This window comes from Ostrinia nubilalis, chromosome W (genome assembly GCF_963855985.1).
Source record: "Ostrinia nubilalis chromosome W, ilOstNubi1.1, whole genome shotgun sequence".
Taxonomy (NCBI): domain Eukaryota; kingdom Metazoa; phylum Arthropoda; class Insecta; order Lepidoptera; family Crambidae; genus Ostrinia; species Ostrinia nubilalis.
The window spans coordinates 5,023,317-5,095,405 of NC_087118.1; positions in this window are offsets into that span (position 1 = coordinate 5,023,317).

The following is a 72,089-nucleotide window of genomic DNA, read 5'->3' on the forward strand; positions in this document are numbered from 1 at the left end:
TTCAATTTTAAAATATAATCATTACTCACTGACACTCCCTCTGGGACTTCTAAATATATGTCCTCATCCAGATTACCATTTAGAAAAGCTGTTTTGACATCGAACTGTTGAATTGCAAAATTGTATTTAGCTGCGAGAGATAGAATAATTCTAATGGAATCATACCTGATAGTTGGTGAAAATATTTCTTCATAGTCAATGCCCTTTACTTGCCTGAACCCACGTGCACATAAACGAGCTTTATACCTTGTTACCTCTCCATTTTCATCTCTTTTTATGGCAAAGACCCACTTGGCAGATAAGGTTCTTTGGTTTGTTCTTTTGACAGCAGTCCAGGTCTTATTGTCTTCATGTGCTTCAAGTTCTTCATTGACAGCTTTAGACCACTTATCTTTTTGGGAATCCCTCATGGCCTCTTCATATGTGGATGGCACTGTAAATTCCACAAAGTTTGCTTCATAATTTCTATTATATCGAGGTCTTAGATTTATTTGTCTTTCTTCTATGTCTTCTATCTCTTGAGATGGTTCATAACTGGGATCATCGTCTTCTTGACAGCTGTGCAAACTTTCAACTGAGTTTTCTAATGTCGATGAAGTGTCATTGGGATCGTGTACTTGTGTGTCTTCTTGAGTTTTGTCATCTTCTTCATCTACTAAAATTTTTGATATATTTCTTCTCATTTCAGGTGCTTTGTCTTCGTCGAAAATTACATTTCTTGATATTTTTATTTGTTTATTCCTTGTATTGAACATTCTGTAATTGTTGTTGTCGTATCCTACTAATATCATTTTCTCACTCTTCTTCTCTAGTTTCTTTCTTAGTTGGTCTGGTATGTGTACATATCCTTCGCTTCCAAACACCCGCACATGATCCAATTGAGGTTTTACACCAGTCCATGACTCAAAAGGTGTTTTATTGGGAGATTGACTTGAAGAAGTCCTGTTGAGTAGATATACTGCTGTATTGACAGCTTCTGCCCATAAGTATAATGGGACATCTCGAGCATATAACATAGAGCGAGCACTCTCTACTATGGTTCGAAACTCCCTCTCTGCACGTCCGTTCTGTTCTGGAGTGTAGGGTGCTGTGAGCTCATGTGTTATGCCTTCTTTCTCCATGTATTCCTTAAATGAAGTATTGACATATTCCTTTCCGTTATCGGTGTGTAAGATTTTGACACTGTGCATGTATTTGTTCTTGATCATGGCATTATAGATTTTAAAATAATCTAATACATCATTTTTATTTCTCATAAAATACACACATCTGTAGCTAGTCTTGGCATCTTTGAATAACAAGAAGTATCTCATACCTTGTATTGATGTCTGACTCATTGGGCCGCATACATCGCTATACACCAGATCACCTGGCTGTATTTCACTTCTTGAAGATTTTCGAAACGGTAGCCGATGTTGTTTACCATAAGCACATGCTTCACAGGTGTAGTTTTCTTCTGCATTGCCTTTTATTTTCAAACCTTCAGCCACATTGTTAACATTCATGTTTTTGATTTCTTTCAAATTTATGTGACCCAATCTTTCATGCCACTTTCTAATGTCAATATTGTCTTGTACTAAATTGCATTTTGCAGGAATTACTGGCTTAATATTCAATTCATATAGGTTATTTGTTTTTATTTCTGCACTCATTACCACTTCTTTGTTCAAATAAATTAATGCACTATTTCCTTTCTTTGTAATTGAATAACCTTGACGCATTATTACACCCTCGGAAAATAAATTTCTTCTTAGACTTGGAACAAAAAGTACATCATTCAATATTCCTGAATGCCATTTTCCATTCACATATCTTTCTATCATTATTCTTCCAATTCCACATACTTCAACCACATGTTCATTTCCGAGAGTCAATGTCTTTTGATTGCATTCCTTCAAGTCCAAAAATATGTCTCTTTTGTAGGTTATATGAGCTGAAGCGCCACTGTCTAAGATCCAAATATTCTGATCACTTAACTCAATCTTGTTTTCTATATTAAATGCCAGCATATTATCAGGCTTCCTTGTAAACCTTTTTGGTGCTCGACATTCCTTAGCAAAGTGACCTCTCTTTCCACAATTATAACACTCGAAGCGATGTTTGTTATTTTTGTTTTGTTTTGGACCATCACTATTGTGTTCATTTGTTTTTGATTGTCCTTTGCCTTTAGAATTTGTAACTAACAAGGCAGTTTCTTGCTCTTCCTCACAAGTTAAACTTGCTTCTTCATCAAGTAGACGGGCAGTCAAATTGATGATATTTTGCTTTGAAGGATCTAATGACAACCACGCTTGTCGAAGAGTTCTATACTTTGCAGGCAAAGTACCAAGTATTTTTGTCATGATGGCTGTATCACTCACGATTTCCCCACTTTCTTTCAACTGCTTGCCCAAGTTTTCAATTTTGGAAATGTGTTGAGCAATAGTGTCACTAGGAGACATTTTGTATTGATAAAACCTTTCTTGAATAATCATCTTGTTCAATTCACTTTTTTGTTCGTAAATTGATTCTAGTTTCAACATAATTTCACTTGCAGTTTCACAGTTCTCTATCAAAGTTATTTGTTTCAAGTCCATGTTTGAGGTTATTATGAACATGGCCATTCCGTCATTTTTCATCCAAGTAGTACTGTCTCCTTCTGGCTTTCTTTCAGTTATATCAATACCCTTGGCTTTCAGAGCACACTTGATCTGGAATTTCCATTGACGGAAATTATTTCCGTCGAATTTTTCCACACTCATTGAGCGCGTGTCCATTTTGGAGGTTATGACTCTGCAGTTTTCACACTATTTGACTAAATACGAAGTTATTGTTTTCCACTGATCTTCAATTTCCAGAGATTTCCTGGGCCCATAACCTGTTAATTGGTAGGTTTTGATGGAATATATCAATGAAATTGAGATTTTCTGATGCACATTTATTGCAAGTACGAACACTGTTCCTAGACCACAGTAATAGAGTGACTTTTTTTTTTTATTATAACATAGACAATATTTTATTGCTCTATGACCAAACCATTCATCAACATACAGCCAAGAGCAATATTCTAAATAAAATTATTATATACTTAACAAAGATGTCCTGTAGACGCGCTGCTTCATTGCCCCCCATAAAAAATAATCGAGAGGCGTCAGATCAGGGGAGCGCGCAGGCCACCATACAGGGCCTTGCCGGCCGATCCATTTGTTGGGATAATGTTCGTCTAGAAAAGATCGAACACTTCTTGCATAATGGGCTGGACATCCGTCCATCTGAAGGTACATACCTCGGCGTGAAGCCAGAGGTACGTCCACCAACAATTCAGGGAGGTCAATCAGAAGGTTTAGAAAACGTTCACCAGTCAACGTTCCCGGCAATATGACTGGTCCAATCAACCTATCATCGATAAGACCAACCCAAACATTTACAGAAAACCTCACTTGGAATGTGGATGACCGTTTTAATTTTGGATTTTCTCCTTTGGCGCACCACTTGTGCAGATTTCGGCAATTGGTTATACCGTCTCTGGAAAAGTAGATTCGTCCATCCATAGAATAGTTTTAGGAAAATTTGGGTTATCTCTAGTTTTTCTTAATATCCAGGCGGATATCACGCACCTTGGCCGATAGTCTATGTCGTCATGAAGATGCTGCACCCTTTGGTAATGGTAAGGATGCAGCCCTTCTTTTTTTAAAATGCGCCACACCGATTTTTGCGAAATTTCATGACGCAGAGCCAGACGTCTTATACTTAGCGTTGGATCAGCATACAAATCCCTCAGCACAGCTTGTTCAATAGCCACATTAATAATTACTCGAGGTTGCTCGCGACGATTTATACTTGATTCAAGTCCAATAAGAGTTAATCTTCTGTGAACTTCCTGGAAGTTGCGGGCAGAAGGCATGGGTTGCCTCCGAGGAAACGCAGCCCTGTAGGCCGCGAGTGCCGCTCTCGCACTTCCTTGTCCAACTCCATAGTAATAATGAATATCGGCAATGTGTGCCGGGGGGAATTCACTTAAACGTGGCATATGCTTTTGATAATGAAAAAAAACTATCAAACAAATACCGGTGTCTATTATTTTCCAGGCTACTTTAAGAATCAAAGATGGCGCCTCCACTGCTATTCAATTATTTCCCGCCTTTTTAACTTTAACATAATTTCAATAACAATTACTATTTAACAAATACTAAAATTCCTAATTTAATTAATAATATGAAATTATATCATTTCATTACCTTATTAAATTGTTATTTACAAGAAATTAATTAAAAGTAAGTGTTTTCACCATTAAGTCCACAGACTAGAAAAAATCGTACATAGTTATGTTTTTTTTAATGCAAAGGCATTTCTCTATAAATCTTAAAATGTTAGCAATAATTTTTGAAATCATGAAATGATGGTGTGGTAGCGAGCGAAAGTAACGAAACACAAAAAGACCCTTTTTAAAACAATTAGTATGAAGTGTTGCAATTGAGTTACAAGCTTGCAATTTTTACCATTCGATAGCTAATACGATGTAGAATAATTTAAAATAATAAAAAATGTAGGTAAATAGGAGGTTTTATTAAGAAATTTTAAGATTAGTGAAAAAAAACGATAAAAAAATCAAAATTTTGGTAAATAATACGTTTTGATTCTCGATTGAGAGCAGTTTTTTCATGGATTTTAATTTTAACGAGTCGCCTAATCATTAGGCATCATTACTAAAGTTGTTTCATTGTTATAAATCAATTAGAAAAAAAAAATACGAGGTTTTGTTTACCCGGGGGTCACAGTAGGGAACAATTTTTTTAAATATTCCATAAAAAATTAAATAAATTAAAAAAAAATATTTTAATATGTTTTCTGTCGATAAAATTAAGCAAAGAATGTAATATTTTCATATGTGCACTTTAACGTGACTCACACTGTATACAGGGTGGAATTATTTAAATGCCACCTCCAGGGAAAGTACTCTTAATACTGTAGATAGAAAATTAGATAGAAAATTTTACTGAAAGAAAACATTCCTTTATTTTTGAAAAGAAACAGAACTGCATTCATAGATTTTCGAAAATTTTTCGAAAATTCACTACCATACCATACAATTTTCTGCACATAATTAAAGTAATGTAAGATTTCATGGTTTTCCTTTCATTTGATTTATCAAGTTTGTTAGAGATATTTCATCCTTATACTTAACCCTAACGATCGGTGCAATAAAAATACAGGGTGTAATTTTTAACAGATTTTAGTTGGTTCGATTCCCGGGTGTGGCAAGCAAATTTTTGGAAATCTTTGAATGCGGTTCTATTTCTTTTCAAAAATAAAGGAATGTTTTCTTTGAGAATTTTTTTCTATCTACAATATTAAGAGTACTTTCCCTCCAGGTGGCATTACAAAATTCCACCCTGTATAGATCGAAAAAAATATGTAACATACAGTATATAAATAAAAGTGACAACAAGTGTAGAGCTACTTGGTCGGTTATAAAAAACGAAATTGATAACAAAAACCATGCCATTATTGCCAGGCCACGGAACCCTAAAGAAAGTGGAACTACGTAAGGTTATTTTTTGTGACAATCCTAACATTTTGGAAAAAATATTTTTTCTCGAAATTGCGGCCGAGTTAGAATATAAATTGCGCCTTCCGCAAAACAAAAATTTTTACAGAACCTACATTTTTTTTTAAATTAAACCATGCTTTTATGTGTGTGATAAGCTTGTACCTACTTAATATCATTCAAAAGTACTGTAAACAGATGACAATAATGCTCTTTCATACAGGTTCGTTATTCCTTACATTTCTAGCTCTCTATCTTAATAACTTTTACGTCTTTACGATAGTAATTATTAAAATAAAACTTAACTTACCGCAAACTGAACACCTAGAAATAACACACTGGCAAACTCTTGTTCCTTCACTTTCGATAGGAGATAAGACAAGATTTTGTATTTAAACTCGATTGATTTCAGTATCTAAACAAAATTTCTATCATTTAGCACTTCTTTCATTTAAATACAATAATACCGCCGCACGGATATCGGGCTCGCACTGATACAATACATACTTCGCTCATCTTCGTGTTTCGGGCGTCATCGGCGCTCAATCGTGGATCATCGATTTTCTCCATTCATCAGTCCGATTTTGCTTCCCACGTCGAGAGGCTGCGCGCACGCTCCGCGAAATCTAGCTCGTATTTAGAATTCCTAGTACTCAATCGTTATTTCTTTATTTCTTGCCTTGTAACATCAACTTTTCTCTTCCTCTCTGCTTGATAAATGTTTTCTAGTACATAAACTTCTTACTACCGTTACCGTGTTCTATCTCTGTAAAAATTTATTTTAAAATAATAACGTAATTTAATTTCTATCGACGTTTAATTTAAATTCCCTGAACGACTGTTAGGCTGTTAGTTAGGTTCAGGTTAAACTTCCATTCTTCATAACTTACATAAAATAATTCATCATCATGTTCGTGATTATTTTAAATGAACTTAATTTCCTTACTTACACGAAATAACTCAAAATGTATTGATATTCTTATCGTTTTAATAATAACGATTGAGCTACTACAAATCATTTGCATTTGAGTATTTTGGAAGCTTGCTATAAGAGCATTAATTATGATAGGACGGATCTTTAGTTAATAAAGATCTTCGGTCATCGAATGTGCTTTTCTAATTGGACCCATTTATGCAAACAAGAACCAACCCACAGCAGGGTGGTTTCGAGAAAACGAGACTTTTGTAAACAGATGTTGCAAAATGCGTACATAATATATTAATGAATGATTACTTGTTAATCTTATGTGGGATACTGCAGCCTATCTAGGAATATCAGATTTATAAATTTTATAAAGTTATAATATAAAGTAAATCGTTAAAAACCGGTTGGTTCTTTCTTGCAAAAACATATTTTGTTGCTTAGTTCCTTCTTGCAAAACGGATGTAAGATTTCTTGTTGTGATATTTCTAAAAATTAAAGTCATTCTATATAAAATATAGTTTTTAATGCCATTTATTAGATAGTAAATCATTATCTTTCATTTAATACGAAAATTATACTATGGAATCACGAACCCTTTAAACTAAAATCACTATTATTATCGTCTTCTACCTCATAGGTATACATAGGTATAGATATAGATACTTTTCAGGGTTTTGTAGAAATCGTGTGTGTCGTTTTGGTATAAGATGCAGAATAATTTTAAAATTCTGTTAGTTTAGCCTCAGATATAGCTTTTCCTGTAGGCTAAAGTAAGTCCATCATCAATCATCATCAACAGCCCTTTACAGTCCACTGCTGGACTATGAGCCTCCTCCACTATAGTGGAGGGTTTTGCCATAATCTCCACGCTAGGCAGGCGGGTTGGAGATCGCAGTTTAAAAGATTGATGTTTTTCAGAGAGCGCTGCTGCCCATTCTCTGTTTGATGTGTAGTCCCTAAGTCGCCTCTTACGACACCCGCGGGAAGAGTAGGGGTTGGTGACAAATGTATTCTACTCTGCCGTCACCACACGGCACGAAAGTAAGTCCATATCACTTTTAAAATAAATAATAGGTACTCTTCCCCACCGCCAACAGGAGTCGTGTCGTAAGAGGCGACAAAAAGCCCTGCAGCGCCGGACGGGCAGCAGCGTCTGCGTGCGAAACCTTACAAAAACACTGCGATCGCCAACCCGCCTGCCAAGCGTGGCTATTAAGGCAAAAAACTCCGACGACCTCTGGCCAATCTTTAACACTCGCACACTGTGGACTGACATGAGGCTCGCCGAACTCTCCGAAGAACTGAGCAGGTTGCAGTGGGATATCGTAGGATTATGTGAAGTCCGAAGAGAGGGGGAGGACACCATAATCCTCAAATCTGGAAATCTGCTCTATTTCCGGGAGGGCGACCAGCAGTCCTAGGGTGGTGTCGGGTTTATCGTCCACAAGTCCCTTGTCAACAACGCGGTCCAGATCGAGAGTGTTGCGGCGAGGGTAGCGTAACTTATACTCACCAAACGGTATTGGCTGAAGGTCATACAGGTAAACGCACCGACCACGGAACAGCCCGACGACAAAGTGGAGAATATGTACATTGTACATATGAGGATCTTTTCAGAGCCATACATAGCTCCCGGTCCCATTTTACCTTTATGATGGGGGACTTCAACGCGAAGCTGGGTAAACGAACCGATAATGAGCTGAAAGTGGAGCTATTTGGGTACGGAGAGAGGAACGCAGGTGGCCGACTGCTGGCTGGCTTTATGGAGTGGGAGAGCCTCTTTATGATGAACTCCTTCCTCAGGAAGCTAAAGCAGACAAAATTGACATGGCTGCATCCTAATGGCGCTATAAAAAATGAGATCAACTTCATTTTGTTGACGAAGACGCATATATTCAATAATGTCTCTGTGATCAACTCGGTCAAAACAGGAAGTGATCACCGAATGGTAAGAGGCACATTGAATATCAGACCCAAGACTGATGAAGTCTACGCTCCGCCCAGCGCCCTTCCAACTTCCAATTTTGTCGGCCGTTTGGTGTAGTGGTTCAGAACGTGCTACTATGCCAAGAGGTCCCGGGTTCGATTCCCGGCCGGGCAGAAATTGAAATGATGAATTTTAATTTCTGTGACGGGTCTGGGTGTTACTATGTATAATATGTATGTATTTAAAAAAAAAAAGTATATAAGTAGTATATCCGTTAAGCTAGCACCCATAACACAAGCATTAAGTTGCTTACTTTGGGGCTAGCTGGCGCTGTGTGAAATTGTCCAAAGATTTATTTATTTATTTAACTAAAACCCGAAAGCTTTCAGCTCGAGTTGCAAAATCGTTTCGAATACCTAGGAGACTGAGAAAATGTGGACGAATACAATGACAGGTTTGTAGAAATTGTCCAAACAACCAGTAGTGTGGACAATTGGGTCTAAGTTCTTTAACCCGTCGTTAAAAAGGAACCAAAAAGATCTCTGACCTCACCAATAAACTTATGGAAGAGAGACGAAACTTGGTTCTGCAGTCCAGCTCTGAAGATGCTGCTCACTTAACAGACAGATCTCCAAGTCTTTGACTCGCGACCTACGCCAATTTAATACAGACCGTATAAAAGAAGCGATTGAGCGTAACAAGAGCTCTAAAGTATTCGCAAGAGATCTGCCTGTTGGCCAAAGCCTACAAACCAAGGTGAAGACCGAGGATGGCAGAGACATCTCGTTGGGGCCTGAGTTATTGGAAGAGGTTGAGAAGATATCCCGGCTGTACAAGATTAGAATGGCTCTCAAACAGCTGAAAAACAACAAGGCACAGGGTGATGACTGATGATGGAATCACGGCTGAGCTTCTGAAAGGAACGCCGGTACTAAAGGCTCTTCAGAAGCTGTTTTATTCCGTCATCCTCGAGGGAAAAACGCCTACGGCATGGCACAGAAGTGATACTCTTCTTCAAAAAAGGCGACAAAACTTTGTTGAAGGATTATAGACCCATCTCACTTTTGAGCCATGTCTACAAGCTGTTTTCGAGAGTCATCACGAATCGTCTCATTCATGATCTGTCAACGTCGTTATTTCATTTCGAAGAACAGGCTAAGGTCATAGATCATACTGCCTCTTCTCATCTCTTTATTTTTTCTTGAGTAGAGTTTTAAAATGCATAAATTTATTATTCAAATCATTTTATGTTAAAGGTACCAACGCAACGATAAGAACGGATTTTTTATTTTTAAATAAAGCTTAATTTTAACACTATTAAGAACTATGCTATGTACATGGATCTTTTATTTTTGTGTAAATACTGCGGAAATGACATTGGGAACTTTTTGCCCCACTTTTCGAAAAGTAGCGGACACAAACGAAACCTATCACAGATGATACATACTAATATCCAATGAATTTCCGTGCATTTTTTTTTCTCTCTTATATGGGAATATTGAGAAAATGAAGTTTTAATATTTTATTTTATTTTACATTTAGGTAACATTTTTGACGACCTCCGTGGCGGAGAGGCGCACACACCGGTTTTCAAGGTGTGCCGGGCCAATTCTGAGGTCCCGGGTTCGATTTCCGGCCGGGACAATATAGAAAACGATCTTTTCACATTGTCTCTGGTTTGGGTGTGTTGTGGTTCGTCGTTCCCGATTTCCATAACACAAATGCCTTAGCTACTTATTTTGGGTTGGAGTAATATATGAGATGTTGTCTAATATTAATTTAAGTATTTATAATATTTTATTTATTTATGTTATTTTATTTATATTTTTTATTTATTTGTATTATTTTATTTACTTTTATTGGTTACTCTGCAATGCCAAACAACATAACATGTAAAAATATCAAATCATTTTAGACAAATATATTTTCAACTTACACTCGTCATATCTCAGAATTCCCATATCTCACAACATAGCGCTTTAAGTGAATATACCTACAAGTATAAAGCTTTGAAATAAAATACGTTTCATTTTTGTCCGCCGTGGGGCATTTTCTCATATTAAAGTTCCCAATGTCCTTTGCGAGAATAAGAACTATGCTATATGGTTCCTTCAAGACTAACCTAATTTGCTTATTCAAACAAGAACAAAACTCTTTGGTTCTGTTTATTTATAAAAAAAATGTAACTATTTTTGCTAAATGGAACCAACCAACATTGGTTCTGGTTTGCATAATTAGTTTAATTAAGTGTTTAGGTACCATGCTGATTAGTTCTTTATAGTTTTTTAAAAGTTGGCCAAAGCGGGTTGGTTCCGCAAGTGACAGTGCTGTATCTCTGTTGTTAGTCGTTGTAAAGAAACCAAATTTTTTTACAAGATAGAATGCGTTATTTGAGCGCCATCTATGTACTTAACTCAATTTCACTCAAACTGTGGGTTGGTTCCCGTTTGCATAAATGGGTCCAATTGCAAATTTGCGATTTTTGATTGTTTTCTCGTGCGGTTTTGAGTAGTTAGTGTGTGAACGTGTGATAGTGAGTGTGGTAATAGTGAGTGTGTTAGGAATATGCCTAACCATACGTACAGTGCTCGTGAGTAGATACGTAAACATGGTTTACTGTTACGGGAGGGCACGTGGAAACGCATCTGAAGTCGCATCGGTAAGTACCTAGCTCTAAACTTAAAGTACATTCCTTTTTAATGTAGGAAGTGAATAATCTGGTAATTTTGTGTAGAAAATACTCCCGCCGTCTCGGTAGGTAGTGGCGGAAAGCGCTCCAATACACTCACACACACATAGGAAACAGCAAACTAATTTAAAACGAACTTTAACTTTAGTTAGTCAAAGAAAAATACCTATTTACACTACCAACTTTACGTATCCTTCAGTAGACTATCCAACATGATAAGCGAGCGATCCGCGTAGCTCGATGGGTGTCCGTGCCACAGTCAACGTATTGCATTATTGCGAGCCATAGTACAGTTGATGTTGCACGGAAAATATTCGCTAAAAATTCCACTTTCGTTTGTAATTTATTTTTTGGTGGATAATGCGTTTATGTAAGTCATAATATATCACCTAAATAAATATGGCGAGTATTGAAATCAACACCCTGTATAATAGAATGGCTTGAGCGTAACAATTTGACAATTAATTTAAATAAATCGGTATTTGTACAATTTAACAAATCAAAACACGCGAAGTATAATTTTAAGCTAAATATTAATAAAACTTTAGCAAGCACAATGTATAAAATTTTTAGGTATTACTATTGGACGAGGATTTAAATTGGAAGCAGCATATTGAGAACATAATATGTAACAGAATAAATAAATTTGGATATGCCCTAAATCAGGTTAAAAAGGTAACAAACAGTAAAACGGCTGTTGTCTTATAGGCCCTATTCTACACTATTCTACATATGCCCTATAATATCAATAGCACGCTACGGCCTTATGCTATGGGGCAATAGCACAGACAAAAATAGAGCCTTTATAGCCCAAAAGAGATGCATCAGAGCAATCTGTAGATTCCGCCTAGAGAATCATGTAGATCATTGTTTAAAGATCTTGGTTTATTACCTTTGCCTTCACTATACAGGGTGTCCCGTAATGTAACGTCAAGCCGGAACTGGGTGTTGAGGCAAGTTGTGCTGGTTATCAGAAAAATATAAAAAAAAATCTATGTGGCATATTTTCAAAATAATAGGCATTTAAATAAAATATAAAAATTCTACTCCAGGTGACGGTCCTTTTACTCGTGTTGCCACAAATCTTCACTTTTTCCAAATTTTTTTTTTGTTATGTAACCCTGAATAATGCTTCTCTAAATTGTTATCAAAATTACAAAACCAGCTGCTCCAGCTTGGATGAAAAAAATACATTATTCCCAAAAAAATTTCAAAATAAAAATTTTGTCTAGTTTAAACTGACTGTACTGAAAAAAAAATGTACTACGCGAGTGTGGCAAGTGACGTCATAATTTGGCGCATTTAGTAAGGATTCCAAAATGGTATAATACTTGGTAAATTTTTGCTGTAATTGTCGACAATTTTTGAATTTTTGGAAATAGTCCCATTTTTAACTTTATCTACCTTGGTTAAAAATTATTATTCTAATGTGCCCAAAATTCAAGTTTCTGTGACTGACTACCGTGCAGTCAGTCACAGAAACTTTTGTCACCATGACAGTAATTAGTAGTTGACATACTGTGACAAAAGTCACCCGTGCGCGCGCGCCTTTACTACCTGCTCTGCCTGCACTTGTACTTGGTAACAGGGATAATAAGGATATGAAGTTTCGGTTATGGATACGGTTACGGATATTAGAATAATATTATACCGGTTTCGGTTACGGTCACGGATATGAAATCATTTCAGATTATCCGAAAGTTTCGGATAATTTCGGTTACGGAATTATTAGAATTTCAAAAATGTAGGTATAATACAAATAGCAAGATGCTGCGTGAGCGTGACCCACATAGCTACTTTATGTACCAACTAAGACGACACCTATGTATGATAAAGAGGTAAAACAGGCTGGCATATTAGATGGTGCCAGCGAATGCCAGACAAGTTGGTAACAAAAAGCGCGGCATTGCAGCTGCGGCGTGTATACTGCAGATTTCATAGAGTTTTGCAGTTTGGAATGGTACCCTTAGACTCCGCCTTTATCCGAAACTATCCGTAACTTCTGAATCAGTTTCGGTTACGGTTATGGATATTTTTTTATTTCGGATATCCGATGGTTTCGGTTACGGTTACGGATATCCATAACATCCCTGCTTGGTAAGATGGCCCTCTCCGTCCCGCTCATACCTTTTAAAATGGCTTCTCCACCTCACTTAAGCCAGAAACTTGAATTTTGGGCACATTAGAATAATATTTTTAACCAAGATAGATAAAGTGAAGAACGGGATTATTTCCAATAAACAAAAATTGTCGACAATTACAGCAAGATTTTACAAAGTGTTATACCATTTTGAAATCCTTACTAAATGCGCCAAATTATGACGTCACTTGCCACACTCGCGTAGTACAATTTTTTTTCAGTACAGTCAGTTTAAACTAGGCAAAATTTTTATTATGATATTTTTTTCGGGAATAATGTATTTTTTTCATCCAAGCTGGAGCAGCTGGTTTTGTAATTTTGATAACAAATTAGAGAAGCATTATTCAGGGTTACATAACAAAAAAAAAATTTGGAAAAAGTAAAGATTTGTGGCAACACGAGTAAAAAGACCGTCACCGGGAGTAGAATTTTTTGATTTTTTTTAAATGCCTATTTTTTTGACAAAATGCCACATAGATTTTTTTTTATATTTTTCTGATAACCAGCATAACTTGCCTCAACACCCAGTTCCGGCTTGACGTTACATTACGGGACACCCTGTATATTTTGGAAATCTGTAACTTTGTACATAAAAACAAAGGATTGTTCAAAAAAGCGAATGACATACAAAACTCTAGACAGCGCAGAAACCCGCATAAATTGGTGTTAAAAGTTATTCCAAAATCTGACAAATACGGTAAAAGTTGCCTGGCTATGTGTGTAAGAGTGTTCAACAAGTTACCGAATGAATTTAAAGATTTGAAGTCTGGACCGTTTAAAAAGAAATTGTATGATTGGCTCCATAACAAAAAATTTTACAGTATTAAGGAATATTTTAATCATAATTTGACATAGATAGAATTTGACAATGAATGTAATAGAATAATCTCTCTTTAATGTAATTTGATACAAAATATTTTATGGAAATGACATTTTATGAAAATGATTTACATGCTATTTTTAAAAGGCTAAACATGAGCACATTGTAAAAACCAACATCCTTATACCATGTTTGAAGCAAATAAAGATTCTTGTTCTTGTTCTTGTTCTTGTTCTTGTTCTTGTTCTTGTTCTTGTTCTTGTTCTTGTTCTTGTTCTTGTTCTTGTTCTTGTTCTTGTTCTTGTTCTTGTTCTTGTTCTTGTTCTTGTTCTTGTTCTTGTTCTTGTTCTTGTTCTTGTTCTTGTTCTTGTTCTTGTTCTTGTTCTTGTTCTTGTTCTTGTTCTTGTTCTTGTTCTTGTTCTTGTTCTTGTTCTTGTTCTTGTTCTTGTTCTTGTTCTTGTTCTTGTTCTTGTTCTTGTTCTTGTTCTTGTTCTTGTTCTTGTTCTTGTTCTTGTTCTTGTTCTTGTTCTTGTTCTTGTTCTTGTTCTTGTTCTTGTTCTTGTTCTTGTTCTTGTTCTTGTTCTTGTTCTTGTTCTTGTTCTTGTTCTTGTTCTTGTTCTTGTTCTTGTTCTTGTTCTTGTTCTTGTTCTTGTTCTTGTTCTTGTTCTTGTTCTTGTTCTTGTTCTTGTTCTTGTTCTTGTTCTTGTTCTTGTTCTTGTTCTTGTTCTTGTTCTTGTTCTTGTTCTTGTTCTTGTTCTTGTTCTTGTTCTTGTTCTTGTTCTTGTTCTTGTTCTTGTTCTTGTTCTTGTTCTTGTTCTTGTTCTTGTTCTTGTTCTTGTTCTTGTTCTTGTTCTTGTTCTTGTTCTTGTTCTTGTTCTTGTTCTTGTTCTTGTTCTTGTTCTTGTTCTTGTTCTTGTTCTTGTTCTTGTTCTTGTTCTTGTTCTTGTTCTTGTTCTTGTTCTTGTTCTTGTTCTTGTTCTTGTTCTTGTTCTTGTTCTTGTTCTTGTTCTTGTTCTTGTTCTTGTTCTTGTTCTTGTTCTTGTTCTTGTTCTTGTTCTTGTTCTTGTTCTTGTTCTTGTTCTTGTTCTTGTTCTTGTTCTTGTTCTTGTTCTTGTTCTTGTTCTTGTTCTTGTTCTTGTTCTTGTTCTTGTTCTTGTTCTTGTTCTTGTTCTTGTTCTTGTTCTTGTTCTTGTTCTTGTTCTTGTTCTTGTTCTTGTTCTTGTTCTTGTTCTTGTTCTTGTTCTTGTTCTTGTTCTTGTTCTTGTTCTTGTTCTTGTTCTTGTTCTTGTTCTTGTTCTTGTTCTTGTTCTTGTTCTTGTTCTTGTTCTTGTTCTTGTTCTTGTTCTTGTTCTTGTTCTTGTTCTTGTTCTTGTTCTTGTTCTTGTTCTTGTTCTTGTTCTTGTTCTTGTTCTTGTTCTTGTTCTTGTTCTTGTTCTTGTTCTTGTTCTTGTTCTTGTTCTTGTTCTTGTTCTTGTTCTTGTTCTTGTTCTTGTTCTTGTTCTTGTTCTTGTTCTTGTTCTTGTTCTTGTTCTTGTTCTTGTTCTTGTTCTTGTTCTTGTTCTTGTTCTTGTTCTTGTTCTTGTTCTTGTTCTTGTTCTTGTTCTTGTTCTTGTTCTTGTTCTTGTTCTTGTTCTTGTTCTTGTTCTTGTTCTTGTTCTTGTTCTTGTTCTTGTTCTTGTTCTTGTTCTTGTTCTTGTTCTTGTTCTTGTTCTTGTTCTTGTTCTTGTTCTTGTTCTTGTTCTTGTTCTTGTTCTTGTTCTTGTTCTTGTTCTTGTTCTTGTTCTTGTTCTTGTTCTTGTTCTTGTTCTTGTTCTTGTTCTTGTTCTTGTTCTTGTTCTTGTTCTTGTTCTTGTTCTTGTTCTTGTTCTTGTTCTTGTTCTTGTTCTTGTTCTTGTTCTTGATCGTTATCCTTATCCTTATGACGTAACGGAGTTCGTTAGAAAATGTGGTAAATGTCAAAAACAAAAGCACTCTTCACATTATACTAAAGAGCCAATGTGTATAACGACCACAGCACATACAGCATTTGAGAAAATATTTTTAGATGTAGTAGGTCCTTTGGATAGAGATATAAATAATTATACATACATATTAACAATACAATGCGAACTTAGTAAATACATAGAAGCTTATCCGTTATATTCTAAAAGTTCAGGCGAAGTAGCAAGGAGTTTTGTTAATAATTTTATTCTCAGATATGGCATTCCAAAAGAAATAGCCACCGACAGGGGAACCGAGTTTTTGTCATCAACAATAAAGGAGGTTTGTAAACTTTTACGTATAAATCAATTACAGTCAACGGCGTACCATCACCAGAGCATCGGTGCAATGGAGAACTCGCACAAACACTTAGGTAATTATTTACGCATCCAAACTGATAATCACCCGGAGGCTTGGAGCACGTGGCTTCCTTATTGGTGCTTTTCGTATAACACATCGGTGCATACTGAAACTAGGTTCACGCCTTATGAATTAGTTTTTGGTAAGAAATGTTGCTTACCAACAAATTTAATTTCAGGACATGTTGACCCTTTATATAATGTTGAAAGTTACCCATTAGAATTAAAATACAGATTACAAATGTCACAAAATGAAGCGAGAAATAATTTAATAGCTAGCAAGGTAAATAGAAAAATTAAATATGATCGTACTATGAATCCTGTATTGTATAAACCCAATGATTTAATTTTGTTAAAAAATGAAACCGGTAATAAGTTTCAGAGTATATTTTTAGGTCCATATAAGGTAATTAAAGATTGTTCATCTAATGTCGAGATAATTAAGGATAATAAAACATGTATAGTACATAAGAATATGACGAAATTATATATTTCATAATGTGTCTAGTTAAAATATAAACACTGATAGGTACTCAGATACTATGCGTTGTTATGCTTTATTGAATGACAACAAATATATTATCACTTTACTTACGTTTTAAGAAATGTAATCAGTTTATACACATGTAACATGTTACTTATATCAAAATAAAATAAATAACGTTTATTTTTTTTTTTTTTGTAAAGGATGGTGATGAGATGTAGTACTTAAATCACCTATATATTTGTGTGTTATTGGACAATATATTCAGTCTTTATCCAGCATTCGGTAGTATCATTTCTCACCTTCGCGCCCGTTCCTACAGCGTAGTGTTGATTTTGACATGCAAATACGGCCTCTGTCAGTTTCTGGCTCTGTCCAGGCAGACGTTGATGGTTTTGAATACCTGATGCGTAGTGTTGATTTTGACATGCAAATACGGCCTCTGTCCAGGCAGACGCCGCGGGTTTTTAATACCCAAGGCGTAGTGTTGGCATGCAAATATGGCCTCTGCTGACGGCGACGGGTTAGTAAGCACATTATGCAAACTTTGGGCCTCTTTTGTGCTTACTGTTCTAACTAATCTACGGATAATAGCATTCCGGAGCTATTATTCGTAGGACTAGTTATTTATTTCCGACATTTGTAATTTTCTTTTCACTAATTGTTTTTATTTTATTATTCACTATCTGAGTTTAGTTAGAACATCATTTTGGGTCTCTTATCGCAATCACATGAGTGCACGCATGGGATTGTGCTAAAAGGCTGTGATCTTTCTAACATTAGTGAATTTTAACTTCAAGAAACGACGGTTTCACTTTGGTTCCTGGTAACTGTCATACATTGAACATACACCACTGACATTCCAGATGATAACCATGGAACCGAACATGGGTGAACCAACCTGGTGAGGGTCAGCCTCAAGCTGCACCTCAGGGCTCCGAGCATCAGCTTCCTGCGGACCATGGCTGCGATGACCAGCCTTTGGCGGGTCCGAGCTGCGCAGATCAGTTTTCAAACGTCGGCGAGGTTATGCTGCGCGCGGAAGAAGCCGTGGCTGATGGGGAGCAGGCAGCGGTCGAGGACGCCGCACGATCAGGAACGGCCGTCTTAGAAATAACACCCGCTACGTCAGCGTGACGTCATATCGTTCGATTCTGTGTTAGAGTGGGAAGGCACGAGAAACCGGCCGCCGGCGCACCGCGACACTTTGCTCGAGCGCTTGGCTGTGACGGACGTTCTCTCGGTTCAGGGACTGTGATATTTGTGACCTAGATCATTATTTCTGCCATAAGCATATTTCTTTATTACGTTAATTTGATTTGTGGAATTATTGTTTTCGGTTTTTTTTTTCAAATCAAATCAAATCAAATTCGTTTATTTGTGGAACATAGGTAAATAACATATTACAGGTGTTAAAAATGAAGTCGGTATCACTATGTTTGGCCCAAGGTCGGCGTACAAATTTACATAACATCATTGAGTCGTATTAGGTTAGTAGAAATTAAATAAAATAAAAAGTAAGTTAGTAATGTCCAATCAGTAACAATTTCATAAACATTAATACATAAAAAAAAAGTCAAGAATCTTACAATTTGTCAGTTAAAAACTCTGTCAATGTATAGTAGGCTTTGCTTAATAATAAGGATAGCAGCTGCTTGCGAAATATCTGAATATTTGTGTCTTTTAGTGTCTGTGGTAATTTATTGTAAATTTTTGGAGCCATACTAAAGAAGCTTTTTTGTTTTAAAGCAGTTTTTGAGACAGGTGCACTTAAAATGTGACCATGACGTCTACTCTTTTTCAATTGCCCAAAGGATATTGTGGGAAACAAGTGTGGATTTCTCTTAACAAACATTGCAGTTTCAAAAATGTAGAGGGATGGTACTGTTAATATTTTTAGTTCTATAAAATGTGGTAGGCAGCTGTCCATTCTTTTTAGAGTTTTTATAGCTCTCACACATTTCTTTTGGGCTCTAAAGACTTGTAATATGTTTGTGGAGTTGCCCCAAAAAACTATTCCATAACGTAGAATAGAAGCGACGTATCCATTGTAGGCTGTAAGAACTGTCGCCAAATCAGCTACTTTAGATAGAGATTTTAGTGCATACACAAACTTGTTTATGCGGGTGCACAGATTGTTAGTATGAGTTATCCATTTAATTTGATAATCTATATTTAAGCCAAGAAACATTGTTGTTGAGACTGGTTCTATAATTACGTTTTTATATCGAATAGTAATGTTTGGTATTTGAGTGTACTGTCGGAAATGAATTATTTTAGTTTTATCTATATTAATGTTTAAGTTATTTGAGTCAAGCCATTTAATTATGTCAGTTAGCGCTATTGTAATTTCATTCTCATATGTCATTTTGTTTTTACATTTTATTATAATTGTACTGTCATCAGCAAACAATGTCATAGGATGTTCGATATTAGCTGGTAAATCATTTATATAAATTATGAATAGAAGAGGGCCTAGTATTGTTCCCTGGGGAACACCGTACTCAAGATCTCTGCATTCAGATAAGTATTCTTTTTCAAATAATGTTCGGTTAGACATACTTCTGATAGATGTTCGTTGTTTTCTGTTGCTTAGATATGACTCCAGTAGTTTCAGAGCAATTCCCCGTATGCCATAGTGATATAGCTTCTGTAAGAGTATATTATGGTTAACATAGTCAAAGGCTTTGGACATATCCATAAATATGGCACATACGCTCTCCCTTTGGTCCATAGAGTCAGTGACTAGTTTAAGTAAGTTAAAGATTGCCATACTTGTAGATTTATTTTGACGGAAGCCATATTGTTGTGAAGTAAATATATTATGTTTCTCAAAAAATGAGTTAAGTCTGTTGTGTATTATTTTTTCGAATACTTTTGATAAGACAGGCACAAGAGCTATAGGTCGGTAGTTCTTCATATCGGTTTTGTCTCCCTTTTTATAAATTGGTTTGATAATAGACAGTTTAAATGCCTCGGGGAATACTCCTTGGCTAAGGGATAAGTTTATGATAAATGATAATGGTGGAGCCAGATAATCAGCACAACATTTGATTGCTGTATCTAACTCATCGTAGCCCACGCTGTTAGTGTTTTTCAGGGAACAGATAACGCTGCGCACCTCTAGATCACAAGTTGGAATCATAAAAATAGAGTTGATGTTTGATTTAGTTTTCATGTCAATGTTATTAGATTTTAATGTCAATTTCGATGTCAAATTTACTTGGTCTATAAAATAATTATTAAGGGAATTAGCAATGTCAGAAGAGTTTATTAAAATTTTACCATTATTAGAAGTAATTTTTTTAATTGATTCTCGTGGGAAATTATCTTTTTTATTATTAATAACTGCCCAAGTAGCTTTGGATTTGTTGCGTGCTGAGTGTATAGCAAAATTATTTTGACTTTTTTGAGTTAAGTAGATAATTTTTTTGAGGCGTTTAGTGTAATTTTGAAGTCTGGTTTTATTTAAAAAGTTGGGTGATCTTCTATAATTCCAGAGGAGTTTTCTTTTATTTTTGCTGCAGAGTTTAATGCCTCGAGAAATCCACTTTTGTTTTTTTCTAATGTTTATATTAACTAGTTTGAAAGGAAAGCATAAATCATAGAACATGCGTATCGTCTCATATAGAGAGTTATATGCATCATTGACGTTGTTAAGCTTATAGATCTCGGAAAAGCTTAAGCTTCCTATAGCGTTGTGGAATTTTATAAAATTTTCCTTACAAAAATCCCGTTTTTGAATACGCCATCGACTTATTAGACACTTTTTATTGACTGGACATTTTAGTAATTGTGCTGAATGGTCTGATAGGTTGAGGTCAAGTACATCAGCTTTACAATGACAGATGTTAGTGGCAAAGTTATCTATACAGGTCTTACTACTTAGCCTAGTTGGTATTTTAATTTGCAATTTAAGATTATAATTGTGGAGCAGGTGCTCAAAATCTATACACATTCTATTTTTGTTGAGAATATTAATGTTAAAATCTCCACAAATTACAATTTTCTTTTTGTGAGAATGACTAAGATAATCTAGTAATTGAGTCATTTTTTCAAGAAACAGATCAAAGTCAGAGTTTGGTGGCCTATAAATACACACAATAATTATATTGTTTCGTATAAGTTCAACAGAGCAACACTCAAGTACACATTTAACACAGAATTTTGAGGTGTTAATAGTTCTGTATTCATGTCCACGATGAATGAGAATGCAGGAACCTCCCCTTCGGCTGTCTCTTGAGTAATTTGTTGCGAGGTTATAGTTACTCATAGTCATGTGAATTGTGTCTTCATCGAGCATAAAGTGTTCAGTTAAACATATAGCGTCCAAGTCGCATCCATCCGTATACAGGTCTTCGATGCATACCGACAGTAGATCAGATTTATTGAGCAAACCACATATATTTTGGTGAAAGATATTTATGTAGTTATACTCAAAAAAAAGTTGTATTTACATTATTCCTTTCTTCATCCGCATTATCTTCCGGGTTACTTATATTAGGAACGTGGCTTTTCTGATTCAATTTATTTATAATTTCCCTGAAGATACATGACATGCCTTGTTTATTTACTTTGCCTGTATATGGTGAGAACATATCATATGTCAAATGTAGATTAGAGTCGATTAATAGAGCATGTTTGTGAGTTTGCACGTCGAGATTCAGAAGGCTGTTAAATATTTCGACTCTACAGTTGAAGATGACGGCTCCGCATATGTAGGTAGGCACCGCTATGATTATGTTGGTATGTTGTAATTGTTGAGTGGCTTCCCTTATTGTGTATACTAGTTCAGTATAGTCATTTGTTGAGTTAAAGTCAGATTCTCCTATCAGGATAATGCAGTAGTCATTCTTTTTGAAGTCGGTTAATTTATTTTCAATTCCATTAAGTAGTTCCGTTACTCCACCGTCCGTTATGAGATGATTACAATAGTAAAATTGTTCGTCAATATTGTATTGTTCGATCAGTTTCAAAATCCAGTGTTTATTTGATGTGCTTAAAATGCAAAGTTTATTTTTTATCTTTTCCTGTTTTGTGGGTATGTGGCTTTTTTTAGTCTCTTGTGTTGATGGGGTAGAATTAGGATTGACATCTAATTTGGATGTTTCTTCCTTTGGGGAATAATCTATTAGAGCTTTATGTGAAGTCTGTGTTTTCTTTTTTGTGTTTTTACCCTTTAGCACTGAGTGTTCATTCGCCATTTTTTTCATTTTTTGTTCGTATTCTTGAACTTTTTTAGTGAGTATACGATTTTCTGATGATAGGTTTTCATTTTCTTTATCAACTGTTTGTAGCTTTTCTTCAAGTGTGAGAATTCTCGCTTCCAATTCTTCTATTTTACTACAAAATTTATGGCGTTCCAGTTCTATAGTATCACAAATATTAGGACTTGTAGTGTTTTTATTTTGTATTAACTGGGTATCTCCTATAAAGGAATCAAGCTGTTCCTCTGATTCGGATATTACTGATTCATCAATATCTATTTGCGGTATTTTTCTTCGTATTGTTACATTACAATGTTGATTTGTTTCATAATATCTTGAGGAGCTCGGAGAATCATTGTTTATTTTGCCCTGTTGTGGCTGTGGTCTAATTGGTGTATCTTTATTGTCTGATTTTGGTTGTTTAGCTTTGCATAGAGGGCATTTCCATGCGGCTTTACGCTCAGTTGACATGACATTAAGGAACAGTTTTTCTGGGATAACTGCACATTGAAGATCATAAGTTTGTAGACAACTTGCGCATTTTAAAAATCTTTTGTCCGGTATTTTTTGAAGGCAGCCACCGCAAAATATATCCATTTTGTTAAATTTGTAGACAAAAAAAAAAATAAAAACAAAAAAATAAAAGCAAAAAAAATAGTGTCAGCGGGATTCGATCTTGGTTCCCTTGAATCTATCTGCTCAGCAATTAGTCAGAGGTAGTCGCCATTGCGCCAATTTGTCTTAGAGACTAGTGGCGTAAATAAGCATCTGATTCGACGTTCGTGTGATTTGATCGTTTTCTGGGTTCGGGTAGTGTTTATAAACTTAATTATTGTTACACCTTCACTCGCGAATTATAGTCTATGTAATTTTAATAATTGTTTATCGTTTAATCTTGGTAATTATCACTCCACAGTTCGAAGTATGTTTTGTTTACGGCTTCTTTTGTCATTTAGTGTTTAGGTTGTTAATCACAAATCACACATTTTTGTTCAAGTTCACATAGTTCTTTGGTGTCATTTTATTAAGATATTGTCACTGTCCCACGGTATTTATTGTCACAAACATTTCCACATATGTCCGCACTATTTTTTCACGATTTGAGTATATTTTCAACTTCAGAGAACTTTCGATGCATTTATTATTGGATAAAATACACAGAGCCGATGTTTACAGTGGCGGTGGCGCCATCTGATTTTGATTGGTTATTTATTAAATCGATATTTGCTGATGCCGTACATTACTTTTAAAAAAGCACTCTCACCTCTGATCCTTAAGAATATAGTTAGTGCTTCATGTTAGGGTTTGCCAGGTTTATCACAAAAAAAAAACAAATCTATCACTATGACATTTTGACAGATGACATGATAATTTTCGGGGTGCCATGTTAGCGCCGGTAGATAAAACGATATAGTGACGTCAAAATCGATATAACGCCGCGATAGAAGTTTATCACGGCGCGCATCTTAGCCCTGCTGGAGAGCCAATGTACGTGAAACAATTTTGTTTTTTTTTATGTACTGAACATTAACTCCAATAAATTGCCTGTTCAAGCACGTAGCAGAATCTAATTTGACAGAAATCATCTTTTGTTTTAATTCAGTCGTGATTTTTTCTTTTGTTTCGTAAGATTTATCTAAAATCATATCTTTTATTTTTTTACTATTTCCTTCATTTTGAAAATCAGGTAATATTAAAGCCTTAATGTCACAAAAAGCTTCGTCATCGAGTAGTTCAAATGGCCTTCCATGAACAGCAATCAATTTGATGCAGCTATCTAGTAATTTTTTTCGTTTTTTATCCCTTTCATCTTCGGTTGCGTTCTTTTTTTCTGTAATTTTTACAGATAATTTATTTATTTGTACTACTTTTTTGTATTCGTCTTCATGTTTTAATTATAATATTATTTTATAAATATCTGACAAAATCATGATCAAAAAGTATGAAACAACTTATCCCTATACTTAGTGACGACCGTACAGCAGTGTTGGCAGTATTGGCACTAATCAATTAATTTTTTAATCAATTAATTAATTTGATTAATTTTAATCATGATTAAAAAAGTAATCATAATTAATTTGTTATTCATTAATCAATAATCATTAATTTGATTAACTTGATTAACTACCTAAATGTTATATGGAAAAACATTGAATTCCAATATTACATGTTTGGTTTTAGCAGAGTAAATTTTAGGCTACAATTCCGACCTTCCATAGGAGGATATCAGTCCACTTCCCCTACCGTTCCAGCGCCTACTCTAACCAACCAGCACCATCCATAATCTCTCATCGCCCCTCCTCCTGAAACTTCTGGTATGAAGTCTCCTACACCTCCCCAACTTGAAAAATATCCCCAAACTTGAGCACCCAAAACTTCAATCGCTTGCCCTAGAGCCCCCGTGCCCCTCTCACCACTTCCCCAAAATGCAAAGCTACAAGTATACAGGGTGGAATTATGTGATGCCACCTGGAGGGAAAGAAAGTACTCTTAATACTGTACATGGAAAATTTTACTCAAAGAAAACATTCCTTTATTTTTAAAATGACAGAGAACTGCATTCAAAGAATTCTGAAAATTTAATAACCCCCATATTTTAAAAACCCCCCTATTATCGGCCAGCCCGCTTCTGACTCAATTTTGCTGGAGGATATCGGGAGAATAGAAGGAATTGTGACAAACAAAACTAGTGCGATAAGTATTTTGAGTAGTGTTTGACGCATTTTTTTGGGAAAACGACAGTACAACTCCACATCCCTCCTTTGCTAGACATTTTATAAGTCCCGAGTACCTTTTCGTACACACCCACCCCTATTTTTTTTTTAAATAGTAGGTACCTAGTTAGTTAATCAAATTAACGATTAATTATTATGATTAATTAATCTTAATAAAAAAATTGATTATGATTTTAATCATTAATTTTTAATCATTAATCAAATTAACTTTTTGCCAACACTGTCGTACACCCGTCCCCGTGTAAAGCTCGAAAATAACCTATAGAACCTATAGAACTTTATTTTTTAGTGTTCCGTAGCCGAATGGCAAATAACGGAACCCTTATGGATTCGTCATGTCTGTCTGTCCGTCCGTATGTCACAGTCACTTTTCACCATAACTATAAGAGCTATATTGTGGAAACTTGGTAAGTAGATGTATTCGGTGAACCGCATTAAGATTTTCATACAAAAATAGAAAAAAAAAACAATGAATTTTTGAGTATACTTAGAACTGATTTGAGCAATGTTCATTTCTGGCCTGGCGTGGACAAGCTGCTAATGAAAATATTAATTTGCCAAAATTATTAATTAATTTTTAAAGTATTCACTTAGTGTAACTTTGTATCAATTTGCTTTTTTTAAAAATCCAATTTAAATAGTACTTTATGTGATAATTACAACTTCCTGTCTTTAACACTCAATTCAGTGTTGCCAAAATGAATCTTATCGGTAAGAATAGATTCATATCGATTGTTTTTCGACTATGACATTAAGTATTTTTTTAAATACGTATTCATTTAAATGACATATAAAAAACCTTTTTAATATTCCATTAACACTACCAAAAAATATTTAAATAACTAAATGAAATACATCTTATTTCGAATCATCAAAAATACAATCGATTTTTATATCGATAATTTTTAGTTTGGAAACACTGAAACACAATAAAAAATATTTGTCACAGCTGTTTAACTGTCATTCGATTTGTTTTGTATTTTTATCGTGAGTGTTGTTTAGTTCTCAACAAAACCAAGTCTTTGCCAAAATAAAAGAAAAAGAGTGTTGTTTATGTTTCTCTTTTGACGACTTTATTTTTTTTGATCATGGTCCTCGATGCTTCCCTTCCCGATGACCTTGGCATACTTTCGGACTACGAATCTCGCTTAACCAATGACCATGGCTCACTTTCGGACATTGAACCTTGCCCAAATGCCGACCACGGCTTACGATACGTATGGACTCCGACCCGAGCCCCAATGTTGACCCCAGCCCGATTTTGGATAATGCAACCAGCAATTCCTCAATCTCATGAGGAACCTATGATATGACTGTATCAATTGTGGAGCTGACATGATGCAGAGGAGGCGACATAGCCTAGAGCTTATTCAAGTTCAGTTGGTTATAATATCAGTGGATGACTCCTCAGCTGGTAAGTTATTGAATGAGCGTGTGGATTTGTTGAATACCTTTTACAATGTATTTAATCAACTACTTTTACCGTAGATTACCATAATCCTGATAAATCTTTTTTTTTAGATTGATAACAGCAGTGTATGTTGTCACTCATGTTGGACCGTGGCCACGGTGTGGCTCTGAACCAATCAAAGACAAATAATATGTCAAATGAAGAAGCAACCACTAACACCGGTCACAGACGTAATGTCTGTGTTAACGTGGATTATCTTTGTTACAAATACATTCCACAGGCTGCATAATAACACGGAAAGAGAATCACATATTCGAAAATAATGTAATAATGAAACAGATTTCTTCACCTCATCAAGTAAGTTTTTTAATAATTATATTCATTAAATTTTATTAAAGACATTGGCTTGATATATTTGAACAAAGTGTATATATTTTTTTCTATACAAATACTTCTTACTGATAAATAAAAATTTACACCACATCTCAATATATTAAAGAATGAATTTTAAATGATACCATAATTAATTTCTTTGTTTCAGTTGCGGGGATCTGACCAAATATGTCATCCCTGTTGGCAGTGAGCTGATCGAGCTTCTACACATGCTGTGGAGCCCTAACAAGCACATGATGGGACGAGGATTCATTTGCCCTTATACAGTGTGTCCGGGCATGTAGTGATCAAACTTTAAAGGCGTAATCTATGGACAATTTTATCGATGAAAATACTTCAAATTTGGGGCCTGACCCATTTCTCGAAAAATTACATCGATTTAAGTTTTTAATTTCTAGTTTTCACCTCTTCCCTTAAAAACAAGTGAAAGCGTGAATAGCTTAACATTATTAAGGAAATATTTTATATCATGCGATAGCCAATAAAATTATCTATTAGTAGAAGAAGAAAACAGATACAAATTTCATACATTTTATGGGAGTAAGAATGGATTTAATTTGAAAAATACATTACTTTTTTCACTTCTTTTTCAGTTATTTTCCAACACAAGAAAAACCAGGTCGTTAAGGTATGTTTTATTTGCATTGTATTATTAGTATTTGAGCTATTCTACAAAACGAATGTAAATTTATTAGTCTACGTCTATTAGTTTCGACGTAATTGTTGAACAAAGATAGCTCTTCCCAGCGGTTTCCATAGCGCACGCGACATGCGAAAATGCACTGCCTGAAAGAATCACTCAGCCTATTCCGATTACTATGGAAACCGCTGGGAAGGGGTATCTTTGTTCAACAATTATGTCGAAACTAATAGACGTAGACTAATAAATTTACATTCGTTTTGTAGAATAGCTCAAATACTAAAAATACAATGCAAATAAAACATACCTTAACGACCTGGTTTTTCTTGTGTTGGAAAATAACTGAAAAAGAAGTGAAAAAAGTAATGTATTTTTCTAATTAAATCCATTCTTACTCCCATAAAATGTATGAAACTTGTGTCTGTTTTCTTCTTCTACTAATAATCTTATTGGCTATCGCATGATATAAAACATTTGCCTATTTATGTTAGGCTACCCACGCTTTCACTTGTTTTTTAAAGAAGAGGTGTAAACTAAAAATTAAAAACTTAAATCGATGTAATTTTTCGAGAAATGGGTCAGGCCCCAAATTTGAAGTATTTTCATCGATAAAATTGTCCATAGATTACGCCCTTAAAGTTTGATCACTACATGCCCGGACACACTGTATTTATTTATTTATTCAAGGAAAATCTACAGCATATTCTTATAAGTAATTACAAGTACCATGCTTAAATTATATAGCAAGTAATGCCAATTACAGGTTTTCCTTAGTTACATAGTAAACTAAATGCGAGTCGGATACAATAATCACAGTAGGTCTGTATATCTAACAGTAGATAGATGTTGTACTACTATAAATTTTTATTACTATTCTATGCAAATAAATGTTTGAATCCAAATTTGAAGTATTTATATTTACTTAAACTTAAATTGTAAACAATATTATCACACTATATCAGGGTGTCCCGTAATGCAACGTCAAGCCGGAACTGGGTGTTGAGGCAAGTTATGCTGGTTATCAGAAAAATATAAAAAAAAATCTATGTGGCATTTTGTCAAAATAATAGGCATTTAAAAATAAAACAAAAAAATCTACTCCCGGTGACGGTCTTTTTACTCGTGTTGCCACAAATCTTCACTTTTTCCAAATTTTTTTTTTGTTATATAACCCTGAATAATGCTTCTCTAAATTGTTATCAAAATTACAAAACCAGCTGCTCCAGTTTGGATGAAAAAAATACATTATTACCAAAAATTTTTTCAAAATAAAATTTTTGCCTAGTTTAAACTGACTGTACTGAAAAAAAAAATGTACTACGCGAGTATGGCAAGTGACGTCATAATTTGGCGCATTTAGTAAGGATTCCAAAATGGTATAACACTTGGTAAATTCTTGCTGTAATTGTCGACAATTTTTGTTTTTTTTTTGGAATAATCCCGTTTATTACTTTATCTACCTCGGTTAAAAATTATTATTCTAATGTGCCCAAAATTCAAGTTTACTGACTGACTGTACGGTAGTCAGTCACAGAAACTTTTGTCACCATGACAGTAATTAGTAGTTGACATACTGTGACAAAAGTCACCCGTGCGCGCGCGCCTTTACTACCTGCTCTGCCTGCACTTGTACTTGGTAACAGGGATAATAATAAGGATATGAAGTTTCGGTTATGGATACGGTTACGGATATTAGAATAATATTATACCGGTTTCGGTTACGGTTACGGATATGAAATCATTTCAGATTATCCAAAAGTTTCGGATAATTTCGGTTACGGAATTATTAGAATTTCAAAAATCTAGGTATAATTCAAATAGCAAGATGCTGCGTGACCCACATAGCTACTTTATGTTCTAACTAAGAGGACACCTATCTAAATATATAAAAGGAGAAACTGACTGACTGACTGACAGATCAACGCACAGCCTAAACGGTTAAACGTAGGCACTTGAAATTTGGAAGGGACGTAGTTTAGGTACCGTAGAGGTGCACTAAGAAAGGAATTCCCGAAATTCCCACGGGAATGGGAATTAGCCGGAAAATACTTTTGTATGAAAAATCTAAACCGCTTAAGTTAGACGCTTGAAATTTGGTATGCAGGTACCTTAGTAAACTTAAAGCTTAGGTACAACAGGATACCGCAAAATTCCCACGGGAACGGGAGTTAGCGGGAAAAAACATATGTATGAAAAAATCTAAACTGCGTAAGATAGACGCTTGAAATTTGGCATGCAGGTACCTTAGTAAACTTAAAGCTTAGTTACAACAGGATATTGCAAAAATCTTACGGGAACGGGAGTTAGCGGGAAAAAACATTTGTATGAAAAAAATCTAAACCGCTTAAAATAGATGAAGGGGGTAAAACGGGGTCCACGCGTACGAAGTCGCGGGCGGCCGCTAGCTATCATCTATCTTCTATCTAAATATATAAAAGGAGAAACTGACTGACTGACTGACAGATCAACGCACAGCCTAAACGGCTAAACGTAGGCACTTGAAATTTGGAAGGGACGTAGTTTAGGTACCGTAGAGGTGCACTAAGAAAGGAATTCCCGAAATTACCACGGGAACGGGAATTAGCGGAAAAATCCTTTTGTATGAAAAATCTAAACCGCTTAAGTTAGATGCTTGAAATTTGGTGTGCAGGTACGTTAGTAAACTTAAAGCTTAGGTACAACAGAATATCGTAAAATTACCACGGGAACGGGAGTTAGCGTAAAAAAAAATAAAAATGAAAAAATCTAAACTGCGTAAGATAGACGCTTGAAATGTGGCATGCAGGTACCTTAGTAAACTTAAAGCTTAGTTTCAACAGGATATTGCAAAATTCCTACGCGAACGGGAGTTAGCGGGAAAAAACATTTGTATGAAAAAAATCTAAACCGCTTAAGATAGATAAAGGGGGTAAAACGGGATCCACGCGTACGAAGTCGCGGGCGGCCGCTAGCTATCATCTAATCTATCTAAATATATAAAAGGAGAAACTGACTGACTGACTGACTGACAGATCAACGCACAGCCTAAACGGCTAAACGTAGGCACTTGAAATTTGGAAGAGACGTAGTTTAGGTACCGTAGAGGTGCACTAAGAAAGGAATTCCCGAAATTACCACGGGAACGGGAATTAGCGGAAAAATCCTTTTGTATGAAAAATCTAAACCGCTTAAGTTAGATGCTTGAAATTTGGTGTGCAGGTACATTAGTAAACTTAAAGCTTAGGTACAACAGGATATCGTAAAATTCCCACGGGAACGGGAGTTAGCGGGAAAAAACATTTGTATGAAAAAAATCTAAACCGCTTAAGATAGATAAAGGGAGTAAAACGGGATCCACGCGTACGAAGTCGCGGGCGGCCGCTAGCTATCATCTAATCTATCTAAATATATAAAAGGAGAAACTGACTGACTGACTGACAGATCAACGCACAGCCTAAACGGCTAAACGTAGGCACTTGAAATTTGGAAGGGACGTAGTTTAGGTACCGTAGAGGTGCACTAAGAAAGGAATTCCCGAAATTACCACGGGAACGGGAATTAGCGGAAAAATCCTTTTGTATGAAAAATCTAAACCGCTTAAGTTAGATGCTTGAAATTTGGTGTGCAGGTACGTTAGTAAACTTAAAGCTTAGGTACAACAGGATATTGTAAAATTCCCACGGGAACGGGAGTTAGCGGGAAAAAACTTATGTATGAAAAAATCTAAACTGCGTAAGATAGACGCTTGAAATGTGGCATGCAGGTACCTTAGTAAACTTAAAGCTTAGTTACAACAGGATATTGCAAAAGTCCTACGGGAAGGGGAGTTAACCGCTGAAGATAGATGAAGGGGGTAAAACGGGATCCACGCGTACGAAGTCGCGGGCGGCCGCTAGCTATCATCTATCTATCTATATAAATAAAAATGAATTGATGTTCGTTAGTCTGATTATAACTCGAGAACGACTGGGCCGATTGAGCTGATTTTGGTTTTAAAATGTTTGTCGTAGTCCAGGTCTAAACGGTGAGTAAATACGCGCGCGATATTGTTTTTCTGTGACAGACAAAATTCCACGCGGGCGAAGCCGCGGGCGGAAAGCTAGTCTAAATATATAAAAGGAGAAACTGACTGACTGACTGACAGATCAACGCACAGCCTAAACGGTTAAACGTAGGCACTTGAAATTTGGAAGGGACGTAGTTTAGGTACCGTAGAGGTGCACTAAGAAAGGAATTCCCGAAATTCCCACGGGAACGGGAATTAGCGGGAAAATACTTTTGTATGAAAAATCTAAACCGCTTAAGTTAGACGCTTGAAATTTGGTATGCAGGTACCTTAGTAAACTTAAAGCTTAGGTACAACAGGATACCGCAAAATTCCCACGGGAACGGGAGTTAGCGGGAAAAAACATATGTATGAAAAATCTAAACTGCGTAAGATAGACGCTTGAAATTTGGCATGCAGGTGCCTTAGTAAATTTAAAGCTTAGGTACAACAGGATATCGTAAAATTCCCACGGGAACGGGAGTTAGCGGGAAAAAACATATGTATGAAAAAATCTAAACTGCGTAAGATAGACGCTTGAAATTTGGCATGCAGGTACCTTAGTAAACTTAAAGCTTAGTTACAACAGGATATTGCAAAATTCCTACGGGAACGGGAGTTAACCGCTGAAGATAGATGAAGGGGGTAAAACGGGATCCACGCGTATAAAGTCGCGGGCGGCCGCTAGCTATCATCTATCTATCTATACAGGGTGGAAACGATAAGTGATCTCACTCGATTATTTCTAAACTATGCAAGATATCGAAAAACTGGTTACTGATCCTGAAAGTGCTTAACGAGCTCTATCCAACGGTACCAATAATAGGTTACAAAATAAACGGGATCTATCTGAAAATTCAATGTTTCCAGCTTCCATACATTTAATAAAACCACTTAATATTAAAAACTATACAAACTATCCAAAAACTGGTTACTGATCCTAAAAGTGCTTCATGAGCTCTATTTAACGGTACCAATAATAAGTTACAAAATAAACTGCATCTATCTGAAAATTCAATGTTTCCGACTTCCATACATTTAGTACTGCCACAGTCATGGCACTCATCTATACTAATATTATAAAGCTGAAGAGTTTGTTTGTTTGTTTGTTTGTTTGTTTGGTTGAACGCGCTAATCTCAGGAACTACTAGACCGATTTGAAAAATTCTTTTTGTGTTGGATAGCCCGTTAGTTCCTGAAGGCTTTAGGCTATATATCATCACGCTAAGACCAATAGGAGCGGAGCACCAATGAAGAATGTTTCAAATCAGTGATTTTTTTCCTTTTGAGAGCTGACGCTGCGTAAACGGTTAAAGTTTCGCAAAAATCATGTATGACAGAATTGTTCCCCTTTAAAAGTTCTAAAAAAAAATCCGCGATAGCATATGTCTATCTTTTAAGGTTGGCTCATAGTAACCCTTTTTATCCAAAAATAAATCTGTTTTAAATTAATTCATTATTTGCGGAGGTTTTTTCATAAACATGATATTAATCCTTATCCAAATAAATAAGTTATTGATCACAAGTATTTAATTTTAAACATACTTGGCCTTTACACCATTCGATTTCAATAAATATCTTAGAAGATATCGCAGTTTTAAAATATCATCGCAGCAAAATAATGATCAAGTACTGCGCGCGCCACTGATGGATCAATGCACAGCCTAAACCGCTGATCGTAGAGACCTGAAACTTGGACGGTGTGTTATTTGTATGACGCAAGCATCTGATAAGAAAGAATTTTCCAAAATTCTACCCCTAAGGAGGTAAAAAGGGGGGGCAAAGTTTGTATGGGATAACGAGATTCCTTCGTTCAATCTACTTCAAATTTCGCATAAGCATTCTATAACAGAATTAATGGAAGATGTGTTTCGTATTTTAGTGAAATGCACCCCCTAACTATGTTAAAAAGGGGTAGAAAGTTATTTTAGTGGTGATTTGCTTCAAAATTGATATTAATTACTCATTAGTGCATTTTTTTTTTTCAAACATGTCATGTTAAAGACTATCATAATCTAGGTGCCCGCTGCGTGCGCTCGCCTAACAATGCATAGTAATGCATGACGGTCATGCCGCGGGCACCTGCTTGCGCTGTATACATAAACTTATTTTCGCGCGAGAGTTTTGGCGGAGGCCCTTGAGGTAGTGGGAGTAGTCTTGAGGAAAAGCTCATTCTCCCACGGCCAGTGGCATGCTAAAAGCTTGGTGATTCTAGCACCCGTAGAAAAATAAAAAAAAGGTTTACCAATAATACTGCGGTAGGTGTAGTTTTCGATTTCGTTGTAAAAAGATAATACCACCGATCAAAGGCCGAGCTGCATATTCATAAAATATAAGAAAAAAATATTTTTATGTTTATTTAACCTTTAAGATTTTTATATTTTATAAGTATGGAAATCCTTGGGGGAGGCCTTTGTCCAGCAGTGGACATCTTTCGACTGAAACGAACGAAGTATTCAAACATTTAGATAATAACGGTAAAACATTTAAAAATCGTATGAGAACGTTTTCGACTTCTCCGCGGACGAAGTCGCGGGCAAAAGCTATTTGTAAAATAATTAGACTAAATTATTAAAAGTGCCTACCCAAAGTCATTATTCCACGCGGACGAAGTCGCGGGCACAGCTAGTAAAAGGAGAAACTGACTGACTGACTGACAGATCAACGCACAGCCTAAACGGCTAAACGTAGGCACTTAAAATTTGGAAGGGACGTAGTTTAGGTACTGTAGAGGTGCACTAAGAAAGGAATTCCCGAAATTCCCATGGGAACGGGAATTAGCGGAAAAATCCTTTTGTATGAAAAATCTAAACCGCTTAAGTTAGATGCTTGAAATTTGGTGTGCAGGTACCTTAGTAAACTTAAAGCTTAGGTACAACAGGATATCGTAAAATTCCCACGGGAACGGGAGTTAGCGGGAAAAAACATTTGTATGAAAAAAATATAAACCGCTTAAGATAGATAAAGGGGGTAAAACGGGATCCACGCGTACGAAGTCGCGGGCGGCCGCTAGCTATCATCTAATCTATCTAAATATATAAAAGGAGAAACTGACTGACTGACTGACAGATCAACGCACAGCCTAAACGGCTAAACGTAGGCACTTGAAATTTGGAAGGGACGTAGTTTAGGTACCGTAGAGGTGCACTAAGAAAGGAATTCCCGAAATTACCACGGGAACGAGAATTAGCGGAAAAATCCTTTTGTATGAAAAATCTAAACCGCTTAAGTTAGATGCTTGAAATTTGGTGTGCAGGTACCTTAGTAAACTTAAAGCTTAGGTACATCAGGATATCGTAAAATTCCCACGGGAACGGGAGTTAGCGGGAAAAAACTTATGTATGAAAAAATCTAAACTGCGTAAGATAGACGCTTGAAATGTGGCATGCAGGTACCTTAGTAAACTTAAAGCTTAGTTACAACAGGATATTGCAAAATTCCTACGGGAAGGGGAGTTAACCGCTGAAGATAGATGAAGGGGGTAAAACGGGATCCACGCGTACGAAGTCGCGGGCGGCCGCTAGCTATCATCTATCTATCTATATAAATAAAAATGAATTGATGTTCGTTAGTCTGATTATAACTCGAGAACGACTGGGCCGATTGAGCTGATTTTGGTTTTAAAATGTTTGTCGTAGTCCAGGTCTAAACGGTGAGTAAATACGCGCGCGATATTGTTTTTCTGTGACAGACAAAATTCCACGCGGGCGAAGCCGCGGGCGGAAAGCTAGTGTATGATAAAGGTAAAACAGGCTGGCATATTTTTTGGCGGGAAGTCGTAAGCTTTTAATTACATTACAATTACAACATTTATATGATTGCGTTTGAACCGATTTTACGGTTAGTCTTACATCAAAGAGATAATAAATAAATAATATAATATAAATAATATAATAAAATTTATTTTATTTCAAAACTTTACATGCACATAAAGTAAGGCACTGGTTCCCACACTAGGATTCCCTGTGTTGTGGGATCCAGTCTCTTTCATCTGATTATGTTAATACATTAAGGTTATAGAACAAAGTTAAAGAGAAGAAGCAATGGAATGTGATAGCCGAGTGTAATTTGAAATAATTGTAGTGTATGTGTGTTTGTGTTGCTGGTTGTGTGAATCCTACTTCCAACTAAAATTAATATTAATATTATAAATGCGAAAGTTTGGATGTCTGGATGTCTGGATGTTTGTTACTCTTTCACGCAAAAACTACTTAACGGATTTTGATGAAACTTTACAGTATTATTGCTGATAACCCAGGATAACATATAGGCTTTTATTTATGACGATCGATTTGTGACAAACGAAATTTTACTCGGGTGAAGCCGCGGGCAAAGCTATGTAATTAAGAGTTCTGTATGCGTGTAATCTAGGTTATATAACCATTTGGTGAGTACATTTTTACATTTACGCCTTGTTAGTTGTACCACATCCAGTAAGGTATTGATTCTATTGTAGATAAGTGGCCCCTTGAAGGTAAATGATCTTTTCCCAAACATTAGCTTGCAGGTTTCCTTTTTCCACTTCGTTTTCCTCTGTGACCTTTGGCTTTTTTGGATTGTGCATAGTGAGGTTTTGTGGTATTTAAGCGTGACGGCAATGATATACAGCTGTCGCACTCTCATCAGTCCTGTTTCCTTATAAAGAGTATCAGTACAGTATCTTATTCGCTTTTGGTACATCACTTTTAGTATAGCTCGCTGCGCACGTTCAGCTTTTATGAAGTATGTTTTACAGGCAGCTCCCCATGACACTACGCAATAATTTAGAACTGACTGGCATAGGGTAAGATATAGTGTTTTCAGCAATTGCGTGTCAGAGATGGAACGCAGTTTCCTGAAGATATGCATAAGCTTTAGAACTCTAGAGCTCAAATAGTCAAGCTGTTTTGTCCAGGTCAGATGTTGATCTATGTACACACCCAAGTATTTTATGTAGCTCATCTGTTCAAACGTAGGACAGTTACAGGCACCTGTATTTCTACATGTATGGAGCTTTATTGATACCTGGCTAGTAGGAGCTGTGCGTTTGGTGACGCTGAAGTTGACCACTTTGGTTTTATCTAGGTTCAAAGTGAGCAGATTATGACTAAGCCAGTTAGCAACTGTTTGCATACCCGATTCCGCCGCGTGGTGGGCGTCCTTCCACGTATTGCCATGGAAAATAATGGCGGTGTCATCCGCGTAGGCAAAGATTTCTGCATTGTCAAGCTTGAGCGCGCAAAGACCGTTGATATAGATAATGAAGAGAGTCGGGCCGAGGACGCTGCCCTGGGGAACTCCGTATTTGGTGCAGACATAGTTACTACAGTGGTCACCTATACGTACACTTTGTCTGCGATCAGTGAGATATGAGCTGAACCAATTCAGAGCAACGCCTCGGATGCCGAGACTTTCCATTTTTTTCAGAAGAATTGACCTTGACACGGTGTCAAAGGCCTTTGCCAAATCTAGGAAGACTCCAGCACATCTTTTGCCACTGTCCAGCTTTGCGATTATGGAGTCAACCATATTTGTCACAGCATCCTCGGTTGACTTGTTGTTTCGAAAGCCATACTGGTTTTCACTTAGCAGGTTTCGGTCCTCTAGGTATTTCAGGAGTCTCTTATTCATCACTTTCTCTAATATTTTTGACAGAGAGGATAGAAGAGATATCGGTCTGTAGTTGGATGCCAGTCGTTTTTCCCCTGACTTGTATATCGGGCACACATTTGCTACCTTCATTGCCATAGGAACCTCGCCCGCTCCAAAACTAAGGTTGCACAAGTAGGCTATGGGACCGGCCAGACAATGCTTGGCATTTTTCAGAACACGATTATTAATGCCATCCCATCCAGGTGCAGAGTCGCTTTTTAGATGGTTGATTATATTGCCGATTTCTCTTTCATCCGTAGGTGAAATAAAAAATGAATCGCAGTGAGGCGTGTTGCTGACATCCAGTGTATGGTTCATATTGATAAGTTCGAGTTCTGGTTTTTCGAGAAGCTCCATAGTTTTTTTAGCCAGTTGGTCTCCGACTGTAGAGAAGTAACTGTTGAACGCGTTAAGAGAATCCACAGGATTCTCTTGGGCATTAAGCAACTCAACATTTGAGGAGTCTTTCCTATTTAAGTTACATATGTTTTTAACAGCAGTCCATGTCTTCTTGCTGTTCCCATTTGCGCGGTCCAAAAGTTCCCTCTCATAGGCTTTTTTAAGGTTTTGTATGGTATTATTGCAGTAGTTCCTGTAATTTTTGTATCTGAGCTGTAAATTTAGGTCATTTTTGTTTTCTTCCTTCTTTGCTTCCCTATGCAGTAGGTCTCTTTTGCGGATGCATTTTAGTAGATTTTCAGAAATCCATGGTTTTCTTATGGCTTTTGAATTGCGTAGAATCACTTTAGTTGAGTGTGTTTGGATCTTAGTGCTCAAAGTTTCGGTAAACTCTGCTAGAGCATCAGCCACGTCGTTATGATGATAAATGAAGTTCCAATCAGTTGTTTCAATGTCCTTGGTCAGTCCAGGGTAGTCGATTTTAGTGGTTTGCTTTATTTCATTCAAATCAGTGGTAGTGCAAGAAGTGGATCTGTCCATTGCAACAACTAGTGTATCATGGTCTGTTATTCCTGTGTCGCAGACTATTATCTGGGCGGTTCCCTTAGTTTTTATCATTGCGTGGTCCAAACAAGTGCGGTTATGTGTAGGATACCTATGCCCTGGATAGAAGCCATAGTGTCCCGTAATATCTAAATAGTCGTTGGCGCGTTTGTCGTCAGATTCAATTGTAATATCAATGTTCATGTCTCCTATTAGAGCACACGAAGGGGTTTTACATTGTTGCATAATCTTTTCCAAAGAGTTACAAAAGTTCTGTATGTTATAGATAGACGGAGACCTATATATGCCGAAGATTGTGAATTCCTGACCAATTCGTATAGTTAAGCAGTTAGCATCTTGAAAAGGTGGTTCTTCGATTGATACTTGAAGTCGACTTTTGTGAAAGATAGCCAAGCCATCATTTTGATTAAGATAATGTTGAGAGTAATGGCAATCGTAGTCATTAAGATCTAGTTTGGGAGTTTTGTCACTTAGTCTGCATTCTGTCAGGATTATGATGTCTGGAGTGAAATTTAAACGTGATAAGAAAATAGCAAAGTCATCAAAGTTTTTCTGAATACTTCGTATATTTTGATGAATTATAGTTAATCTATTTTCAGTATTGCCAATGTTTTCAATGCATTTTTCTGGCTGGTTATGTTTTACACTGTGGTAAATATCTGTGTTATCTATGTCGCTGATAAGATTGTGTTGTCTAGACATTGCAATAGTAGAAAAAGTACAAGGGACTAGTTATATTAATCTTGGCAGAGTAACATACTGGCCAGATCTTTTCGTAGGTACTGCTAGAGTAATTAATGGTTATGGTAAGTGGTGGTACATTTGTTTGTGTGTGTTGATGTGTGTTTAGGGTTCTTTGGTGAACTAAAATAAGTTTTGTGAATGAGTGTGTTATATTAGTTACATAGCTAACAGAGAAGTAGAGTAGTAATAATGGCAAAAACTTAATAACTATAGTAACAAAATTATTTTTCATGCTTTTCCCTTTCAGTAGTTGCTCTGAGTTGTTGAAGGGTGTTTTCGTTTTTGACGAGTATATGTCTGTCGCCTTCCTTTCTTCGTAGAAATATTCGACCATGTGAAACCCAGCAGAAGCGAAAGTTTTCGCTCTGGGCAAAATCTCGAGCGAGAAAGTGCAGTCTCTTGGCTTTGGTTGTCAGGTACTCCGAGAAAAACAGGGAGGCATCAGTGCCTGTGAGGCCAAGGTGGGAAGACTTAAGCTGACTTGGTTTGTGAAACGAGTTGTATTTCCTAGTGCTCTTCAGAAACTTTTCTTTAATAAAAGTATTGGAGAATTCAAGGACTATAGATTATGTTGTAGCCGTCTCCCTCGATGGTAGGCGAAAGATATCCTTGATGTCGCTTGGCAAAAATTCTAGCTCGATAGTTGTCATGAGATTGTTCACCATGCTGAGCATATCTTGTTTGTCCTCCTTTTTTCCTTTTGGAACTCCTCTAATTTCAACACTTGTCTTCCTTATTATTCTTTCTAAGCTGTCGTTAATATTAGATGGTGCCAGAGAATGCCAGACAAGTTGATAACAAATATTAAGATTTAAGGTACAATTCCGTGCCGCAGACCGCAAACTGCAAAACTCTATGAAATCGGCAGCGCGGGATTGCAGCTGCGGCGTGTCGTGTATACTGCAGATTTCATAGTTTTGCAGTTTGGAATTGTACCCTTAAGACTCCGCCTTTATCCGAAACTATCCGTAACTTTTAAATCAGTTTTGGTTACGGTTATGGATATTTTTTTATTTCGGATATCCGAGTTTCGGTTATGGTTACGGATATCCATAACATCCCTCCCTGCTTGGTAAGATGGCCCGCTTCGTCCCGCTCATACCTTTTAAAATGGCTTCTCCACCTCACTTAAGCCAGAAACTTGAATCTTGGGCACATTAGAATAATAATTTTCAACCAAGGTAGATAAAATTAAACGGGATTATTTCCAAAAAACCAAAAATTGTCGACAATTACAGCAAGAATTTACCAAGTGTTATACCATTTTGGAATCCTTACTAAATGCGCCAAATCATGACGTCACTTGCCACACTCGCGTAGTACAATTTTTTTTCAGTACAGTCAGTTTAAACTAGGCAAATTTTTTATTTTTAAAATTTTTTTGGGAATAATGTATTTTTTTCATCCAAGCTGGAGCAGCTGGTTTTGTAATTTTGATAACAATTTAGAGAAGCATTATTCAGGGTTACATAACAAAAAAAAATTTTGAAAAAGTGAAGATTTGTGGCAACACGAGCAAAAAGACCGTCACCGGGAGTAGATTTTTTTTTTAGGGTTCCGTACCTCAAAAGGAAAAAACGGAACCCTTATAGGATCACTTTGTTGTCCGTCTGTCTGTCTGTCAAGACCCTTTATCTCAAGAACGCGTAAACGTATCAAGCTGAAATTCACATGAAATACTCAGGTCTATTGTCCCTTTAAGCTGTGAAAATATCAATTTTCTAAGCCAAGCCAATCAAAAGATACAGCTGATTATGTCGATATTTTCAACAAATTTTCGACACTCGCAAAGGAATCAAAACCTACAGGATACTTCCCGTAAACTCAGAATCTTGAAATTTGGCATGAAGCATTGTTATATAATGCAAATATAGGAAAAATTGCGAAAATTACATTTTTTTAGGTACATAATATAATAAAAATATTTTAATAAAATGAAACTTACTACCTTATTTCTCACGAACGAATAAAGGTATCAAATTGAAATTTGTACCAAATACCTAGGTCTATTGTCCCTTTAAGCAGTGAAAAAATCAAACTTCTAAGGTAACGCGATCAAAAGATACAGCAGTTTATACCGACACCTTAGACAAATTTCCATCACACGCTAGGGAATCAAAACCTACAAGGTACTTCCCGTAAACTCAGAATCTTGAAATTCGGCACGAAGCAACGTTATATAGTACAGATAAAGGAAAAATTGCGAAACTCATAAATTTGAAGTTACATAAAATATTAAAAAAATATTATTTTTCCTTGCATGACATAATTTTTTTTTTTAATAATTATAAACTTACTACCTACTCTTTTTCACATGAACGCGTAGAGATATTAAAGTTGAAATTCATATCAAACACTTCTTAAATCTAATTGCCTCTAAACTGTGAAAAATTCTAAATCAACGCAAAAATTCAAAACGCTCTAAAACGATGACTATAAAATGTTGTAAATAAATAACTTTAATAAAATAACTTTTACAAGGTACTGGCCTACTATTTTAGTTATATTATAAAATAAAAAATATTAACTATGTTGACTCTCACGAAATTACCATAACTATGATTGTTCTAAACTGAACGGTTTGCGCGAGAGTCACTTCCAAAGTATTAAAATCTCTGTAAGTTCCAAAATAAGATAATATTAAAACTAAAAAAAATATATGATGTGCATTACGTATTATCATGCAATTGGTTTGAACGATATCTAGTAAGTAATTTGATTTAATACGTCATAAATTGTAAACCGCTACGTTTGTACGGCGGAACCCTCGGTGTGCGAGTCCGACTCGCACTTGGCCGGTTTTTTTTTAAATGCCTATATTTTGACAAAATGCCACAGATTTTTTTTTATATTTTTCTGATAACCAGCATAACTTGCCTCAACACCCAGTTCCATCTTGACGTTGCATTACGGGACACCCTGTATATAACGCAACAACGCCACAATTCAGCACGCGACTTAAAGAAAACATTCCAACATTACAAGCCCCGCGATTGGAGGTGTATTTGATAACAGTACTTACTTATTCATTAAATGTTAGGTAAGAAAGTACAACAAAAAAAAAAGGAGTTAGGAATTTAATAAGATCTTCACGACAAATTCCTTAAACTTTCTCTTTGAACCTATAAAGGGATCGATAGCTTGAAATAAATCATTATAGTTGCGAGCCAGTCTAGTGAGCATTGCATTGCGACCGTATTCCGTGCGATGGTGAGGGACATGCAGCAGCGCGGTGTGGCGGGTGCGGCCATAGATTTATTAACCCAGGAGTAGCAGCGCGCGTTTATTTCCATACAAAAAATTTCGCCATTTCCTGAGGGGGACGAGGTAATGACATTTGTGTAACAGCTGATGGCGCTGGGACACTATCGATATTTTTGTCGATGAGAATCATTGCTCTATGGTTCATAGTCTATGGTTTTTGTTTTAAATAATATGAATTAATTTATTATCATAAGGAAGATTTAATGTTTCAGATCTCTATTTACAGGAAAATACGCAGAAGTTTGGCATTTCTTCCTTAGCACCAATACGAATTGTGAAGTTTATGAGTTACATGAAAAAAAAAACTAACAAGCCATTTATTTATGCAAGTAGGGCTTTTAAAAAGCAATTTAAAACGTCCCAGTATTAACCCTACCACCATTACCCTACTACCCATGAAATACTAATATTTATACAGCGTGTAACCTTTTGATATCCCATTACTTTAAGGGTTTATTCTGTACATAAAAATAATTTATAATGTCCAAGAATCATGTGTCCCAAAATGCATATTTTCGAAGATATCATCATTTTTAGTTCTTAAACTGTCACCGCTATGACTGGTTTTTAAAATTGCGACGTTTAAATAATTACACTAGTACAGAGCACAGTACAGTAAGTGTAACCGTTCCAATGCAATATGCGCTTTTATTTTGTAGGAGATAAAGACGATTTTTAAGTCAACATGTCGTGAGGTTTATTCTTCGTTTGTATTATTCATAATTTAAAAGAAATGTAACGGTGTTTTACATAATAGTCGTATTTTTGGCGAATGAATTTGCATGAAAAATGAAAAAGAAATAATGAATTGAAAAATATTAAATATGCCATTCGATCCTATTATGTGGTCGTATTAATACCCTAGAGTTATGGGATATCAAAAAGAAATATTTAATTATTTATATGTTTAACTTCTGATTTGGTTTGTGAATTAGCTATTTCGAAGAATTTACTAGGAGATTTAAATCAGGAGATAGCAATACTACAGTCCACACTAAAAAGAGAGGTCGGCCCACAGAGAGCGAGATAGAGATAAGTAGGTATTTGACTCAAGTTTTTGTTCCAAGTCTGGCCTCCATTTTTATCTTTAGCTTCATGGGAGCGGAGTGGCGATGAGCAAATAAGGGAATCTGATTGGTTATTCAAAAACTTTTCTGCTCCGCTCTGCCTTAGTGTAAACCGGACCTTGGAGGATGAACAGGAGGTGGTATTTGGAGTATTAATTCTCTTTCAATATTCAATATTGAATTTCGACGTTGAGAAGGGTAGCTCAACGTCGAAATTCAACTTGAAAAGATGGTATGGAACTCTGTTTCAATTTTCTTTTGTTCGGTTTATACGTAAAATTATTTACAGGAGAAAGATAAGATAAGATAAAGATAAAGATATTTTTATTTATCAGACCATGTGTGAGACAATACAGAAATATATTTTTGGTGTTAGTAGATTTTGTTAGTATCAACATGTCTTACCGATATTCGGCGTGTAAAAATTATAATTACTTAGTCTGTTTTTATCATTACTATAAGTCAATACATCGAAGTCAAATACAAATTAATTTAAAAATATATAATGTCAAAATTTATCATTAAGAAAGTCATTTATACAATAATAGCATTTTTCAATTAATAGTTTCTTAAATTTATTCTTGAAGAGATTATTATTAAGCGATTTATAGGCCTGGGGAATCTTATTATAAATTTTGGGAGCCATGCATACTACACTATTCAGCATCAGAGTTGTCTTTGCATTATGCAAGCATAATTTGCTACCATCGCGACGATTGCGGACAACTTTGTCAGCAAGCCGCGGAAACAGGTGACAGTTTGCTCTTACAAATAGTGCTATTTCCAATAAATATAATGACGGAAGTGTAAGAATTTTATGCTTTCTAAAGTATGGAATACAACTATCGGTTGTCTGAAGGCCAAACATAGCTCGGATACATCGTTTTTGACTTTTAAACGCTATTTCTTTATCCGTTGAGTTTCCCCAAAAAATGATACCATATCTAAGGACTGATTCCACCAGTCCATAATAGGCTGTGAGCAGAGCATCAGTACTTACTACGGTGGAAAGTTTAAACAAAGCAAAAGCTGAACTACAGGTTTTTTTGCTCAGTTCCTCTATATGGTTTTTCCAATTTAGTTTTTTGTCAATTTGTAAACCGAGAAATCGTGTTGTATCCACCTCACTGATTAAAATATCATTGTAGCATATTTCGATATTAGACGGAGAAAGGGATCTTTGATTAAAGTGCATAATGTGTGTTTTATTTAGATTAATTTTTAAGTTATTATTATTTAGCCAGTCAATTATCGAATTTAATGAATTGTTTATGTCATTTTTATATGATTTAATGTCATTACAATTTATAGTTATTGTACTATCGTCAGCGAATAAAGTCATGGGTTGTGCAGTAGCAATTGGTAGATCGTTTATGTATATTATAAACAAGAGAGGACCTAGTACACTGCCTTGTGGCACACCATATTTAACTAAACGCTCCGACGACAAACTTATTTCCTCAGATTTGGAGCTAGTGTTTAGTCTACATATTTCAGTTCTTTGGCGACGTTCGCTCAAATAAGATACGATTAGATCCAATACATTTCCTCTAATGCCATATGCTTCAAGCTTTCGGATTAAGATTTTGTGGTCAACATAGTCAAAAGCTTGGGTCATGTCGCAGTATAACGAGCATACCGGTGTTCTTTTATCAACGTGACTTATTACATTTTTATAGAAGTCAAAAATTGCCATGTTTATAGTTTTATTTTTGCGAAAACCTTTCTGCTCCTGACACAAAATATCGTTTTTTTCCAAATAATTATTTATTTCATTATATAAATATTTTTCAAATATTTTGGAGAAAATCGATATTAGAGCAATAGGCCTATAATATTCCATTGATTCTCTGTCAACTTTTTTGAATAGAGGTTTGACAATAGTCACTTTAAGATCGTCGGGAAAAATACCTCTTTCTATACTAAGATTAAGGATATGACTTAGGTGTTGACATATTTCTTTATTTACTGTTTTAATAATTTTTGTTGCAATACCGTCATGACCTACGCTACTTGTGTTTTTTAGTTTTTTTATTATGTAATATATTTGTATCGGTAGGCTCGGAGCCAGAAACATGGAAGTGAGCATGTGTTTTGAGGTTAAGATAGCTTTATTATCATATCCTTGCGAAGTGCGACTCTTACATTTTTCTAACAATACAATCACCAAGTCGATGTCGATATCGATATTTCATATTGTGCTGTACCACACTAAAATTTCCGCTGGGTGGCCAGCGTATTGAAATAAAAATGTTCACTTTTGGGTTACCAAACACTGACCGTACTATGTAATAATGAAATAGGCAGATTCGACGAACATTATTTTATTGTATTAATACAAACGTTTGGACGTAGGATTTATTTACATTAATTAATTAGTATATTGACCAAATAAAAAAAAACTTTCTTTTCCAAATACTTACTTCCTGCCAATACGTAGGCAGTATCAAATTTTTAACATATAATTTCGATTATATTCGTAAGTACACTATTCTTAAAAATATTACAAAACTAGCTTTCCGCCCGCGGCTTCGCCCGCGTGGAATTTTGTCTGTCACAGAAAAACTTTATCGCGCGCGTCCCTGTTTCAAAAACCGGGATAAAAACTATCCTATGTTCTTTCCCGGGACTCAAACTATCTCTATGCCAAATTTCATCAAAATCGGTTGCGAGGTTTAAGCGGGAAAGCGTAACAGACAGACAGACAGACAGAGTTACTTTCGCATTTATAATATTAGTTGGGATTAGGAATTTGTGCTTTCCAGTGGCAACACTTCTTGAAATTTAGTTTTTTGCAAATTTAGTGTATTAATTAATGTAAAATAAATAAAATAATATTTACTGATGGAAGGTAATATTGTCCTTTTCAAGATTTGAAGTTTCAGATATCTTTTTACAATAAAATACACTGCAATTCACCATTTTTGTCTCAGCACGTTACTCATCAATAGTGACATTTGGAATATGTCATTGGTGGCGCTGCAACTAGTTTTTATAAACTGAGTGAACCACTGGTCTACTCACATTGCTAGAGGGGATTGCCTGTCAGTTCCACTCCTGGGTTAATAACTCTATGGGTGCGGCGCGCGGGCACGCGCAGCGCCACGCCCGCCAGCAGCTCGGCGCAGCCCAGGCGCGCGCGCTGTAGCGTTGCAGTTTTGGCAGTTCTTCACAAATTGTTTTTCTTACTCGATATTCTGATTTTGGATACCACTAGCGACATCTATTGGCGTGCTTTGGAAGTAGTTTGCAATAGATGGCGCTTTTTGCTCAGTCAATTCAAATATGTTTTATTGAAACATTTCCTAATGTTTTTATTTTGATTATTCTATTTTTAAATATAATATTTTCAGTGTTCTGGAAGTTGTTTTCATCATGGTTTTTATTAGTACATACCTATTTACTTTTCTAAGCGGCGAAACGAAACGTCTTGCGATGTCAATGACTCGCGGCTGTCAGTTGAGCCGTCAAATCACTTTGGAATTTTGGTCGATCTTACGCAACCGCAATTTTATTATTTTCGGGGATGTAATCCCCCTGTGTTTCAAATCGTGTGATGCAGAATGCATCCACGATAATTTCTTAATATATTTTTAAAATTAACACACATGAGGTAAGTTCCCGTCGGAGAATTTATTTATTTTTCGTGATTGATATTTTTCGTATTCCAGTACGTGGTATTTCATGTGATCATTTCTTTCAGAAATTCCCTAAATCCTATTCGGATGAGGGTTGGGTTGCTGAAGACTGCGAGTGAAGTTCAAATTAGCGAGCAGTCTTCGTAAGTATTTGTTTCCCATTGCGGGTTTTTTCATAACCTAATGCCACGTTCCACATGTGATGCTGACACTCGTATTTTTCGTTTCAGATGCGGGATTTTACATTTTATATTTTAGATATTTCAATATTTCATATTGATTTCTTATCATTTCGTATAAATTATTTCTCCTTTCTAAACTGCTGATCTCTTCGCATTTCCTCCTTGTCATCAAACCTCTGTCTCTGCAAGAGTTTGAACGCTTTCCTGTCGAGGAGATGCAAGAGCTTCATCTGGCACTGCGCGCTTGAGGCCGTGGAGGACGCTGCTTGTAGCCTAAAAGTGTGCGAGACCCGTTGGACCCCGGAAGAAGAGAGGAACGTTCAGGGTAACGGCTTATAACCGCATGGCTTCCAAGGTACCCACTTTTCCATCCTTCAAGTAGGAGTCTTTCCGACCTGACATCGTGCAGTTATCTTAACTAGTAGAGTCTTTTAATATTTAGGCTGAGTTTTAAGAAATTTGTAGTGGCAATAATATTCACCATACCGAACCTAATTAACGACCCTGAATCCCTTGAGATTGGCACTATCTATTACAGTAGTTATAATATCGTAATTGTTCATTGTATCGTAATTCACCATCTTCTCCGTCTGCACCGGTGGCGGTTCAATTCCAGTCACCAAGCCGCCAGGAAAAAATCCTTTCTTGCAGCGCAGCACGTCGTGCAGCAACCCCATGTCTAGCACGTGGCGCCGCTCCTCCAGGGTCAGCAGATTGTGCGCTCGGCAATTATCCGTGTAGTCACTTATTGACGTTTTAGTAATATAATTCAGATGTTTCACAAATCTTTTTTGCAAACGTTCTAACCTTGTTATGTGTATAGAAAAGAACGGAGACCATATTGGGCTTGCATATTCCAATGGACTTCTTACGTAGGCAAAGTATAGGCTTTTAAGACAGATAGGAGACCTAAATGGTTTACAATTGCGGATCACAAAACCCAAACCACGAAATGCTTTATCTATTATAATTATGATCTATGTGAGATACAAATGACATCTTTTCGTCTAGCCAAACACCCAGATCTCGGACTATGTGAGCCCTTCCAATGATGATATTATTGAAGTGGTAGTTATACAGGGTGGAAACGATAAGTGATCTCACTCGATTATTTCTAAACTATACAAGATATCCAAAAACTGGTTACTGATCCTGAAAGTGCTTCACGAGCTCTATCCAACGGTACTAATAATAGGTTACAAAATGAATTAGATCTATCTGAAAATTCAATGTTTCCAGCCTCCATACATTTAGTAAAACCACATAATATTAAAAACTATTCAAGATATCCAAAAACTGGTTACTGTTTCTGAAAGTGCTCTATGAGCTCTATGTAACGGTACCAATAATAAGTTATAAAATAAACTGGATCTATCCGAAAATTCAATGTTTCTAACTTCCGTACATTTACTACTGCCACAGTCATGGCACTCATGTATTGATAATATTATAGCAAGTAAAGCCTAAAACCAATGTTTTCCATGAATAATTTTAAATAAGAATGCAATTTACGAGTTAATTTTAAGTGTTTATGATTTAAAATAAAAAAACAACACTTCTTAATATTGTGTGCCTGGCATAGTGGCATACATTTAGTATGGAGGCTGAAAACATTGACTTTTCGGATAGATCCAGTTAATTCTGTAACCTATTACTAATATCGTTTAAAAGAGCTCGTGAAGCACTTTCAGGATCAGTAATCAGTTTTTCGATATTTTGTGTAGTTTAGAAATAATCGAATGAGATCACTTATCGTTTCCACCCTGTATATAATGGTATTTTTGCGTCGCGTATAGCTTATAACCTGACATTTCTGTATGTTTACTGTTATTCTATTCTCTTCATAGTATGTGTATAAGCGGTTGAGATCGTCCTGCAGGAGTTTACAGTCATCAATAGATTTTATGGAAAGATATATTTTTTTATCATCTGCATAAAGTAAATGCTGTGAGTGTCTTATTGATTTATATACATCATATATATACGCGTTGTAAAATAATGGGCCAATATGTGAGCCTTGGGGAATTCCCGACGGGATGGTTATATATTCTGATCTCTTGCCAGCTATAACAACCGCCTGAGAACGGTTTTTTAGGTAGGATTCGACCCATCGCAGTAAGTCGCCATGAATACCTAGCTCCTGTAGTTTAAAGAGCAGGATGGAATGATCCACCCTATCAAACGCCTTTTCATAGTCTGTATATATCACGTCAACCTGACCACCCCCCTCCATACGAGCCAAAACATGATTAGAGAAGCAAGCTAGATTAGATATAGTTGAGCGGCACTGCAAAAATCCGTGCTGCGCGGAAGAAATCTGTTTGGAAACTAAAGGATAGATATGTGATAAGACAATTTTTTCAAACATTTTGCTGAGTGTGTTTAGTATAGAAATTGGTGTGTAGTTACTTATTATTGTTTTTGAGCCTTTTTTGAATATTGGTATTATATGCGCTTGCTATTATAATGTTGGAAAAACACATTCACGAAGAGAACGATTGAACAGTAATGTAACAGGTAACACAAGGCTGTCCGCGCAGCTGACCAGGTATATTGGAGGTATGCCGTCACAGCCGGGTCCCTTCGATTTATCAAGAGTGTTCTAATTCATGTTCATATCAGGCAATGTCTCTTCTCGAAGGTTGTGTTGATGTTTGCAATAGCCCATTAAAATTTAGACAAATAGACCCCATAGTTATTATAAAAACTTTCAAAGAACTAAATATAAAAAAGACAGATATATGGGGCATATCAACAGACATAATGAAACCCATCATTCCTCTTATATCTCCCCATTTAGCTCATATCTTTAATGAATGTATTAACGAAGGTCAGTTCCCTACCCTGATGAAACATAGTAAAATCATACCATTATTTAAAGCAGGAGACAAAAGTGACCCATCCAACTTTAGACTTATATCGATACTACCTGCGCTCAGTAAAATATTTGAAAAAAATATTTTCAATCAACTACTGTCTCATTTTAACTTAAATAAACTGTTTCATGAAAAACAATATGGGTTCACAAAAGGGAAAAGTACGACCGATGCAGGGGTTGCTCTTATCAAACACATTTTCGATGCTTGGCAGGAGAAAAAAGATGCTATTGGTGTATTTTGTGACTTATCGAAGGCGTTTGACTGTGTTGATCATCAAACTCTGTTATTTAAGCTAGAACATTATGGCGTATCAGGCAAGGCCTTAAGCCTATTACACTCTTACCTCTCAGACAGATTACAAAAAGTAAATATTCACGGAACTAACTCTTCGGGCGCCCCCCTAAAAATGGGAGTGCCCCAAGGCTCAATACTGGGACCATTGCTCTTTCTGATTTATATAAATGATCTACCTTTTTATTCAAAGGACCTTTGTGAGATAGTATTATTTGCTGATGACACTTCTTTAATTTTTAAAACTGACAGGCGTCAGGAAATATTTGACGACGTGAATAATGCTCTTTCCAAAGTATTAGACTGGTTTACAACTAATAATTTGCTATTAAACGCAAAAAAAACTAAATGTTTAAAATTCACTATGCCTAATGTCAAACAAGTTAATACTAATATTACAGTAAATAATGAACGCATTGAACTGATAAACTCTACTGTCTTTCTAGGTATTACCCTAGACTGTAAATTACAATGGGGCCCCCATATTACTGCCTTGGCGGGAAGACTTAGTTCAGCTGCCTTTGCGGTGAGAAAGATCAGAAACTTGACTGATGTTGAAACAGCAAGGCTTGTATATTTTAGTTATTTTCATAGTATTATGTCTTATGGTCTTTTACTGTGGGGCTCAGCAGCAGACATAGAATCAATTTTCATTTTACAGAAAAGAGCTGTTCGGGCAATATACGGTCTTAAACCACGTGACTCGCTTAGAGAAGTTTTTAAAGAAATCAATATATTGACTGTGGCTTCGCAATACATATTTGATAACATTATGTATGTCCGTAAACATATACATTTATTTACTAAGAAAAGTGACGTCCACTCATTTAACACGAGACATAAGAATAAACTTGCTGTTCCATCATTTAGGTTGCATAAGATAGGTAATTCATTCTTGGGGAAATGTATTACCATATTTAACAAAATACCACACAACCTTGTCGAATTGCCAATAAACAAATTTAAGATACATATAAAAAATACCCTTATGTCCAAAGGGTACTACAAGGTTCGAGACTATATTGATGACAAGGATGCGTGGTCAGTTCAGTCTGCACATATTTGATGTACTTAAATTTGACTATTCTTACCGTTAGATAAATTCCTGGCAATAAGTGGTGACTGAGTTTGTTCCGGCGTTTCTTCTCAGCACTTGCCATATGTTTGTCTCGAAGCGCTGGTAGGGCCCAAAAGATAAGGAGACATGTAAAGTGCCCCATAAGGGCTACCTTTTCTTTTTTATTATTTTCTATTGACGTTCATAAGTGCCACTTGTGGTCTAAACTGAATAAATATTTTTGATTTTGATTTTGATTTTGATTTTGAGTTTTCAGAAAACTCAATACAGTCTCCTCCCTTATGACTATTGAGCTAATGTGATCAGATAAATGTAGTTCCGCCATATGATTATTATCGTGTAAACCGCGTGAAGAGGTATCAGGTTGAGTGAAAACACTTTCAAAAAATGTGTTGAAAGCGTTACAAATATTTTGAGTGTCTGTTACCTTGGCCACAGAATAAGTAATAGTACAGGTACAGAAGGATTACTCCGCAAGACGATTTAAATAAATGCGAGTCTTGCTACGACGCGATACAGTGGAATTCAGCTCGCACAGCACTACGTACCTACAATTTTATTCACCTACAAGTTTTGTCTCTTTCTATCGCGTACCTCTGAACTCTTCTTACGCTGTTAGGGTTGCTGTCTAGTGAAAAAATAATTAATCTACTTATTTGTAATCAGGTACGTATGTAGGTAAGTATGCATTCATTATGGAAAACCTTGGGAGAGGCCTTTGTCCAGCAGTGGACGTCATTTGGCTGAAACGAACGAACGCATTCTGAGCAGTAGTCATAGTAGGTTAGGTTCCTATACTATCCTAAGAATTATTGATTACCTACATGGCCAACATACCTTTCAGCATCTTTGGGAAGCGAAAAAAAAAGATAAATCCGGTAGATTTCTTTTCGAATTTAAACACCCGAACGCCTCACAATATTTCTTTCTCTTTATGTCAATTTTTAAATAATACTTCGATCATAGAATTATAATCATACTACAACGCACGCCAGCGTCCTGACGGGCGCGCGCGTGACACTCGACTGATATAATACCCGCCGGCGGGGCGCTTCGCTGTAGGTAATTATCGGATGTACCGCGCGGAGTGAGCCAGGCCTGCCTTGGCACCGTTGATAACAAAGGAATTTGGATATGCCGACCCTTTTCTTTTTGATTTTATGTAAGTCCAAAAATATTTGGGGTTATTAATTATGTTATTTTCCGAATTTATTATTAATTTTTTGTAACATTGTTTAATGATTCGCCGTTGCCTACGCCTCAGCATGGCAAACTCGTCGTAGTCCTGCGGATTGTTAGATTTTTTCCATTTCAAGTGAGCTTTTGTTTTTTCTTTGATAATATTAATTAACGCCTTACTATACCATATGGGGTAGTTTGTTGAGGATCTCTTGACATATGTGGGTATAAATAAATTAATACTTTCATTTAACATAGCGTAAAAATAACTCAACGATTCGTCCATTGATCCCGATTTCAGTAACACGGACCAATCGCACTTGTTGAGGAACTTTTTTATTCCGTCATAGTCCCCCTTTCTAAAATTATATCGAGTTTGCTCACAATCTGTTAGAGGTGTTATATTTAAGTCTAAGATGTCGATCATTAATGAAGGATGATAACGATCCTCTAGTACAAGTGAGTGACTCTGCTTGCTGATATTCAATGTAAAGTTGCTAAAACACAGGTCAAGGATACGGCCCAAGCTATTTTTCACATAATTATATTGTTGTAGCCCCATGTAACCAAGATTTTCAACAAAGGTAATAGCAATGTTTTGGTTTCCTAGTGGACTTTGATTGCTTATTACACTATGAGAATCGCTCCATTGTAAGTGAGAAAAATTAAAATCTCCCAGTAGTATATAAATATCATTAGGAAAAATGTCTAGCATGCCTGATAAGTTATTATGTATATTTTCTAACTGTTCAGATAAATTATTAATTTTTGGAGGTATGTAAGTTAATATTATGTGTAAGTTACTATGTAACTTGAGCGCGCGGCCCGGTACAGACACACACATAAGTTCGGCCGTGTCATAGGACCACTCGGTACGTAGGTATGCACATAATGTACGCCGAATGCAAATCATAATTCCACCACCTGTGTTTTTACCGCTAATACATAAGTCGCGGTCGCGACGAAAAACCTCATATCTATCGTCGCACAATTCAGAGTCAAATATGTCGCTCTGCAACCAGGTCTCCGTGAATATTAATATGTCGTAGTCATTTATAAGTATGTTATTGTATAGTTGTAAACATTTTGACCTAAGACCACGGACGTTTTGATAATAAATATTAAGTTTTGTAGAATCGAATTTATATGAAGTTTTGATGTCTAATACATGTAGTTGCATTTACCAATTGAGTATCAAGTATCAAAGAAAATTAAAATAGTTGCTTCTTACCCTTAACGCTTATACTCACATACAAATAAAGGCGGATGTCCCGCGGCAAGGTCGCAATGCAGTACATACACGTTTTAAATATTCAAAATAGTCGGCTATACGATAAAATATGACGGGCTACGCAAACATACAACTCATTATAGGTTCCTATTTGTAAAATTTTATGCAATATTAAAATCATTTTCTGTGGGTCCACCTGAATACGCTTGCCTTGGATATAGGAGCTGTATACAAACAACCAGCATCAAATGTGGATGCATTTCTTAAAAACTACAGTCTTCACCTGTCTAAAAGACAACGAATCATAACTTTTGGTGATTTCAATTTGAACCTGCTCAAACACGATAAATCTGTAAAAGAATACAATACTCTACTGAAAGATACCAATATGCGCATATTAAACAAAATTTCTAAAGAGTACTGTACCCGCGAAACATCTACCACAAAATCAATCTTAGATCATGTGTGCTCAAATTTTCCAACAAAACACTTTCCAAATGACTATAATTGAATCTGCACTCTCCGATCATAAGCAGATATATCTGGAGATAAACAGGACATGCCTTGATCGCAAAAAACGTGTACAGTATCCAGCAATAAACTATGCCAACCTCTATAAAACTATGGAAGAATTGCTTAATATACATCAGATTGAAGACTATGAAGAACTGGAAAATCTAATACAACGAGCTATTTCCATTAACAAAATTATGAAGACCAAAATAACTAACCCACCCTGTAAGGAATGGATAAATAGGGATATAATAGCATCTATAAATGAGAGAAACTCTCTGTGGCAAAACATGAAGAAAACACCTGATGAGCACGTTAAAGAAGACTTCATAAAAATGAGGAACAACGTCTCCAAGAAGATCCAGACTGCCAAGAACCAATATTTTCGTCACAAATTTGAGATCTGTCAAAAAAACCCGCGAAGACTGTGGCAACTAATCAACAGGTTATCCAGTAGTCAACCCGAAACCACCAAACCCTTTAAAATATCATCCCCATTAGGCGAAATAACAGATAAAAAACTTATATGCGAGAAATTTAATTCCTTCTTCGCAACAATTGGCACAGAGTTGGCAAGTAAAATACCACAACAATTCCATACTGATTCGATTCGCGTATCAACTTCACTAACCTCTCAAAACCATGACCATCAACTCCTAAAACTAGACCCAACAAATCCTCACGAAATATCACGAATAATTAATAACCTAGATGTAAATAGTAGCTCTGGTTTAGACGGAATCACAACAAAAGTTATTAAGTGTATCAAAAATATTATAGCTCCCATTATATCAAAATGTATAAATGACTGTTTCAGTTCAGGGCACTTTCCTAACTCTCTGAAGACAGCTAGGGTAACTCCTTTTTTTAAATCTGGAAGTAAAATGGAGCCCAGTAACTATCGTCCTATATCTGTGCTCCCGGTAATATCAAAAATTTTCGAAAAACTACTTCATATCAGATTGAGCAAATTCTTGGCCGATATTAATTTTCTATTTAAAAAACAATACGGTTTCCGACCAAAGTCTAATACTGTATCTGCTACTGTTGACCTAGTAACTAGCATAAGACACAGCCTAGACCAAGGGAAAATAACCCTAGGCATCTTCATAGACCTAAAAAAGGCATTTGATACAGTTAGCCACCGTATACTTTTATCAAAACTGAAAGCTTTAGGCATCTCAGGCACAGCGTATCAAATGTTTGAATCATACCTTACGAACAGGAACCAGGTCGTCAAGATCGATAGTGAGAAAAGCGAGCCAAGATTGATTACTTGCGGTGTTCCCCAGGGATCAATATTGGGGCCCTTACTATTCCTAATTTACGTAAATAATATACATGAGTGATGTACGCTGTACGCTGATGATACCAGCCTATTTTATAGCGGTCACTCAATGAAAACAATAATTGATAACGCACAGTACGACCTCAATGTTCTACACAATTGGCTACAATCTAACTTGCTAACAATTAATGCTACAAAAACAAACTACATAATATTCGCCGCTAAAAATAAAATTTCAATCCTTTGTCAATTGATGGACAGGAAATTAATAGGGTAGCTAAAGAAAAATACTTGGGCCTCGTGCTAGATGAAAAACTAACATGAGAATCGCACATTGAAAAAATTCGTAGTAAAGTCTCTTCGCTAACTGGTGCAATAAAAAACATAGTTAGATGTCTACCAACATACGTTAGATACACAATCTATAATTCCCTAGTAAAACCCCACCTAGACTACCTTGTAGAAATTTGGGGCTCAGCTAACAAAACAAACATACAAAGATTACAAATATCTCAAAATAAATTCATTAAAACCTTATTTTAGTATAATATAGTAGGGAATTTAGTGCAATGATTTGTATGGAGACCCCTCCACTTTGGTATAGAAAGCTCATTTTTGCACCAGTTGTTCTTTGGGTGCTCCTGAGTAGATTTCCGTCGGTAGACATCGGGAGCCCCCCCTGTGGTAGCAGGGGGAGGGGGGGCAAGTTTCCTTCTGCCGCGCTTCACTTTAAGGCCCATATCTTCAAAACAATAGGTATTAGGGCAAGTGTGGTGTCATTTTCGGATAATTAAAGGATGGCGAATTCATTTCTAGAACAAACTTTTTGCCTTTTCATACAAAAAAATAGAAATATTGAGAAAAATTCACAAAAACCAAAAAGTATTTTTTTAAATAAACGTCGTTTACTTTTAAACCATTGGAGATAATCTAATAAAAAAAATATGTGCTGAAAGCTACATTTACCAGGATTATAAATATATACCATTTTATGGTACTTTTTTCGAAAAAAGTAGGTGAAAAAAATTTTTTCTTCAGGACACAGCGGGCGAATTTTACTGCGCGTCGGAAAAAAATATTTATTTTATCCATGAATTCATACTATTTGGTTTATAAGCAAGTAAGGATTAGTGTTTTAGAATTTATTTATAGTTCCTGGCACATCAAGCTAACATGATTTGTATTTTTTCTTCAATTAATTTTGAACTCTATGTGTAAGACATAAGGTTGAAAATAGCTTAAATACATTTTAATATTGAAAATATCATAAGAAGAAAGCACTAAATAAAGAACTTGAATTTGTCTTAACGTCTACTGATAATTATTATTTTAATTAACACTTATTTCTACATACTATTGTACCAGTGATTTAGCGGAAAGGTAAGTGTGAGGAAAGTGAGGATTGATAATCATAGTACGGGAGATTATTTTTAGCACAAAGGCTTCGGCTGTGACCATTATAGTTGTTTGTTCAGACAGAACCAGCTTCTGCACTACTTCTTGCACTTACATTTTTTTTTTTATTTATTTTTTTATGCATAACAAGGCAGGTATTTGACCACAATCGCACCTGATGTTAAGTGGTTATTATTAAGTGACATCTCACCATTTTCAGGCAAGCTTCGACAGCTACGGGCAAATCGGTCCATGTAGGCTTCATGTTGCTATTGACTCTGGTCCACCCCCAACCAGTCGGGTAAAGGGAAGACTGAGTCGGTTGCTTGCAACTGACCCTATTCGTGAACCCCTTGATATACTGCCAGTAGCCAATGCTGATACAAAGCTGTCTGGGTTATTTTTATGTAGGGCCACACCTAAGCGTAGTCCACAGCGAGCCATTAGGATCTTTATTCTCCCTTTTTTATTCCTTATCATCCAAAAAAATCCTATCCATTAGTTAGGTGAATTAAGCGTCTGAGTGAAAGCCAGCTAATAGTATTCTGATGCCGGATATGCTGACCCAAGCAGACACATCCTTACAGTATTAAGTGTTTCATGGACCCCACATGTATTCCAAATGCTCGAGAGCTTCTGTTGTTAGGCCCATTTTGTGGGACATGTGGTTTGTTCCCAGTTTGCGTACCTGTAATTGCTTGGGCTTACCTTTGATGAGTTTTCTCCATGACCCTGTATTTCCCTTTAGGAATGATTTGGAGAGGCTTATATCGCGTTGAAGCTTTCCCATTCAGCCCTGTGCTTCTTGGATATGGCCATATTATGGCCATGAAGTATGCTTTAGATAAAGATACTATCATTTCTGACCCAATAGGTATCGTCTCTGACCCTTGTCTCGCTAGTATGTCCAGGTATCCCACATCAGGTACACTTTGTCATGCCTTCCGAGTTTGTTCATCTTTAAGATTGCATCTAGAATAATTCTAGACTCAACCTTCACTGAGGCGATGGCTTTTTTTGAGTGCTGCCTGGCTGTGGCTCAGGATGTAAATATTGCGTTTTTTACACCCCTGTTTTTTAGTGCACACATAAGTAATTATAGCGTAGAATTCAGCTTGAAATACTGTAGCAAACCTTAAACGTTCACTGTGTTCGTGTTTACAGTAGACGCCCGCTCCCGTTCCCAAGGCCATCTTTGCTTAGAGCTGTCAGTAAACCAGATTAGGCTGTTCTGTTGGGATTTTGGTCCTCTTTTCTAGTCGTCCCTTGTTCAAGATCTATCCACTTATTAGCTCAATTCACTGTTTTCTTTTCACTTATCATATTAATCCACTGGTATTGTTTTAGATCAAGTACCTCCTACTATTACTACATGCTTGACTATGAACGAGTGCTGTAAGTGCCCACAAACCTAGGCAGTATATCAAGGGAAGTAATCATGTCTTTATGATTTTTTCAAGTTATTTAAAATTTAGTAGGTATATCAAGGGGTTCGCGTATAGGGTCATTTGCAAGCAACCGACTCAGTCTTCCCTTTACCCGACTGGTTGGGGGTGGACCAGAGTCGATAGCAACATGGAGCCTACATGGACCGATTTGCCCGTAGCTGCCGAAGCTTGCCTGGAAATGCTGAGATGTAAGTGCAAGAAGTAGTGCAAAAGCTGGTGCTGTCTGAACAAACAACTATAATGGTCACAACCGTAGCCTTTGTGCTAAAAATAATCTCCCGTACTATGATTATCAATCCTCACTTTCCTCACACTTACCTTTCCGCTAAATCACTGGTACAATAGTATGTAGAAATAAGTGTTAATTAAAATAATAATAATCATTAGACGTTAAGACAAATTCAAGTTCTTTATTTAGTGCTTTCTTCTTATGATATTTTCAATATTAAAATGTATTTAAGCTATTTTCAACCTTATGTCTTACGCATAGAGTTCAAAATTAATTGAAGAAAAAATACAAATCATGTTAGCTTGATGTGCCAGGAACTATAAATAAATTCTAAAATACTAATCCTTACTTGCTTAATTTGCTTATGAACCAAAGAGTATGAATTCATGGATAAAATAAATATTTTTTTCCTATGCGCAGTAAAATTCGCCCGCTGTGTCCTGAAGAAAAAATTTTTTTCACCTACTGTTTTCGAAAAAAGTACCATACAATGGTATATATTTATAATCCTGGTAAATGTAGCTTTCAGTACATATTTTTTTTATTAGATTATCTCCAATGGTTTAAAAGTAAACGACGTTTATTTAAAAAAATACTTTTTGGTTTTTGTGATTTTTTCTCAATATTTCTATGTTTTTGTATGAAAAGGCAAAAAGTTTGTTCTAGAAATGAATTCGCCATCCTTTAATTATCCGAAAATGACACCAAACTTGCCCTAATACCTATTGTTTTGAAGATATGGGCCTTAAAGTGAAGCGCGGCAGAAGGAAACTTGCCCCCCCTCCCCCTGCTACCACAGGGGGGGCTCCCGATGTCTACCGACGGAAATCTACTCAGGAGCACCCAAAGAACAACTGGTGCAAAAATGAGCCTTCTATACCAAAGTGGAGGGGTTCTTGCACTAAATTCCCTACTAATATTATCGAACACCTACTACAGACGTATACAAAAAATCAAAATTAATGAATTTGACCCAAATTTATAAATTTAATACATGTCACCTCATAAGACATAGTAATCGGAATAGGTTGTGTGATTCTTTCAGGCAGTGCATTTTCGCATGTCGCGTGCGCTATGGAAACCGCTGGGAAGGGGTATTTTTGTTCAACAATTACGTCGAAACTAATAGACGTAGACTAATAAATTTACATTCGTTTTGTAGAATAGCTCAAATACTAATAATACAATGCAAATAAAACATACCTTAACGACCTGGTTTTTCTTGTGTTGGAAAATAACTGAAAAAGAAGTGAAAAAAGTAATGTATTTTCTAATTCAATCCATTCTTACTCCCATAAAATGTATGAAATTTGTGTCTGTTTTCTTCTTCTACTAATAGATAATTTTATTGGCTATCGCATGATATAAAATATTTGCCTATTAATGTTAAGCTACCCACGCTTTCACTTGTTTTTTAAAGAAGAGGTGTAAACTAAAAATTAAAAACTTAAATCGATGTAATTTTTCGAGAAATGGGTCAAGCCCCAAATTTGAAGTATTTTCATCGATAAAATTGTTCATAGATTACGCCTTTAAAGTTTGATCACTACATGCCCGGACACACTGTATACAGGGTCCTTCTAAACTAGCTACATTCCTTTTAATGGGGGCATCTATACGGTACACTGAACAAGTTCACCAAATTTGAGTATGTGTTTTATAATGATTTTACAAAGTTACATTTTCTAACAAAAATAAAAATTCATTTCGTCTTACATAATGGAACATGCTGTATTTTTTACTCACACAACAAAGCTGTAGTGTATTCATTCTGCACAGGAACACGAGACACAACACACACAACGCTCACTACCACTGCACACTTTTTTGTTGTTTACACTCACGTCATAACAACTCACAGCAGTCGTCACAGCTGATAGCCGATTAGCTGATCGACTGATTGGGCGAGCTATCACTTCAATGTTGCAGGCCTACTCTCATATCGTTGTCTATCCTTATTATCTTATGTTAATCACAGTAAAACGGACTCACGATACCATCGAAAAATCAACCAGCAAAGGCCATGATTTTTAAGGCGCGTCTTAGTAAATTTATTTGCATTTGTGCACCTGTGCGTCATAGTTCACTTCACGAGCACTACAAAACGCACCTTCACACAAGAAAGCTAGTCAAAAACTGAATTAAATCAAAGCGCACGCGCCGACAAATGCCGACAAGCCGCACGCTTTTTGTTGACACAAAGACGCCGACGCCGCCAAAGCAAGAGCCGAAAAGTTGGCATAAGCGTACAGTCGACAAACTTATTTGTTTATTATTTTATCTGCTTGCTTTCGATTTCAATTGATTCGAATCTAAATTATGGTGTTGAGTATTTCATGGTAAAATATCCTATAACAGATAATAATTAAAAATTAATCGAACTTATTGTTTTGTGAAGGTAACTCAATGGCCTAGTCAATTATTTAGAAACATTAAATTAGACTATTGAAGCAAATAAAACTCTTCAATTTGTTTGTATTGATATTCCATTTATCCTAAATCAAAGTCCATTCTTAAATTAATCGTTAATGTCATCATTTCTATTACAATAGAAAAGTAGATGAGGTATGTAGGTACCTAATTAGTTAAATAAAATTTCCGAATCATTTCCGTTCCAACTTGGTATTTATTTATGACCTATCTTATGTACCTGTGATTTAACAATAAACACAATTTTAATTTGAATAGTAAAAAAAAGTTTGTTGCATTTCTTAATTTTATTTTGGTGAGTGTACATTGCGCTAGCCGGCGGCCGGCGGCACGTGTCTAAAGGCGGCGGCACGTGTCTAAAAGTTCGTTTGCTGCGCGCCGGCTAGTGTTGTACGATACGACACTCGAGTCTTGGAATCTTACTTATTAAAAGTTTGAAGAAAATAAAATAGCTATGAATTAAGACTGTGTGTTTATTATTTTATTGGACCGTTTTAACTTTTTGATTACGAAAATCGTCAGTCTTTAGATGGATACTTCTGATTCGATTATTTGCGTTTAATGCAATTTTATTGATATTACATTTGTATTGTGCGATTTATTTTATTTTCAATTAGGATATAACATACGGATGATGATATGAAATCACTCATTATTGCCTATTAGTATACACCAACTCAAGTTCATGTCATGATTCAGTCTAGCTCAAAGTACTTAAAATACTCGAAAGGACTCGGAAGACTCAATTATTCCCTTATTCATGTGACTAACGAGTCCTAGTCTTAAAAATAAACTCAAGTCTCAAAATAAAGACTTTAAAGACTCGAGGTTCTTACAACACTAGCGCGGTCGGCTATTGTGAGGGACGGCTGTCTTTGATACCACCGACTCCGCCACGCATAAATAAGGATGTCAACTCCAAAATTCTTTCTAATCTTAACAATAATAAAACTATCATTATTTACTTTTATAATTTTTTTTTGTTTCTACGATGATTTTAATGATTATTATTTCAGTTTAAAATTGATAGTTGGGAACAATTATTTACTTATTTACTTCGGAATACTAAAGACTGCCGATAATCACAGGTAGATAATTCGATAGCGTTTAGTTTCTGCTATGATCGAGTCAATTACGAATCACATTTTTAATTTGCTAAGGGGATATTAAGCGATTAAAATTAACATGAAAAATGTGCCTGCTTTATCGTAATAATAACCGTAATTCTAAATTTCATAGTCATGGTAACTATCCCATTTGTGTATGGCATAAAAATAAGTCATTGATTTCGGCAACTAACTTTTTTGCTTCGTTTCGTTGCTACGTTTGAAATAAAAGATTTTTACAAGCGCAAAAGTATTTTAACGAACTTTTGAATAAATCATTCCATTTTAAGGCCACTAAATAAGTACTTACCACATAAGATTTTTTTATGTTACCAAAAATAAATAAACTTTAATTTTCTGCTTAATTTAATTCCTTAAATAACTAGTAGTAGCCCTAGAATAGCTTGTGCGGCGCCCGGTCCGTCGTCCGGCGGCACTCTTGTGTTCGCGGCCAGTGGCCCAACGGCAGCACAAGCGCAATGGCGGCCATTACGTAAGCTCGTGTGCGTGCGGATTTTTGTCAGTGTAGTAGTGAATCAGCTGAACAGGGTGTTGTATTGGGTTGATAAGAAATGAAGTTGTTTCCTTAATTATCTCGGAAACTAGCCTGAATTTTTGGCTCAAACTTTGGGAACGTATTCAGTGTGACGTATACATGCTCCCATTAAACGGAACGTAGCTGATTTAGAAGGACCCTATATATACAATGTGTCCGGGCATGTAGTGATCAAACTTTAAGGGCAAAATTTAGGGACAATTTTATCGATAAAAATACTTCAAATTTGGGGCTTGACCCATTTATTGCAAAATAACAAGGATTTAAGTTTTTAATTTTTAGTTTTCACCTCTTCCTTCAAAAACAAGTGAAAGCGTGGGTAGCTTAACATTAATAAGCAAATATTTTATATAATGCGATAGCCAATAAAATTATCTTTTAGTAGAAGTAGAAAACAGACACAAGTTTCATAAATTTTATGGGAGTAAGAATGGATTTAATTAGAAAAATACATGACTTTTTTTCACTTATTTTCAGTTATTTTCCAACACAAGAAAAACCAGGTCGTTAAAGTATGTTTTATTTGCATTGTATTATTAGTATTTGAGCTATTCTACAAAACGAATGTAAATTTATTAATGTACGTCTATTAGTTTCGACATTATTGTTGAACAAAGATACCCCTTCCCAGCGGTTTCCATAGCGCACGCGACATGCGAAAATGCACTGTCTGAAAGAATCACTTATCCTATTCCGATTACATATATACATATACAGTGTGTCCGGGCATGTAGTGATCAAACTTTAAGGGTAATCTATGGGCAATTTTATCGATGAAAATACTTCAAATTTGTGGCTTGACCCATTTCTCGCAAAATTACAAGGATTTAAGTTTTTAATTTTTAGTTTTCACCTCTTGGGTAACTTAACACTAATAAGCAAAAATTTTATATCATGCGATAGCCAATAAAATTATCTATTAGTAGAAGTAAAAAACAAACACAAGTTTTATACATTTTAAAAGAGTAAGAATGGATTTAATTAGAAAAAAACATGACTTTGCGCTATTTTTTTATTGAGCTGATTCTGCTGCATACTGATGTCTGGAGTATTTAATGGATGGTATTGTTTGTTCACACATACAATGTCACTATTTTGTTGCAATTTCTTACAAAACTTGCGCGCAAAAAGCAAATCTATTATGAAAATCATCAAACTTCTAATGCTCGTAACTCAGTTCAGACTGAGTTTAGAGGTATACATGTCATAGTAAGTTTGGTTTATTACACTATTTTGTAATCAAAAAACAAAGTTTGGTCGATGGCCGCGCGAAAAAAAAAAGACGCCAATTTCCGGCATTGTCTTTTCAAGCGTCTAACTTAAGCGGTTTAGATTTTTCATACCAAAGGATTTTCCCGGTAATTCCCGTTCCCGTTGGAATTCCGGGAATTCCTTGTTGTAACTAAGCTTTAAGTTTATTAAGGTACCTACATGCGAAATTTCAAGCGTCTAACTTAAGCGGTTTAGATTTTTCATACAAAAGGATTTTTCCGAGAATTCCCGTTCCCCTGGGAATTTCGGGAATTCCTTGTTGTAACTAAGCTTTAAGTTTACTAAGGTATTTACATACCAAATTTCAAGCGTCTAACTTAAGTGGTTTAGATTTTTCATACAAAAGGATTTTTCCGAGAATTCCCGTTCCCGTGGGAATTCCTAAGTATACTATAACCTGCCCAGGAGTATGAAGAATAATTGTACCAAGTTTCGTTAAAATCCGTCGAGTAGTTTTTGTTTCTATAAGGAACATACAGACGGACAGACAGACAGACAGACAGACAGACAAAAATTTTACTGATTGCATTTTTGGCATCAGTATCGATCACTAATCACCCCCTGATAGTTATTTTGAAAATATATTTCATGTACAGAATTGACCTCTCTACACTACAGATTTATTATAAGTATAGATATAGATAAATATAACGTCAAAAACCACCTATAATTTATCATAAAATCATTATAAAATATCAAATTTTTCTAATTATTATGAAAACAGCCTATAAGCCACTCGCTCAAATGTTAAATGTGTCCTATCCCGTACAAAACATGTTTTCGAATTGTACCTATTCATGCTCGCCGCCGCGCCGCGCAGTGACTTACTGGATGGCTTGTATTTTATTTGCACCTACCTACTGACTCGTGACTGAGTGCTCCTTGTACCAATTTGCTGATGATACTTGCATTATATCGGCGGATCGGGATGTAGCAACTGCAGAAAGGAAAGTACAGTATGATTTTACAAACTTATGTAAATGGTCACACGACATGGGTCTGGTTCTAAACGCTAGCAAAACCAAAATGATACATAATATACACTCCAGTCACAACAAACCAAGCAAGTATGCGCGCCTACTGGTTCATAATCATAATTGCCTGCACGTTGAACAACCGGGATGCTCCTGCGAAGCCGTGGAACGGGTTAGCCAGCAGACATACCTTGGCCTAATCATTGACGATCGGTTCAACTGGGCCTGCCATATAGAAACCTTAATAAACAAATTAAGAGTTATCCTATCAAAATTCTATTACATCAAGAATAAAATACCGTATACAATTCTAAGAAACCTGTACCTATGTCTTGTGGAATCAATTATCTCGTATGGCATCACAAGCTATGGACGTACATATAAAACATACCTAGACAAAATATACTCCATACAACTCAGATTTCTAAAGTTAATAGTTCCTAAAAACATTAAACGCCAATTTGCAGATAATTATCACGAACTCTTTAAACACTGTAGAATAATACCAGTACACCAAAAAGTATACTACAGCTTGCTAACAGAACAATATCATCGAGAAGAACTACGCGTGCCAGTAAAACATAATAAACTAACCAGAAAAGTAAAAGATAAAAAGGTCTCAACTATATCTGCTAAAAATACCTACGGTGCAAGAACCACTCAGTACATCGTTCCGAGACTGGTTAATCTCCTGCCAACTGAAATAAAAGAAAAAATAAACACTAAAAATATAAAAATTATACTTAGGAAGTTCTTTTATAATAATAATTTATAATCAACATACCGGTCGTGTTGCTAAATACCCATTAATCTACCTAATCTATAAATATTAATTGAACTACAAATAACATAACACAATGATAAAACTTACCCTTAACTACCTTAATATGAATTACTAAAACTATAACAAAACTTTCCTCTGACCAAACTATGCACTTATTACTCATCATACACAGTCATACTAGTTTACTAACTAAAATAAAATAATAAAAAAAAAAAAAATCTTTGGAACAAGTATAACTTGTATTACATAAATATGAAGACACCCTGTAGGTACGTTGCAAAAAAATAACTAGCGGAACGCTCGACCCGAGTCGACGTAGTATCGCGTCGTGCGACTCACCTCCAGCTGGCAAATTTATTGATACCTACCGCCCTCCTATAATATTAATTTTTATACATACTTATAAGCTATTGCGATGAATGTGCAATGTCACAACAAACATTTTTATGTTTAGTGATATAAGAAATGTTAGATTATAAGCCTAACCTTGTAATTAAATTAAATAAATAAAAAAAAAATACTTTATAAAAATAAAAAATCACTTTTAATAGAACTGCTACGCTAAATCGTTTTTGTATTGTTTATTATTATTAAGACAAATTAATGTTTCTCTGTAAGTGATTGCATTGTAATCTTTTTGAGAAATACATATCTTTAACCATAATATGTCGTGTAATAACAGATTAATGAGGTACAATCTAACGTAAATATGCTTTTGAAAGACATTATGGTATTTGTGATATGATAAAAAACATGTCCATAGACTGCTCATAGTTATTAGTAAGTGGCAAACGCAGTAATTCAAGTAATTAACTGTGACTACATCCGCATAGCTATGATGTGAATACACTATTGGACAAAATAATATGTTGAATAAGAAATATAAGTAGGTTATGTAAAAGTTGATACAATTTTGGCGATACAAAACCATACACTTTACACATAATATAAAGGATACTATTTCCAGCACCAATTCACTTGTTTTGTCTAAGTCACTTGATCTTGCTGATATCTTCAATTGTTCTAATGTGAACAGGCGGGTGGGTGTCATCTTTCCTGGTAAAAATCTTCCCATATTTGACCCACACATAACGGTAACCATTCTTCTTCGTTGCTTCCCTGGCTTTGCCAAATAACATCTTATTGAGTGGTGTCAGATGTTCATTGACATATATTTGTCTAGGCTTACCAGGCAATCCGATGTCAACTGTTGTCAAACCGCGATTTCTACGGATACCTGAGATGATGCTGTCGCGAATTAAGGTAGACCTCAATTTAGCCACTATTACTTTGGGTTTATCCAGTAGTTTTGAGCGGGGTTCCACACGATTAATCGAGATGATGTCTTACAGGGCCAACTGACACTTTGCGATGTTGCTGATTTTCAGTAGATAATCTCTCAAGTCTTCGTTAGTCTTCTGCGGTAAGCCGGTAATTTCCAAGTTTGCCAATCTTTCTCTTTGCTGGTGGGTATTTAACTCAAATTGCAGATCATTGACTTTGTTACGTAACTGACGGATATCTTCCCCGATGTTGTTAACTTTGGTTACTTCGGATGCGATTGACTGAATTTTGTGGACATTTTCATCTTGTCTTCCTGAGTGGATAGTTCAAGGAATCCTGAAGGGCCTGAATATCTCCTTCCGTTGTTTTCTTAAAACTTTTCAGCTCCGATTTTAATTGGTTTTGTTCCGCAATTATTTTGTTTGAGGTTATTTGTAATCCACTGAGTTGATCTTTAAGTTGAGACATGATTTCTTCTTTCATTTTATTCATGTTTGTAGTCTGAGCAACACTAAAATCTTTAAGAAAAGACATCATTTCCTGGCGCAGTTTAGAGATTTCTGCACTGCACTCTGATTCTGGTTGTTTACGCTTGCCGTATGCAATTTGCGAGTCATTATCGTGATCGCGTAAAGAAAGATCTGGTTGTGGCGAGTCGCTTCGCATATTTGGTGAACGCAAAACACTCATGTCTAGAATGCACCGTAATACGATGGCGTAATTGCTATAGTTGCGTGCGCTGGCTTGAGCGAACAGGTAAGAGATAGCGGATGCACTTCTCCGTCCACTTGACACTGGGTACACAACTTTGGGTATTATTTCGTATGGAATAAGACACTTATTTAGGTAACTAAATTTTGAGTAAAATTTTACTATTATTTAAGAGCCTGCGCGCGTCCGACTCGCACGGTGTCTCGAGACGGAAAAAGCCGATATATTGGCCGAATAACAGTAGGTCGCTGTGCTCATGTTATGACAATTTTGTGGTTATTGAGCTGGGCAAGGTATCAGGAACTTGTATTTCCACCTGCCCAGTTCCTAGACAATATTTTGTTGACCCATGAGTCAGATTTAAATAAAATAATTTAAAAAAAAAGTTTTATTTTGCTTCTAACCTTTCTAGACTTAAGCAAAAAAAAATATTTTCAAAGACTTGGATACAAAATGATATTTATATTCTGTTTCTTACTGGTATAGACTATACTATAACCAATAACAAATTACATGCTGTAATGTCTGTCCATCTCAGGCCAAAGGTCCCATACTAAGTGGGCATAACCCAAATAGATGTATAGGCTGGTTTTAGTGTCACGCGGACTGTCAGTGCGGATCGCTCCGCACAGCCGATCTGTATGAACTGCTAGGGAGCGAGCGGTTCCTCCGGACCGCATTACTCTAAAACGCTCCCTAGAAGTTCATACAGACAGATTGGCCGTGCGGAGCGGGTCCGCACCGGACGGTCCTCGTGAAAACCAGCTATAGTGGTACGGAGCCCTACGTGCGAGAGTCCGACTGGCACTTGGCCGGTTTTTTATTTTAGTACAAGTACTTAGGTTAGTAAATCTTCACCCCACTCAAAATGTCTGTGGACAGCATTTGTTGCCTTACGCGGCATAATTATACAATATAACACTAATGTTCCAGTATAATAATTTATTATTTATTTCACATTCACAGTTTCTTTTCGTAATGTTTTTTTTCACATTTCAATCAATCCACGCGGAAGCGCCGAGGCGAGCACAATGATGATTGGCATGAGTAAACAAACAAATAATAAAATAAGCGGCAAATGTAAAAAGTATATTTGTTTCATTACGCCTCATAGAAGTGAAAGAGACACGTGCAATGATCAAACGAGACGCGCCGCCCGCGCGGCAACAGGTTGTAACTTGTATGGCCGTAGAACGCATAGTACATTTCGCGCGGTGGAAAGGCAAATGAAGGTACCTACCTTTATAATTCGGTTAGGGTTAACCGCATGTAAAACTGTAACATATTTTTTCTGGTAACATATTTAATTTTGTGATCAATGTTAACATTAACCGATTGATAAGAAAACCGAAATTATACGGTATATTCCTGTACGATTAACCCATTTTCTATAGGGTTAATAACAGATATCAGCGTTGCAAAATCAGTCCAGCGGTGACTACCAACTGAGTTACATGCCTTTAAAGTGCGTGTGGGTGTCACACACCCCCACCTGGTACGGGACGTTGTTAAAAAGTTTAAAAAAAAATCTAACAGATTTGGTGTAATTTATATATTTTTAGCTTTGTCAATTGAATAAAATTCAATACAAATATTATTTTTCGTGATTTTTACGGTATCTGAAATTTTCAAGCACTTTTAGTCAAATGAGATGACTTTTAGTGCGAATCTGGAAGTTTAGTACTGAGATCCGAAGATGTATGTGAACATACACTTATGGGCTACAATTTATACTTGGTGACACAATTTATGGGCTACTGAAATGGAATAACATATTTTATCTATACTTATAATAAATCTGTAGAGAGGTCAATTCTGTACATGAAATATATTTTCAAAATAACTATCAGGGGGTGATTAGTGATCGATACTGATGCCAAAAATGCAATCAGTAAAATTTTTGTCTGTCTGTCTGTCTGTCTGTATGTTCCTTATAGAAACAAAAACTGCTCAACGGATTTTAACGAAACTTGGTACAATTATTCTTCATACTCCTGGGCAGGTTATAGGATACTTAGGAATTCCCACGGGAACGGGAATTAGCGGGAAAATCCTTTTGTATGAAAAATCTAAACCGCTTAAGTTGGACGCTTGAAATTTGGCATGCAGTGTTAAAATATGCATAATCTGTGATGTGAAGTTGGCAACACTGCCTATCTGACAGTTGTGTGCAAGAAAATAAAAGTGAGTAAATCCATTATCGTACAGTGCATCACCGACAAACACTTAGATCTGGTGAAAGATGCAAAAACAACAAAAGAAATGTTTGCCATTTTGTGTTCTATTTTCGAGAGAAAATCCATCGTAAGCCGAATTCATATAAGGAAAAAGTTGCTAACCCTAAAACTGCAAAATAACGAAAAATTAGAGGAATATTTCCTGAAATTCGAGTCAATAATCAGAGAATTAGAGAATGCAGACAAGAAACTTGATGAAGAGGAGAAAATTACCTATCTTTTGTTGGGACTTACTGAAAAATACAACACTTTGGTAACGGCACTGGAAACAATGAATGAAAAGCTGACATTAGATTTTGTGAAAGGAAGATTACTGGATGAGGAACTGAGGAGTGCAGGACAGGATAAACAGAACCAGCAACCCCACCAGATGGCATTCAAAACCAATGCAATAATATGCTACAAATGTAAAAAGGAAGGTCACAAGAGCTTTGAATGTCGATCCAATGCAGCGAGAACAACAAGTGGTAATTATAGAGGAAGAGGTTATGGAGGTCGTAGCGGAGGCAGAGGGTATCATCAGAGTCAAAGTCATGCTGCAACTACAGAGGAAGATCAACGAGAATTTACATTCTTATCTGGAACCGAGAACCAATGCAACATATTTGAAGAAAAAGAAAACATAGAATGGATCATCGACTCAGGATGCACGAAACATCTCATTCAACAAAAGTATATGAAGTATATGAGCAACATTACTGAAATTGAACCAGAAATGAAGATATATATTGCAAATGGAGACTACGTGATTGCCAAGAAAAAAGGGACAATAACATTAAAGTGTAGCGGTCATAAATTAACTTTGAATGCTCTTATAGTTGATAACTTATCATTTAACCTAATTTCAGTCAAAAAGATTGTGCAAAAAGATTGTAATAATAATAATAATAATAATAATAAGCCCCGCAGGGCAGCTTTGTGGCGAGCTGTTGGTGAGTAGCGACACCACGGGGCCAGTTGTTAATCCGAGTGCTCCCGAGAGTCGGTCAAGACCCTCGTCTTCGGCTTGCCGAAGTGGAATCCGAGAGGGTCTGCAGGACTTTCACCTCTGGCTTGCCTTAACCGGCCGGCCAGAGTGGAGTCGCTAGAGCTATATGCTCCAGGGGTGGAAGTGTTAAAGGGCATAACGCCGCGAGTAACTTCGGAGAAAGCGCAGCACACCTCTCTACACCCCTGAGCTGGCAGACGCCAATGTTGCCCCTCAGTCCGGTCTATACGACCCATGACGCCACGGGGGGCCCATTTAGTCGCTGGCTAGTCACCGCCTGCCATTTTTTCAGTCCGAGACTATGAACCAGGCAGGTGTCCCGTAGTCTCCATCCATAGCCCAGTAACCAGTCCATCCATCCTTCATCCATAACCCTAGTCCATTCTCCAATAACTGCAATAGCTCCTGTGCACAGGCTGGGGATGGTCTCTGGCTACATCCCATGATATGGTCAGAGACTAGATCCAGCATGTGCACCACTTTCACTTTTGTCGATTATTTTGCGCTTAAAACGGCCTCTACGTGTTGGATCTGTATCCCCACGCAAGCCTTATAAAGGACCGGGCCACTTTTGACCCGTGAGCTCCAAAGCGTACAAACATAATAATAATAATAAAAATCTTTATTTGGCACGGGACAAAAAATGACAATTACAAGTGTAAAAAGGTACATAAAGAAGAAAAAAAAAATAAATAAATAAAAAACAGTAAAATAATCCAGCCAGACCAGTAAAGATCCCGAGCCAAAAAGGCGCCCGCTCAGCGATATTCGGGACTTATGTAAAAGTCCCGACGCTGATTTTCAGCGAGTACCCTTCCCTAGGCCTCGGCTGTTGGGTGGGACCCAAACCGCCTCCGCCAAACAAACTAATTATTAAAAACTTTAATAGGATAATAAAGAGCGGAGAGGGGATGCCCAACAGTCGAGGCCCTGCGTGGCGCTCTGCTGACATATAAATAAACAATAAAAATAAAATAACATTACAGACACTAAGCTAAAGACAAAATCAAGAAAAATACTAAATTAAGAATATGTAAGTGTGTTGTGTGTGTGCTCCTGAACGTGCCATCAATGCGTTAGTGTGGGTGACGTGTTGAGTGTTTGTGTGTTTACTAATAAATAAATAAATAAGTCAACGAACGGGAATAAAATAAAAATAAATAAAATGTTAATGAACTAAAACAATAAATATTAAAGTAAAATCGGAGACATCCAGCATCGACAAAAGCGCCCTCTATTCACGCAGGCACTCTGCGTGGGAAATTGGCCAAGACGCAGTAGTGTGAACACAATCTCCCCATTACTCGAGTGCGTCGCTCACACTTCGGTGTGCGACTCGGGCGAATCGCCGAACATCGCACTCGCGCCACACATAATCTGTGGCAGACGACACGAGAGAGGAACTCTGCGTAAAAAGAAAAACGCGTCGCGTGTCTCTGCTCTGTCTGTGCCTCATCCCTGACCGC